At 41.8% G+C, this 72089-nt stretch overlaps 1 protein-coding gene and 1 long non-coding RNA gene across 4 annotated transcripts; one reads left to right on the forward strand and one right to left on the reverse strand.

The window, feature by feature from the left end:
* Positions 1-30441: 30441 nt before the first annotated feature.
* LOC131095796 (uncharacterized) lies at positions 30442-51063 on the forward strand. 2 transcript variants are annotated; one of them, XR_009115910.1, is made up of 4 exons: positions 30442-30754; positions 49028-49309; positions 49627-49844; positions 50474-51063. It is a non-coding gene; the product is annotated as an uncharacterized LOC131095796 (long non-coding RNA). The 2 variants fall into 2 exon arrangements; XR_009115909.1 differs by having other exon boundaries at positions 49028-49844.
* On the reverse strand, positions 34006-51076 carry LPL (lipoprotein lipase). Of its 2 annotated transcripts, none has more exons than XM_058043901.1 (10): positions 50994-51076; positions 44086-44249; positions 43786-43965; positions 43052-43163; positions 40986-41219; positions 40502-40744; positions 39334-39454; positions 38430-38612; positions 37140-37244; positions 34006-36248 (listed from the first exon to the last, which is right to left on the reverse strand). In XM_058043901.1, the coding sequence occupies exons 1-10, from the start codon at positions 51055-51057 to the stop codon at positions 36203-36205; spliced, it is 1452 nt and encodes a 483-aa protein (XP_057899884.1). In that variant the 5' UTR covers positions 51058-51076; the 3' UTR covers positions 34006-36202. The 2 variants fall into 2 exon arrangements, with proteins under 2 accessions (XP_057899884.1, XP_057899883.1); XM_058043900.1 differs by having other exon boundaries at positions 44086-44252; positions 50994-51075.
* Positions 51077-72089: the final 21013 nt, after the last annotated feature.

The following is a 72089-nucleotide window of genomic DNA, read 5'->3' on the forward strand; positions in this document are numbered from 1 at the left end:
CCTATACATTATAGCAGCTTTTTCCTGACACTTCTGTTAAAATCCAAAGACAGCTCCTATCCAAGAATAATTTCAGTTTCTGAGTTACAGACATTTTCTCTACACAGTAGAGCAATGAATCAAAGTATTTAAATTCAGACTGCTGTAATATTTCACAGTCCTGCCAGCGACAGAAGCACAGTAGCCTAACTGTAAACAGCTCTGTCTCCATGCAGTCCTGTTAAGCATCATTCAAGCACTTTCATCTCTCTAACACGGGAGCCCATAGAACAAACCACAGATGTAAACCTAAGTTGTGCATAAGCATTTTCAGGACTGAAATTTGATGATTTAACTTTAGAAGTGCATGTATTTTAGGTGAGCTCTTGAGCATCATGGGGAAGCAATTCTTTGAATGTATTTTTCTTTCAAAGGAAAATAAAGGTCACTTTATTTTTCCTTTTTACTCCCCTTTCTTAAGTTACCGAGCAAAGAAGGCATAGCAACACCAGACTATTTGGAAATCTAGGCCAGGAAAATCTATTGGACAGCTTAGCTGCTTTCTGAATTCTAATTCTTCCTATAATAATAGTAATAATAATAATAATAATAATAATAATAATAATAATAATAATAATAATAATAATAATTATTATTATTATTATTATTATTATTATTATTATTATTATTATTATTATTATTATTATTATTACTACTACTACTACTACTATTTACTCTGGGCAAGTAGCCAAATGGGGATCTTAACAAGTTAATTTTCAACAGATAGTTCATGGAATATTTTTATCCTGGAAATGAAAACTCTTACTGATCAATTTTACTTCACTGTAACATAATTTACTAAAAAAATATGACAGAAAACTTTACCTGACAAATTTAATTATAGTCTTTTTTGTGAGAAGATGTTTTTTATATCACCTACCTGAAGTTTTGCTACTGCACATAGGAAGGACCACCCCAGTGTGCCTTACCCATGGATAGAAACAAATCTCTGTGTAACAGAATATGGCTTGATTGAACTCTATTTACCTGCAGCTAAGTAGTGTATGTCTTCCTACAAGTCATCTTCAATCTCTGGGTTAATATCTGCATGGAAAAAACCCAGCATTATTCTTCCTCTCATCTGTGCCTTCAAAGACTGTAGCCTCTTACTACTTTCAGCACTGTTCATCTCTGCAGCAAGTAACTTGCCTATTCCAGTCTCAGGTTTTGTCTGAATCACACATTTACTTACCTCCAGATGTTTGCAGTGTCATGAGCACCATGTCAAATTTGAGTTCTGCATTACAGACCAGCCAGAAATTATTTAGGTTTTGCCCACTCTTCAATGTTTAATCAGTTGCATTATCAGTCACACCCACGTCATTATGACTCAAAAGTGTCTCCCACTCAGAACCAAAACTCCTTTAGAAGGAACCCAGGAAAACAAACATGATCCAAACAAATCTGAACAAGTATCTCTCTGCATGTATTAGGGAAATCCACAAAGAAAAGGTATGTCACACTTCCATGTGAAAGCTGAGCAAAACATCTTCTTGCAAAACCTCCAGCATGGAGCCACAGCATATGTTAGGAATCCTTTTCATCTCAACAAAACAGGCTGATTTTGCAGGTAATGTTTTCAGCTGACATTTTTCCCACTCAAGATGTAAAAAAAGCTACATTATTTTGCTACAGTAGCTGTCAACATCAGAACATTTTCTCATTTTTGCTTTGAATTCTCCTGAAATTTTGACTGTTTTTAACTAGATAAAGTACAGGTCCTTTTAAAACTATATGCTGGTATTTATCATTCTCTAAATAGACCTTATCATGGCATTTTGCAGTACTATAGTGAGAATGACATAAGAGCTTGACAGGTCAGTATAATTAGTTTATGTGGATCAGCTTAAATTGGATTTCCACATTGCCATTGTTGGTCCAGTAACACTCATGGGAGAAGATACTTTGAACTAGACTCAATTCAGGCTAACCAGCATCCTGAGCACCATGGCTGCGTTCAAACATCTTAAAGAAAGGCGTTAACATTAAATTAAGAGTGAAGGCTCTGTAGCTACTTCCAAAGTGGCATGATTAGAGGGCCACCTTTCTTTTGTGGTTTTTCTCAAATCCCTTTAAGCCCCATGAATGGAACACAGTACAAAAGCACCCCAGGCAGATATCTACCCATGCCAGTTTCATCGTGGTCCCATGTGTTGGAATCCATAAGGTTAGAGGATTTTTAAGAAATGGTTAAAATAAGTATGTAGGCCTTAGATTGGAGTTTTGTTAGCATTGCAGAAAAGTTTCCCATGCAAGCAGAAAAGTTTCCCATGCAAGCAGAAAAGTTTCCCAAGCAGTAGACGTGACAAATAACAATAGGCTTATGTAGAATTGCCTTTAGGATGGCAACAAGGTTATTTAATGTATATCTTTAGAGGTTAGCATGAATAGAACTTTGTTCTTTGTCTCTTATGAACTAGTCTTTGTTTTAGCTACGATTACGTATGTTTTATAAGATTGGATAGAATGCTTGTCAATATGTGTTTTCTGTGTCTGATTGGCTGAATTCTAGTCTGAGATGATTTTATGTATTGCTGTACCAGCGCTGTTGGAGGAGACATTTTTTGGTGTGGATCAGTGAGCTGTCATGTCTCCATTTTGTATTTTGAGACTGATGTGCTGGAAATAAAAGCAAAAATCTCTTCACTGGTCTGGTTACAATGTTATCCATATTTGGATATTTTGCCGCGGCCTAGTGGGTTCCTTTTTTAAGACGTGGGTTCCTGACACAATTGGACTTATACTTACCCCGTCCCCCGCACCATGCTCACATGGCCCTGCTGTTTGGAGAGCTTTAGGGCTATGAATTAGTGCATCTGCTCTGTTTATCCCCCTTGAGGAGCTGACATGATGGAAGAGCACAGCCCTGGTGCGCTCTGGAGGTATGTCTCTGCCAAGGGACCACCCCTCACGTCAAGAAGCATGGAACAGATTAAGTGACCACATTTTCACCCTCAAATACTCTTTGTAGGAGCTGGGATCATAGAATCACAAAATTATATGGATTGGAAGGGTCCTTAAAGATCATATAGTTCCACACCCCTGCCAGGGCCAGAGCCAGCTTCCATCCAGTGGCAAAACGGTTTGACCAAAGCACAGACTAACCTGTCATGAAGAGCAGATTGCTAGCATCAGGTCTATGTGGAAACAGGTGGAAAGGAGTGTATTTTTTGGAGAGCATAAAAGGAAATGATTAAACAACACAGCTCTTGAATGTAAGAGGAGATGCAGGAAAGAAATGTTCATTGTCATAATGAAGGAGAACACTTTTGTCCTCAAGAGCTCTACAAATGAAGGAAACAGCTTGGACCTAGATTCATCATGAGCAGGACAGCAGACATAATAATTTTGTTGCTTAATAGCTTTAAAAGTTCAATTTAATCTTGTTTTCTCATGATTTCCTGCTCATGATCCTGCTATCAGTTAGGTACACCTCTGACTCAGTAAAATAATGTTGCCATTGCAGAGATATTTAAGAAACATCATTCTTTCCCTTCAGTCTCAGACTGTTAAAATTGCCTCTAAACAAAATGTAAATGTACCCTGCAGTCTTGGCCAGGAGATTTGGTCTGTTTAGTAAAATACAGATTCTTATCACTCTGTTTAAGAGTGGATAAGCTGCATTCTCTCTGCAAAAATCCCAGTTCCTGCCAGGAGCTAGGATTTGTTCCCCTCCCTGTGGACAGTGACGGACACTGCACCTCTTATTTTTGCAGGGCAGAAATGTGCCTTTTGGTGAATAACAAACCCAAAAAGAATCCCATCTGTTCATTTTTTTTGAATCCATCACTCTATTAATAGCGCTAAAGGAAACATTTTCCTGGTGGTTAAGAAAAGAGGTTTTAAGCTTTACAGGGAACACAAAATAGCTCCATTTCGTTTTCCAGTGAACAGAAAGCATTTCAAATTCTAAGTTCACTGGGATTGTCAGTCATGTCTTTTCTTTCTTGAGTCTGCATGCATTAACATGGACAGAAGTATCTTCCTGTTATTCCCCTCTTCCTTGTCTCCCTGTGTGCCAAGGGTTGACAGGAGCCAGAAAACAGGGCTCAAGAATGAAACCCGGTCCTTTGATGCCAGCAAGGCTCTGAAAATACAAAAGAAGACCCTGATACAAGTGTCTTAATCTGTGTAGCATGTGTATTGCCAAGGAAACAGTCAAGTCTCGTGGGAATAACTATGAACAAGAACAGAGTCTGGCCTAATTTATGTCAATCTGTGCATGAATGCTTTGCTCCAAGAATAACAAGGGCAAAACAGCAAATCTTTCAAGCAGTTACATCAATTCCTGCAATAATCTGAAGATCGGAATGCTGTGGTTACGACATAAGTGCCCAACAGCAAACTGCTAGACCCACCTCCCATTAAGAAACGGGCTGTCTTGACAACTACACATCTCTCTGGGGCAAGGTAAAGAGAGGCAGCACCTTTCATTCACCCGTCAACTACAACTACCCCCTTGGAAACATTGGGGCACGCTAGTGTCACAGATAGAAGACTCATCCTGCAAATGCAGGATGAAGACATTGGTGCTCTCTGCTGCTGCAGTGTATGGATGTATGAGCTCAGTTCCAAGAAAATCCTTATCACCATGAAAATCCTCAGCCACATCTCTTGCTGCAGCCCACTGCAATTCAGCAGATTTTCCTTGTGCTAGGTGAAGGACATACACTGGTTTACAATAGCTCAAGCCTGACAAGATTTAAGTATGTTTTTTAAGGATGCATTTCAGCTGATATGTTCTTAGGCCTGGCTGACTGTTTCACTGCATAAATGTTTATGTGAGCAGAAGATTGGGAACTGGAATACTAGGGTGGAAGTTTCCCTTTGAGCACCAATATGAGCATACACCATTTTAAAGTGACAGAAAACCACTGTGGTGGTTTTTTTTCTTTTAGGGAAAGCAACACATAGAAAAGAAGACATCCTCGTACTATATATAACCTTGAAAATCAGATCATGTCCCTGAGGTTCCTAAATGAAAACTAAGTTCTTCAGAAAACCACTTCCCTTTTTTTCCCATTCTCTTCCCTTTAGTAAGCATAACAACAAAACAAAGTAAGATCAAAGCTGAGTCATTGGCAGTTGGGCAATATTACAACAGAACACAAAACTAAGTAATACACGTTCCAGCCTTGTTGCCTCTGTGACTGTGATCCTTGTTTGTGGCTTAAGAATCTGGATGCCAGATTTCTGAGGGTTTTAAAGATAAACAGTGAAGAGCAGCAAGGAAGTAAACATGCAATAAGGAAAAGCTGTTATGAGTGAAACCTTACTGGATGAATTAGCATAACTAAGAAAATTTGTCTCTACCCCTCCTGAAAATACATTTATATAGATATACAATTATTCTCTGCTGCTGCCTGTCAAAAAATGTCAGGATTGAACGTCAAAAAATGACAGGAAATGCCTCTCAAAAAAGGCAGCTGGGATGTGGCTTCCTAAGGGAAAGAAATTTTAACGTAAATCTTTCTTTCTTCTTTGGGTGATTGCAGAGTGTCTTTTTTCTTGTAAGATGCTAACATGACTTTGTTAGCTCATTCCCCCAAATCCTTAAGCAAAAATTTGAGTTTATGATTCCAAGATTCCTTACTCAACAGTGCCTGTGAGCAGTTGTTGCTGGCAATGAGGCCATGAAGTGCTTTTTGGATAGAGATGGATTAATGGACTGAGACTTCAAAGGTGAGTACAGATAAAACAGTTCCTACATTTAGCAAGTCTTTTAAATAAATTCTTACAGTTTTCCCTTTGGGTGCCATCCATCTTTTAGGTGCAGGAGAAAGTGATCACATGTACTTGTTGAGATTCTTATTCTTCAAGTCCCCCAGACCTCAGCTTTACTCTTTGTTGGAGTACCCGTCTAGTTCAGCCTTTCCAGAAAGCTTTATCTGCCAGTGAATCTCAGTGCAGACCTCTGCAGTTCCTGACCCATCGGAATCAAACCGCTCCCAATCCACTTACCAATATATTGTTACCTTTTGTTTCTTGATAGAAGTGTTTGATACAGTCAGAAAGTACTAAGAAGTGGCAAAAAGCTCTATCTTCTGGAATATAGAGAAAAAGGAGTTTATCTGTAAATGCGTCTGCGAGCTATTCTTCGCTTTTCATTGCTAGCACACATTTTGTATAAAACCTACAGGTCTATTCTTTGTCACATGGATACAAGCACACTGGGCTTTTCAGGTTTTGTGGGGGTTATTTTTTGGACTGCACAGTGTGACTTGTGTTTAATGCACAGCCTCTGGATTCTTCATAGCAAGTGGAAAATACCAGGTTTCCATCCACCTTAAAATATTTCCAAACCCTGAGAGAAGAGAGCTTGAGATCATCAGATAGTAACATCCTGTATGAAGGCTTGACCATCCCAACTGCTGATGACAGAAATCTGCAAATCAGAGACAGCCTTAGACATCATTACATATATTTTCTTTCTCTCTTTTTCTTTTTCTTTACTAAGTCTAGAGGGCTTTTTGAACCAGTCTGAAAACTGACTCAACCCAGGGGAAGCTTCCTGTTATTTTCAAGAGATTTTTTTCCCCCATGATGAAACAGACGTGTCCAAAGATGCTCTTCCCATTTCCAGTATTTTTGTATCTGTTCAACTGAGTTATCCTGAGCTGCCTTTCTGTCCTTCTGTACACATTTGGGGAAATAGTTACATTTTCAGCACCTTCAGTTGTCAAAATTTGTTTAGGTTTTCTTTAATTCTGCTATGAGAAGCTGACTTTTTTTGAATGCCACCAGACTTATTTTGAGATCAACAACAACTTGTATATGGATTTCCTCTCCAGTGCTCATTTCTTTTTCTTGAACAAAACAATTCTAAGACTGGAATATAAAGCACATAAGAAGAGTCAAACTGGATCGCACCAAAGACCCGTGTCTTGTCCTGATTCCCACCCATGTGCAAAGCCACATACTTCAGAATCTTTGCAAGGTCAGAACAGACCTGCAATTATACTGCTCCAGAATATTATCACAGTTGTAAAGTTTTGTTGCTCTGGGAACATCATAAGCCACAAGCATTTCTCTGTGAATTAACCACCCTCCAGGTGGAACAGGATGAATTGTTTTCCATGAATTTGTCCTGTCTGCTTCTGAATCCAGGTAAAATTAAGCCTGCAAAGTTTTTGGAGGAAGGAGGCCCACAGCTCACCCCTATATGTTATTACTTGTCCTTTCCTTTGTTATGAACGTGTTACCCCTTGGTCTAATTTGGGTTTCCTTAATTCTTGTAGTGTGAGAAACATTAATTTCCTTTTTTACTTTCCCTGTTCCTCTCAGGATAGACCTCAGTTGTATTCCTGTCAGTAAGCTCTCTGCTTAAACAATCCTGCTTTGTACCACAGCATCAAAATCCCAGTGTTAATGCATGTACAAATAACCACAGGGCCCTAATACCTGTTGGAGATTCTAAAAGCTGCAATAGCACAAATATTACAGATGGAAAAACTGACAAAAATCAAAAGGAAATCTGACTAAATAAAATCGAACGCTGTTCAAAAATAATATTACAAATAACTGAAGGAAGCAAAAAATATGGAGAGCATGCCTTTCTACAACTTTCCCTTCAATGCAAGGCAAAGATCACTCAGTTTCCATTTGCATTTCAAAGATCTATAATCAGAAAAAATGTGTGGGGATGGCTACAGATCAGAGAAGACATTGATGTTTTTCTACTTTACCAAAACATCTGGTCATTGTGACAAAAAAATCCCCTATGTACAGCTAAGGTTCAGTAGAAAAGCTGACACTGTTCTAGGCTGAATGCATCAGCCTTAAGTGTCCCACTTTTCTCACATAGTGCACTATGTGGGATTTGAAGCACCTTGGAAACAGCAAAAAGTGAATCTCATCAATCATAAAATCCTCTTATGACTGGACTGACAGCTACTGTGAGAAATGTCAGCTTCACGCGACACAGACACAGAGAAGAAGCTTGTAATGGAAAATCTGCCTCATCTGTAGCTAGAACATCGTGAATTAGAGGCAGTAATTGGCCTTACAGGCAGAGAATAATGCCATCATTATTCTTAGTACTTGTCACTTTAAATCATGGTATTAGATGATGGCTCTAAGATGTTCACAGCTAAAAATTTCTGGCTTCAGTCCCTGTGAAGAAGTTATCCCCTGTCTATTTGAAGAGGAAACTGCAAACAGCCACCTCTATATAGGATCTCTATCTGGAGTGCAATTTCACTGTGAGAAACTGGCATGCTCTAACTTTGGCTAAGCATACTATGAAATCAACATGAAACCCTGTGCATTATGAGGTTTTGATCTTTTAAAGGATGATAACCTTAATTTTCCAGTTGGATTTTTACACACTGAGAATAGGCCCTATTACCTGGAAGAACAGAAAATCTGTTATCCAGTCGTACAGTTTTCTTTGTACAGGACCAAGACTTCAAATAATTCAAATTCTTAACCTGACAAAAGGAAAAGTGAAGAAGTGCTTAAATTAAACTTTGTTAGCATCTCCAGTATTTCTACTGTGTGAAACCTTCTACGTCTGTGGCACCTGAGCTGCTCCAAACTCTGTAAACTGGAAAAGCTCGTATTTTATTTTTTTATTTCATTAGAACATACACTAGTGATAAAGGAACTGTTGAGTGAACTCACAAGGCCTGTTTACAGCAGCATTCATATTAAATGAGCATACATTTCTTCTTGCATAGGAATCTACTTTCTGATTTGGTGCAGCAAAGACTTCTGCATAGATACAAAACACCAGAAAATGTCTGCTTTAGGCAGATGTATGCAGCAAATGGCAGGACCTCTAGAGTAAACATAACTCACTTCTGCAGAAAGTGGCCCAAACTCCTGATATTAACTAAGAATTTAGCTACAGAAATCAATCTAATGTTGGCCTCTTGTACAATACTGGACACCGAGCTGATATCATCCTCAATTTTAAGATAACTTCTAAACTCTCTGGGCACGCGTCTCAAATTAGTGTATTTTTTCTTTGTTTTTCTCTGATGCCCCTCATTAAACTGAACTGGACAAACTAAACAAATACAATTGTTCATCCTGAAAAGAGTCCAGATCCACACAGATACAGCCAGGACGCATTTAAATTTGCCTGAAAAAAAATTAATGGCAATTAAAAATATAATTGGACCAGGATAGTGGAAAGTTAATTTAGAATAAATTTAGGTGGTCAGGACTAGGGTATCACTTACCAAAAGTTTCCTGTGATGCTTGGATAAATCTTGTTTGTCCAGTGGGTGCAAACTTTTTATCTCTATTTTCCTTATTATCTTTTGTTTGGCCTGGCCCAAAGCACTTCAGTTCTGGGTTGCTGGTGTTTTTTTTTCTTTAACCATTTCTTGCCCTGTTAGTTTTCAAGTACTTTGGAAATAGATGTCATCTCTTATTAAGAGGACTGCGTCTGCCATCTTCCTTAGAATCTAAAGCCAGTGAACTGAATCATCATGGTTTTCCTGGAATTGCCAGGTACAGAGGATATAGATAATTCCTTGAACTACCTGCAGGAAACTTGCTGTGTAATGAGCCAACCAAGATGATGAGAAACATATTACTACTCTCTAGTCTCATCAGACTAGCCATAATAAATTAAGATAATATAGAAAACTATCTTCCACTACTATCTTCTGATAGCATCATTTTTTTCTGATAGGAAATAATACCTGTTTATTACCAAATGGACTATTACCTGACAATCTTTGCTCATTTAGTTCAGATGAAGTTTTCCTATGTCCTGAACAAGGCCAAACAGAACCTATTTTCAAATTAAGTGATCTTCTTTCAGTAGTGAAGTAGCTGAAATCCATGCAAATCTGTACATAAAGAACTGAGAATATTAAATAAAAGTGGAAGAGAGGATTTAATAACAGTCAGCATCACAGTTACCAAAAATGAGTTCCGTTAAAATCTAATTGTGTTCCATGAATAATAGGGAATCAAAAATGGGTTTGTGTAACTTCCTTGCTTTTTTACTTTAATGGTTTTCCTTATAAATAAATATAAGGACTCCCCATCTGATGAAATGTAATTAACTACAAGGAAAATATGGTTTTTTTCAAATTCCAGAGAGTTGCCACTTAAGAGAAAATGAAGAAGACTTCTGGCTAGCTTCATTGTTATAATGAATTTCATTAAAATCAAAGCAAGATAGAGCTGCGCTGCACTGTGCTAGAGACCTCATCTCCAAGGCGGGCTCTGGCCTAGCCAACAACAAATACAGTTAAGAGGTTTTTGCTGGAATAAAGAGAAAATGTCACTGGCCAGGCAGGCTTGTTAAAGCAACGTAAGATGGGACAGTGGCAGGACAGGCAGCACCGTGGTGCTTTCAGTCTGCTCTGCTGTGTGACTTCTCTTAAGCACTTACAAAACAGCGACTTAAATGCACAGCACATATTCCCATAGCGATGGTTGGTGTGTACTCCAGAAAAGAGACAAAAAGGTATTAATGAAGTCATTTTTAAATTGCGTTTCCTTTTATCTGAACAGTGTCTACTGTGGGTCAGACACTATCTAAATTAGGCCTGCAAACATATAATATTTCTTTCACTTTGGGAGAATTTGTGGTATGATAAGAAGGTGAGAGTTGGAGCACCCAGTTACTGTAGGCTCCTTTGGAAGCCAAGATTGTCAAACCTGAATTCCTGAGATAGCATTACTATCTATATAGTTAAAAGAAGAGTAATTTGTCACATTTCTGAAAGTCTTGCCTTTTGAGATTGCATAGCTGCAAAATGGAAAAATAAATCTATTTCCCAGATGACAAGGCATTCTCCAAATTCCTTACTGAATGCATTTCCAGCAATGAAAGTGTATTTTACAGCTGAAGTATAAACATTGTTTCAAATAGAGGAGACAAAGTTGGAAGGTTTGGGCCCTGAAAGTACAGTCTATAGTGTAAGGAACCAAGGAAATGCCAAAACCCAGTCGACCTCAGCATCTTAAGGAAACAGTCCACCTGGAAAAAAATTACTCTTCAGGATCTAGTGTGAGAGGTGAGGAAGCTGAAATACAGACTCACAGCATGAGTTAAATGTAGCCGTGGACAGAGGCATAGTTCCAGTTCAATATCAGAGAATTTTCCTTCTATAAGCTTTTGCGTGTTTTTCTCACCTGAAAATGTTCCAACTAGGGGGACAGGTAACATAAGTAAAAGAGATGCCTTTTATAATGACTGCCTTCACATTATGCTGCTTTGCTGGTGATTTTTTAAAAGGCTGAGGATATTCTGCTATAATGTCCTTGTCAGAAAAGCTATGGGAAATCCAATCCTGGACAGAACAGGGGTTTGTGGAAAAAAGAGCTCTTTGCTAGCTCTTTGCTATTCTTGAAAGAACATGCCCATTACTGTCACTGAAAATAGTTTACCCTTCTTTTCATCTTCCTCTGTGGGCTCCCATCTCCTTGTAAAGCTAAATATAAGCTGCCTAGCTTTGCTCTTGCACTCCTCTCAAAACCTGCTCATGCCCTACTATTTACCTCATGAAGTACCTTGGGAGCTGTGGCAGCTTCTCAGTACCCTTCAAAATTTCATTGTAGGAGGATTTCTAAGGATTGTTAAGACTGAGACTAGTCAGATGAGGACATTCATCCCATTTGCAATTATTAACATCTACATAACTACCACACTGTTCTCAGATCTCCCTTTTGCTGCAGTTCTTCCCAAGTCAAGCTGCTGGGATAACACAGCAATACTTGCCACACTAATGAAGTTGTCCCCTTCTTTTATGTCATCTTCTGACTTGTCTGTCTATCCCTTGTGCTTAACACTCAAACTGGATGTCCTCTGGAGCATGATGCTTTATTTTGTCTGCCCATACACAGCTACGCAGCCACAACATAGGCAAGGTTCTTAACCACAACATCCAGCAACTTCTTAATAGCAGGTCTGAATTTCATTTGTGGTTGGTGGTTGATCGGATTCTCTTCGATCTTGAGATCAAATGGGATGTGAAAACATGTGAAAGGGGTCTTGAAAAAGCATATGTGTGTGTGCACACACACACATACACACACACAAACAAATATATCTATATATTGATGACATGCTAAAGGCAGATAGCTAATAACCCTAAATATGCAGTGGATGTTTCCTGTCTTACTTTTCCATCACCCAGCACATATACCCCTGTGAGACTCTGGGTAAATATTTCTGATCCAACTCTCCCCTTCTGTGATGGTGTTCACAGGGGTCTTATGTTGAGGGAAGAGACTAGGATCTGACTCCATGTTTCAGAAGGCTTGATTTATTTTATTATATATATTACATTAAAACTATACTAAAAGAATAGAAGAAAAGGTTTCATCAGAAGGCTAGCTAAGAATAGAAAGGAATGATAACAAAGGTTTGTGGCTCAGGCTCTGTGTCCAGGCCAGCTGGGCTGAGATTGGCCATTAATTACAAACAACCACATGAGACCAATCACAGATCCTCCTGTTGCATTCCACAGTAGCAGATAATAATTGTTTACATTTTGTTCCTGAGGCCTCTCAGCTTCTCAGGAGGAAAAATCCTAAGGAAAGGATTTTTCATGAAAAGACGTCTGCTACACCCTTCCCTTATCATTTTCTTGAGCTTGGCTAGTGCTCTGAACCACTATGCCCAGGGGCTGCCAGAGCACAAGTCTGCCTGCAGCTGGAGAGGGGTGAGCAGGCACAGCTGGCCAAGGGCAGCACACCCTGCTTTTTCCTCCCTTGCCCAACAGCAGGGATGCATCCTGCTGTTTGCAAGGAGAGGCATGGCAGCAGGTAGGGAATTGTCCATTCCTGTGCCCCACAAACAGGGTAGGGAGGATATTCTGCAGGCTATGGGCTTCCGTTGGTTTTGCAATTCTGTTTGTGATCAGTGTGGAGACAGCCACAGGCAGGGATTGATGGTGAGGCAAAAGGACCATTTTGCTCTGGGTGCATTAGCTCTGAGACACCATCCCTTAAGTCAGCTGCAACTTCCAAAGTAACTGGAGCATGGTCAGCAAGTCAGAGAGGGCTGTAGGAAATTTTTACAAATCTCCAGGACCTATGGAAAGTTCATATGACCAGGAATAAGGAGGCCAAATCTATGAGTTGCAAGTGTTTTGTAACATGAATGAGAGAGAGAAGACCTCAATGGTGGCCAAGCCTCCCCACTGTTGGAAGTCAGGCAAGGCAGGCTTGACCCAGGCTTTCAGCCCCAGCCACACTGGACTTTTTATTGTTGTTGTAAGTGTCCTTTCTGCTCTGGAGACAAGAGGGCAAGGAAGAATCAGATGTATATGACACACTTGGATGATTTAGAAACCCTTGAGAAGAACTGAAGAACAAAAATTAAATTTTTCTAATTTGGACAAAACAATCTAGCAATCTAACATTGTCTCTTAGCAGTCTGTGGAAGTCAATCAAGATCTTCACAGTTCTCATAAAAGTTGAATCCACTTAATATGGGCTCAGAATTGTTTTGGTTTGTGGGTTGACTTGCAGTTATTTGCCTTTTTTCTGTTTCTGGTTTTCTATTTGTATGGTGTGCTCAGCCTACTCTGCTGAGCCAGACATAGTCTTACATCTGTGGCAAAGATCTTTTCACTAGAAAATGTTCTAGTTAACCTTTCTCATGGTATGAGGCTAAACTCTGTAGGATCCATTGTGTTCTGAAAAGCTACTTCAAATTATTGTGGCTATTTTCCAATTTCTGGCTTTTCTCCAGAAGCATGATTGAGTTTTGATTTTTAAGACTTCTGAATTCCTCTCAAAGGCATGCTCTGACATTAAAAAAAAAAAAAAGTATAAAAACTGTAATAATTGCCAGTAAGGGAAGTGCTTGAATTAGCACAGAAAGTCAAACTGGTGTTTTTAACATATAAGTCATTCTGCAGTCAAGAGCAGACTTCCTGCTTTGTCTTTGTTAATTTTGATAGAGGTTATACCCGAGGGTGTAATTAATAGAGTAGAGTTCCACGAGTGCAATCAGAATTCCTGCTGTAGTTAGAGAACACTTGGGTTTTCATTAGCTGTAATACAAATGCAGAACAAAAAAGAGAGAGATTCTGTTATAGAAAATATTGATGACTATGCAAAGTCTGCATTTAAAAGAGCAAAGATACAAATTTATGAATAATTTGGGGGATTTATTTTCATGCAACTATTCCTTGAATTAGAGATAAATTATAAGCAGTCTGCATTTTTCCTGATTTGCCTTACTAAACAAGCAACAGTTATTTTCTGGACTCATAGATATTGCTTATTTAATAATGCATAGTTAAACAGACATTTCTTAACACTGTCAAGACAGTGCTGCAGTAATAGAAAGTTTATTAGTAATATATTGGTGTTGTAAATACAGAGTATGTTTTCATTACCAGAGTAAATTCCTTCAGGTGTACAGCAGCATATGATGAGTTCAGCATTAGAAAAATTTGTAGGAAAAATATTTTGGGGCCTTTACCATCCTTCACAAAGGTTATTTTTCTACATTACGTTTGCCTAGTATCTTGGCTTACAGAGCAGCAGAGCTGGTGGAGTGGTTAGACCAATACCAGAGGCCCATGGTTTGGCCTTCTGCAGTTGCTAGGTAGTTGTTAGGGATGTAACACTGCCTAGATACAGTGCAGATGCCATTTCAAGTGGAATCTGTGCATTCATGAAAGAGGAAGTTAAGCAATGAAAGATCTGAAGGACAGAAAGATGGTATGTGAGCTCAAAATTTGGAGATGCAAAGCAAGCAGAACACATTGGACTTTTGTGTGGTAATATTAGGGCGTATCACTGTGCCCTAAACATGGCAAGAATGACTACAGGCTAGCTGGAAACTTACCCAGTAGCCTATGCCACTAGTAGAAGCAAAATGGCAAAGCTAACAAAAAAAAACTTACAGACTTAGGACACATGAAATAATTTAGTTGAATGGTAGGTCTCATTTAAGAAACAAAGCAGTGAAGCTATGGATAACAAAAACCTGAACTTTAGCTGGTGTAACAAATTGTTTCTTATTTCCAAGTCTTAAAGCAACATCTTTAAACACCAACAATGTTATATTGGATTAGAATTTTCTAGGATGTAACAAAAACCCTGTTCATAAAGAAAAACATAACATAATCAAGCAGTTCCAACTTAAAAGTTTAAAACAAAGGGAAAACCTGTAAAGTGCTACTTGACGTAAGCAGTAAAAAGTCGAAGAACTTGTGAGTTTAAGAAGAGAGAAATAGGAGCACTTTATTGCTGTAGTCCAGCATGCAATGACCTGTGTGTTGTTGCAGAGAATGTTTTTTGTGATGGAAGTAACTTCCCAAAGTGTGTCATTAGACAAGTGAGGTTTTGGAGCTAGCCTGTAGAGCTGACACTGCTGGAGTGGTTAGACCGTTGTCAGAATATTTACTCCATAACTCACTACATTCATCATTGAGCACTATGTAGGAGAGGTCCATGGGCCAAGAAAATGCCAACACCTGGAAGATGTCCTCCTGTTCCACCTCCACCCAAGAGGGAGGAAGGTGACTGCTTTGGGGGCCTCTGCCTACAGAGGACCTGCAGGGACAGCTGGGACCGAGCTGTCATGGCCAGAGCCACCACATTCAGCTCCTCTTGGCTGCTGAGAGCTCTGCTCCTTCCTGTGCACAGGAAAGGTGAGGCACAGGTAACTGCTTTTACCTGATTTGAAGTGTTCTTTGCAGCGTTAGCTGCTGTTTCACAGAGGCAGTAAACACACAATCTGTTCTTCCAGTAATGGAGTAGTAATGACATTGTGCACTTCATCCATCCTATCCATGACACTGCATTTGAAACATCTTATACAGGAGCAGCACCACACCACAGATAAAACTCTGCTACTGCATAGAACTACATCAAGTGTAGGACACTGCTCAATGTTATCATTTACAAGGCACTTCCCATAAAATTTTTTTTCCTTGGGTGGTTTTTTCAGGTTGGTTTTTTTTGTTGGTTTTTTTTGGTTTTTTGGGTTTTTCACATTTTGGATTTACATGGCCTCAGCTCAATCTGAGAGGCATGCAGAACAGTCAAGTGAGGTGTATATTTACAACCTTGTCTTTTAACTCTAGTTTTGAAGGCAAAGGTTTGTTCAAGTGATTTATCCAGGGTCACAGAGACAGTCTATGAAACTGATGCTAAATCTCCCGAAACATTGGGCTGATTCCTAGGTTGCCTCTGAATCTTCTTTTTTTCACTTGCTTCCTGTTCCACCTTCTTGCAAAGAAATGTTTCATGAAGCTACCACATAAACAAAACAGTCTAGTTGGGGCAGGATCTGTCGCTGCTCTAACATCTTAACTTGCAGATTATTCATCTCAACTCAACTTTCAAAGCCAAAACAAATGACAGACATTAAACCTACACTGACCTTTTGGACCTTTGTGTTTAACAGAGCAACTAGCATGCAGACAGACTGTTGTGGCTCTCGTATGTATTATTGTTTCTGTTGCCTTGAAAAGATATGTGCATGTTCTTTCACAAATATTTGGAAAGGTCATTTAGACTATGCACACCTCTGCATCTTCTGTTCATAAGCTGTCCTTAACTTCCTCAGACCACTTTCCTCTACAAATAATTGCATATTTAATAATATGGGAAGGTAATTTAAATATATCTCTAGGTATTTTTATATGCATGTCTGACAGATATACCGAAATCTAGTATTGTCTCTCCATCCTCATGTGTAAAATGACATCAACAATCTTCATGTACATTTTTGAAGGAATCCCATTCCCTTGGAATGAAAAATACAAGCAAATACAAAGTGGCATTATGGTTAAACCCATCTATGGAGAAGGCTAAAGTGCAACATGCTTTAATTGCAGCAGGAAGTTTCAGACAACTCCAAGTGGAAGCTGCATGCCTATCTCCTCTGGTCTCTTTTGAAGAGCCCAGCCTAAAAGATTCTATCTGAACCAATCTGCTGTAATGCAAAACCCTTCCAAGAATATTTCTTCTTTTCCCAGCTAGGCATTTATTTTCTTCTTTCCCTGTGCAAGTTTCCTGATCGCTTCTCCCTTCACATGTGTTTGATTTGGAAATCAGAAAACTTAATTCCTTGGCTTTTCCCATTGAGATTACTGGACAGATATTACTGAGACAAGAAACCTTAATTCTTCACAGCTGGTCCTCCCAGTGCTCCTGCTGTGGAGTCCCAGATAAAAAGTAGCAAATGAAGTTACATCTCATTTATAAATTGTACAGCCTTTCCACAACGCTGAATACTTCTTAAGAATGAAAGCATCCTGCAATATTCAGAGAATAAGAAACAAAATATTTCCCAAAATGAAGTTCCTCAAAATCAATAGTAATGAAAAAATAGTGAGTAATGAGACCTGGAGACAAAATTACTTCATACAAATAAATTCTGTTCAGGTGACTGCTCTTCTGTTTGACTTTGACCACAACTTAATGGCTTTTCTGTGTCTTGATTTTCTTTTCTCTCTCATGTTTAGCTGCTGAGCCCTGCAGTGGAGGGATGCACAATATTTAAGCACAATGGGGTCAGGATCACTCTCTGACATTCTCACAGTTTTTGCAATAATAGTGTTATCTTCTTTTCTAGTGGCAGACTTGTGTAAACTGTGGCTTTATTAAACTTGAAGCTTTAGGGTTTTGCTGCCTGTTGCCATTGATAATCCTCAGAAGGACCTGCTGGCTTTTTTCTGTGTAGCTGACACTGTTTCATTTTTATTGCATGTGGAATTCATAATTGGATTTATCCCACTGTCAGCCTGTATCTGTAAAGAAAATGGAGTCTGGACTCTAGTAGAAGATACATGTGTACATTATTGCTTCACTCCTCTAGAGGGAACTCTTACTTTAAATCTCTTCATGCATTTATCTGTAAATGCAGTGGGCTGACCAAGATGAGGGAAGACCTACAACCTCTTTTGCCAGAATGAAACTTGGCAGAAACCAGCAGTGGTTGTCTTCAGGTACAATGGTATTCAGTTTTGCCAGAGCTCCTTTCTTAGCATGGCCTGGCACTTCCATCTCCAAGAAACATGCAGGACAGTCTTAAGGATGGCCTAGAGAGCTGGGTTTGGATCTTTTCCAGTCCTGACACTGCATGTGCTACATCAGTTCTTCAGGCTGACAGGAGAAACTTGAATTCTGGCTTCAGACAACAGAAAACTTTGTCCTGAGGGTTTAATGTAAGAGATTGCCTGGGAGAGTGGGGAGAGGACTGAGGAGAAGTGCAGAGTACAGCAACTCTTCTGCAAACACTTCTAACCCACACTATCCATTTGTGAAGCTGCCCTGTTAGCTGCAAAGGCTGAGGCCCATTTTCAGACCTGAGTAGGTTTCAAGATCCATGGTTGGCAAATAAAAAGAAGAGGATTTCTCTGTGGGAGGAATGACTTCTGCATTCAGAGGAGTGTGGAGAGTAGTCTTGTGGATATCATGAGGTCTCTGTTTTGGGCTGAGCTGCTCACATTGGATGAGTGCAATCCTGTCATAGGATCTCAGAAGAGTGACTGGATAACAGGGCAGGCTTCCTCCCACTACCTGCTCCAATTCTGCGCCTTCCCCAAAGACCAGTGTCAATCTGCCAGCTTCTCTGATTACCCTTATATGGAAAAGTAATAAATCACCACTTCTGTTCACATTGCCTTGGTGCAGTGCCAGCCTTCCTACACTCCCCAGATGTCTTTATAGGGAATAAGCCGTGACAGAGTGCAGATGCAAACCCATCAGTGCAACATTGACTAGCTTACTTCTAGGAAAAGGGACAGCCATGGATATAGAAGAACTACGTTCTGACTCAGCATCCTCAACAGCTGGATATTATAAGAAACAAGATGGAGAAAAGTGAATAGCTAAGTCTGTTGGCACTTCATACATTGTCTGCATTTTGCAGAATGCTCCAGTCCACTAACTTAGCCCTCTGGTGTGAACTGTTTCCAAAATTCTCTAGGAAATAAAGTACAAGCCTGCTCATAACTTCAGTTATGGGCAGTTTGCAGCACCCCCTGCCCCACTGGATAGATCAGTTGTGCTGGACCCAGAAAGGAGAATAACAATAAAACCACAGCATTTTGTTCTTTTCAAATATTTAGGTAAGAAAAGTTTTGCTATAGGTAGGAATTTCTAATTTACCAGCATTGGTTCATTAGGGAATGGCATCAAAACAAGTTTGCCAGGCAAGAAAAATATGACAGATCAGAGAAAAATTGCCCATGTTCCCTGTTGTTAGCTAGCCGTGAGGACTGTGATTCATGCCAATACTGCCAAGGGGTCTAGATATGTGATAAATTCAATTGTAACAACAAAAGTAATCTGGAACAGGAACTAATCTGATTCCATGAATGCTTCAGCTGAATAAAGTGAATGATCAAGGAGTGGGTAGGGTAAGGGTTATTCTAAGCCTTATATATAAACCATATAAACCATGCCTAACATCTCAAATTTTCTTCCTTCTGATTCCCAACTTATGTCTCATTTGTTTCTTCTGTATGGGTCCCCTGAAGATCTTGTGCATGTACCAGAGGATGCTCAGTTCTCTCTTAGTGCTGAAACCAGCATTCTTCTACTCTGCTTCATTGCTCTGAGATAATTCATGACAGATAAATAAATGCCAGAGGAGTATGCTCTTCTCAGGGAGCAAAAATGGATTGACAGAACAAAGGTGTACCAGAAATTTGACAGTCCAGGGGAAAAGTTGCTTTGTCTACTTCCCTTCTTCTGCTTTAAACTGGTTCTGTTCATACTGCCTTTACAAACAAGGATAAGACATGAACCCCAAACCAGTCCCTAGCTGCTGTAGATTCAGTATTTTCTGCATGGAATAGTTTCATTCATAACATATATTGAGACCTTATCCTCAGGGCTTCTCAAGCAATTGTTTAATTATTTCTACTGTATTTGTTCTGGGACAGCCATTCCTTTCTATGTGCCAAGAAGGCCCTTTTTGCAGATCATCGTGACAATGCCATACTGTCAGGTAAGTACACTTGTGGGGGAGCAAGAGGCGTTTGAGCATGCAAGTCTGCTGAGGCAAAGCTGAAGGACTCTCAGGTATGTGCAGTACAATGCAGTGCAGTACACACAGTTTAGAACAAACTGTGCTCTCAATAGCTTATTTTGAGAGAGAAGTGCAGAAGCTCCGTCAGATGTATGACATGTTCAGTGAGGGCTTGAGCCCAGAAGTGAAATGGGAGAGAGCAGAGCAGTCGAGTATATGCAAGCTGCTAAACCGGCACTAGCATACATTTGCTTCTCTATGTCAGAGGGCAGCTGGCTTGTCTTTTTGCAATTGCAGTTTCTCTGGAAAGCCTTGCACAAGCAGGTGACACAGTGAAGTACATGTTTTGCAGCAGCATACACAGCAGTCATACATGCCACTTCTGGTTTGGTGCAATTAACTAGTCCTGGCCGTGCTTGCATGGATGTGCTTTCCTGAAGTTTACAGCCTACCTCTAGTCATGGTCCTTTAATGAGGACTTCTGATAGTAAACATGGCTGGCTGCTGTCCTTGCCTAATCGGGAGAGAAACAGAGGGGGGAAAGTCCTGTCATTTTTCTGTTTGGACAACCCCAGAATGCAATTGCAGATTGGAAGAAATTCATGTTCTTCATGACTTTTGTTCTTCTGACACAACATCTCATCCATCATCAGAGCACCTTCCTTCTCTAGCACAGGGGACAAAGAAACCAGAAAAACAGAATAATCTGCAAAACCTAAGGAAATAGAAATATGCTGGATTACAAATCCCAGGTTATCATGTGGCCTGCTTCTAGGCTGCTGTACAGGATATTATCCCTACACCTTTGCGGGGCCCAGCAGGTCTGCCTGCTGGAATTAGAGGGGAAGAGGCCATCTCTCCCGTGATAGCACCTGTTGCTTGGCACTAAGGAGAAGTCTAAATGTACAGCTTTGGGACGTAATGACTGGTCTTCCAGAAAAACAGTGCCATTACCTCAGGAGCAATATTGCTTCAGCATGGAACAAATGAGAAAATTTTTCATGGGCTGAGAAAGCATTAAGCCAAAACCCACCAAATGTGAAGACTAAACTGCCAATTAGCCTCTGTCAGTCTCATCACTGTCTTGAAATCTGAGCTCCTTGAAATCCTTGTTTACCCAGAAAGATCCTTGGGCTGTGTCTACACTGTAAGACAGAGTGGCTCTCACAGGGAATCTCGGTACCCTGAATTGCACTGTAGGACCAAGAGAGAGAAAACCAGTTAAGATTCATTTAAAAGCCTTAGCTTAAAATCTAACTCGCTCAACATGTTAACAAATGAACATTCAAGGACTGTGTACCTTGGCCTTCAGTATAAACAGTTTAGCAATAGATGGTATCATTTAACATACTTTGTACCTGCATACAGTTGATGTATACCCTTAGATACAAAAAATTTACTTCACAGTTTATCCAGAACTCTTCAAATTTTCAAACTGAAATCTTCACTGTCATTACTGAAATTTTTTAATTTCTATTTGAGCAAAAAGTATTTAACTTGTTAGAACAGAAAAATCAAAGTTGTTGTGTATCTACCCTCTAGCAAATCTCAGGTTTTCAACAAAGAAAAGAAAAAAGTATCAAAGGGCTCACCTACCGCCCTCTACTAAGCCCAATGAGCAGAGAAAATTTACATACTTACAATTGATTTTAACCAACTCCTTAGGGTAAACCTAAGGACCAAGACATTAAATAAACCTTGTTTATGTGTACTGGATTTGCTCTAATTTGAAAGGTGAATAATATGTAAATAGGACTATTGGCTAGAATATGTGAGAATGTCTAGACCAGGCTAGAATTTTACCAGCTGGTAATCCTTCTCTGACAGTGATTAGATTAAGCACCTGCAGAAGAAAGCAAATGTAGCAAGGATTCTGGAAGATGATTTCCCAGCCCCCAGTCATATGATGCTCAGCTATTTCCAGTACTACAGGCAGTGTTGCTGTGCATGACGGGCCTAGACAGGCTTTTCTTCAGAAGTGATATCTGATCATTTCTGAGCCACATAATCTTGTGTCAAGGTTTCCCACCTTTAGACTACATTTTTTGTGAAATACATCCCTTATTTTGTCTTCAGATTTTGGTTATATCACAGATACATTGCTGTCACCATCTGGACTGTAGCTGTGAGGAGGGAAAATTTCCACAGCTATCCTCAGCACACCAGGCTACATTCCAGACTGCTCCTTGGTGAACCTGCTACGTTTGTTGGCCACATGGCATGAATATTGTGTATTATAGAGAGTAGGATCAGAAAAATATGTCCATTTTTCCTGAAAGTGTGCTGAAACGTTTTCCAGGCAGGAGCTGCTCACATAGCAGCAGCATGGCTGGGAATGACATTGTGAAAAGGCACATATAAGGAACTTGCAGATCCTTTTCTTTACCCCCTAGGACTGCAGTCCTGTGACAGTCTTGAGATCCAAGGTCTCACTGCAGAGCTGTTGACCTGAAACAGTGGAGCAAGGACCAGGAAGAAATAGGAAGACCCCCTGTCTAACAGTGAGATAACCAAAGAACCTGCTCAAGTGTTAAGCCTAAATTTCATTCAGAAATTACCTCAGGCACTGTAGATGTGCTATTCTGCTCTCCTCAACACTGCAGGGTTCAGACTTTCAGACCCTGGTTGATGGCTTTAGGAAATTATGGAGTCAGCTGGAGTGAGAAAAATGGGAAAGACAGGTCTGTCAAACAAGAGTGTTCCCTGCTCTGTCCCCTTCTCGTCTCTTTCCTAGGACTTGCTCTTGAAAATAAGAGCATTGTACCTTCACACAGTGATCCCTGCTTTTGACACACTTGGATCTGAGGTGACTGCAAAATTCTTTTCTCCTCTTAATTACATTTGAAGAGTGAGACAAGAAAGAGGCTAATGAATTAATGTTTACGAGCACTGAGAAAGCTGCTTAGAATTTCTGAACTATCCATGGTCTGTGTAGTTGAGTTATTTAATCTACCCCACTATCTCTGTTCTGCATTTCTTAAAAGTACTCTATTGAGAATAAAACTTATTAATGATTGTTGGACATGAAAGATTCAGGAGGGTGTGAGCCCACAAGAACCTAGATAACAAAGTGAAGGGAAAAAAATGGAAATAATATACCAGTCCAAACCCATCTTATCTGGCAGTATCTTAGAAAAAAAGGTAGTTTTTAAGCTCTGTCAAAAGTTTTTCTCTCAGCCTGCCTGTGTCCATGGCCAAGAAAATCCTTTCAGAAATGTTACTCCTGAAGTCAAGTGCTCAAAACAGCCTAGCATCTTCCTTCAGCACCAAACCTTGTGTTACCTCCTGCACAAGGAGCTGTCACATGCAAATAGCCATCCTGACCCTGCAGCAGGAGTTTGTCCGAAAGTTACCTTTCTCCATCGTTTAATTCCCTTCTCATGTTAGTCTCATGGTGGGCTGCTTTACAGTGGCTGTCAGGCAGCAGCTGTAACATGGGAAAAGCTAAGCAGGAAAAGAAGTTTAGACAAGTCATTATGCAAATACATATAAATATGTTAATGTACATTCTTATGGATTACATGTATATGTTGATGTTTTAGATGGGGTAGTACTGCAGGCTGCTGATCTCAGAGACTTGAAGCCTTGTTTTCCCCTGGAAGCAAAGAAAGGTTTAATTTCCATGTGGGAAGAGATTGTCATAGGTGCTTTGACAGGTATTTGTACATTTTACTCTTTACTCCTCTCTGTTTTTCCCCATGTGCCTCATCCTGGGAAAGCTTCTGCAGAAAAGAAACAGATAGCCTGAAGATGAAAGTGGGTTGGATTGAGATCACAAAGGAGAGAGAGGTCAGGAAGGCACTGGAAAGAGCTAAGCATTTATTTGTATGCTAGGCACAGGGGACAAGATATATTTGGGAAGGTGGGTAACATGACAGGGACACAGTGAGTAACTCCTCTCCACCCACACATGCCATTTGCATACCATTTTTGCCTAGCCTATATTGCTTTCAAGTTGCTGTCTCTTCCAAAGCCATAGGTTGCCCAGTCTGCCTGCTGATGCTTGCTGCTCTGTGCCTATCCACACCAGAAGGGGAAGGGAATATCTGCAGAGGCTGTGGTTCCCCCAGGGTTGGCAGGTACCACTGCCACTGTTAAAAAGAGCAACTGGCACTTTAGCTACTTTTGCACCTCTCAGACAGCTCTAGATCTGTTCTTTGAGAATTTCCCCTCCTTCTAGCTCTCACCAGCTTATCTTCTCACCATGGGGCCTCTGAAAGAGACAAACAAGTCTCCCAGAAACTGATAATATGTAAGGGCCATTTTCAACATATGGCCAGATGGAGACATGAAGCCTACCCACAGCTTTGTAGAAATACCCCAAGCTCAGAGCCTCTTTTCTTCCTGTGGGAAATGTACAAAGGAGGTCTTCTAGGGAGCTGTAATCAAGGATTGATCTCTCCAGGAGAAGTAAAGACTTCAAAACCTGTCCACCTGATTCTGCCACTTACCAAGAGAGCAGAAATTACTCAAAATATCTGAAGCAACCCACTAGCAGCTCTGTACAGCTTGAAGAGCTGTCAGGAAATGGATGTACCTGTGTGTGTACATTACCATACATGCACTGTATAGTAATTGAGCAGAGATGTGATGAGAAGTCCAGCAAAGAGGACTGACAATCCATTCTTCTCATGTCAGCAGGACCTTACACATCCATAGGGATGTTACAATGCCAGGCTACTGGCCCACCTCCAAGGCTGTCTATGCATATCCCTGGGAGCATTCTTGGTGATACTGTAAAAGGACATTTTCACCCCCAGTTTTATTCTGAGGCATTTTTCAGTCAAAGATAAATGCCCTCTGATCCTAGAAACACTGCCTGTCAATTGAAATTCATGAAAAATGAAAACAAGAAAAGGATCAGTTCCTGAGTTTACTGTTATGTTGTTCATGCTTTTAAAGAAAATGAGGTTTTCCTCATGCTTCCTGAGGGGGAAGAGGAAGATCTTGGGTTAGCAGCAGTCCAATACAATATTTCTGGTAAGGGATTGGTAAGAAGTTGAGGAACTCTGACGTAGCCGTTCTGTAACTGAGTAAGAAGGACGCTGCCTCTGCTTCGCAAGGTTGGGAGGGTGAGTATGCATGGTATCCCTGTACTGCACAGCAGTGACTCGCTTATCTTCAGCATTCAGTCTTCAGGGTACTGACTTACTAGGAAAGCTTTCTTAGCCACCCCCCGCCCCTCTTCCTCTCTCTTTCCCTCACTGTTTTTCAACAAATGTGAAAGGTGCTGATAAATACTGCAAGTGAATGATACAGTATTTACTTGTTTACGCTCCCCTTCATTCGTGAATTTGTCTCAGCATTGTTAAAGAGCAAGGATCATTCTTTTTCACACAACCATGCCTGAAGCCCTAATATTGATCAGGGTCATCTTCTCCTCTCCATTAACTCTTGTTGCTTCAGTTGCTCAGAGTTTTACACTGGACTTTCATTTATTTATGGAAGATTTATTCTGAGATTTGTACTCTGTGGTTAATTCAGCAGAGGTAGCAGGGACACAGCCATGTCTCTAGTCAGCGTCCATATACTAAAGAGCCTGGCTACTCTGCTTTCCTATGCTTCACACCTCTCTACCTGGTGACAGTAATATTGGCAGGTTTTCTTCTACAGGAGGAGATGGCATGGAATTGAAGTTACAAAATCAATGAAAATGCTTAGGTAAAGACAACAGAAATATTGTTAACAGGAATTTCCTTGTGATGTGTTTCACTGTGTCAATCCTTAACAGAAATATGTGGTTACCCTTGGTCCTGGATCCAAGCTATTCCCTTCTAAGTTTTGCATCCACTAAATGTTTTCTGAGATAGCTACTGTCAGTTTGCAGTCATCTTTCCTTGAGGCAGAGAGCTGTACAATGTTTTCCCCAAAGCAGCCCCTGAAATCCCTGTGTTGAGTGCTATATCCGTGATTTAGGTGCTCCCACATGTCAAGATCACTTGCTTTTGACTGGCTGAAGATGTGAAGGTTGGGTACAGCCTTGGCTTCAGTGACATGGTGGAATTTAGGATCCTGCATGGTAGAAGCAAAGCAGCAATCAGGACTAAATTTCTGGAGAATTAACTTTGGCCTCTTCAAGAACCTGTTTGGAGGGGTCACACCAGCTACAGATCTAGAGGAGAATGGGGCCAAGAGAACTGGGCGATGTTCAAGCAACACTTCCTCCAAGCTCATGGTGAATCCCCATGAGCAAGAAATCAAGCAAAGGAGGCAGGAGACCTGCATGGATGAGGAGGGAGCTCCCAGCAAATTTCAAATGGAAGAAAGAAATTTATAGGATGTGGAGAAAGGGACAGGCCATGTGGAAGGACTGTAGGTACATCTTCAGAGTACACAAGGATGTGACAAGGAAGGCCAGGGCCTGCTTGGAATTGAGTCAGGCAAGGAATATCAAGGACAACAGGAAGGGTTTCTTAAGTATATCAACTGCAAAAGGAAGGATAGAGAAAATGTGGGTGCTGCTGCTGGATCATATGGGTGTCCAGGTGTTGGAAGACACAGAGGAGGCCGAATTATTGAATGCCTTCTTTGCTTCAGTGTTTACTGCTGAGAACAACCCTCAGGAATCCCAGACCTCAGAGGTAAGAGGAAAAGGTTGGAGAATGGAAAACTTGTTTGTAGAGGGTTGGGTTAGAGATCAGCTAGGCAGATTAAACACCCATAAATCTGCAGACCTGATGGGATGCACCCAAGTCTGCTGTGGGAGCTAGCAGATATTGCTAAGTCAGTCTCCATTGTCTTTGAAAAATCATGGACTGGGAAAGATGCCTAATAACTGGAGGAAAGCCAGTGTTACTCCCATCTTCAAAAGGGCAAGAAGAAGGACCTGGGAAGCTACCAGTCAGTCAGCCTCACCTCTCTCCCTGGACAGGTGATGGAACAGATCATTCTGGACGTCATCACCAAACATGTAAAAGAAATTTAGTTCATCCTTACTCAGCTTGTTTATCAACAACTTGGATGAAAGGATAGAATGAACCCTAAGCCAGTTTGCAGATGATGCAGAACTGGGGGGAGTGGATGGCACACCTGAAGGCTTTGCTGCCACTCAGAGGGACCCTCATGGGCTGGGGAGCTGGGCACAGAGAAACCTAATGGGGTTCAACAGGGGCAAGTTTAGAGTCCTGCACTGGGGAGGAACAGCCCCAGGCACCAGCACAGGCTGGGGGTGACCTGCTGGAGGGCAGCTCTGTGCAGAGGAGCCAGGGGTCCTGGTGGACAACAAGCTGTCCATGAGCCAGCAGTGCCCTTGCAGCCAGGGGGGCCAGTGGGATCCTGGGGACATCAGGAAGAGTGTGGCCAGCAGGTCAGGGGAGGTGATTGTGCCCCTCTTCTCCACTCTAGTGAGGCACATCTGGAGGGCTGTGTCCAGTTCTGGGCTCCTCAGCACAAGAAAGACAAGGAGCTACTGGAGAGGGCCCTGTGGAGAGCTGCCAAGATGATTTGGGGCCTGGAGCATCTCTCTTATCAGGAGAGACTGAAAGAGCTGGGCCTGTTATGTCTAGAGAAGACAGAGAGGGGATCTCAGCAGTACATGTAAATATCTCCAAGGTGGTTGCCCAGAGGATGGGGCTAGACTTCTTTCAGTGGTGCCTTGGCAGGGGGCTTGGACTCAATAATCTCCAGAGGTCCTTTCCAACCCTAACTATTCTTTGATTCAGTGACATATATTAACCACGAGATTGGAGTAAGGGATCTTAACTCTCTCTGCTTTCATGTGATGGCCCCTCGCTGCTTGCTTTTATTGATTCTTTCAAAGTTAAAATGCATAGAAAGTCTCAACAGGACTTGCATCATATAAAAGAAAGTGTTCAGGAAAAGTATTGTTGGAGTTGTACTCAGCTCAAATGCATCACTCTCCAAGCTTGACCTGTAGGGAGCTCACAGCTAATCCTCTTCTCCTACAGCCAAACAGGTTTTAATATAGTTCTGTGGATTTATTAATCAAATTCCCATTCCATATCTTCAAGCATTTCTTCCACAAACAGTTAAGTTTATTTCCACTCACCATTAATTTATGTAATGTAAGAAAGTCTAGTCTGGTGAAATGGTAGGAAACTTGAATTCAATACAATGTTTATTCTGTGGACTGTCCTTCCTGCCATCCAATACAGAGTATGCTACTTAATTGAATGAGAAAAGTGTTATTCTTCAAGGATTTAATGTTCTTTGTCCCATCTCTAGAAAAATAAAATACAGAATTCAAATACATCTATGTAAAATATATATTTTGGGATTTTTTTTCTGACTAGCAGTAGGCAAGCTTGTAAAACTGAATCCTCCCAGCAAAACTTTGTAGAGAGAATTGTGTTAGTGCTTAACAGCACTGTGTGTACATCAGCAATGAATACTATAGAAAACAGGATGTGGAATAAAGATGATTATTTTTACAGGATACAGATCCAAATCCTCAAGATGTTATCGTGGCACAGAGGAAAGTCCAAACAGGAGGTTTCTACTATTTCTTTAAATGGACATACACTGCAGTTGAGAGGACAATTGCACAGCTAGGTCCATGTATGCTGATCAACTTATGGAGCAGTTTTGTTATCTTGATACAGTACCTTTTTCTCCCCATCTGTGGGGGCTATTAGACCACATGGTGGGGTTAAATGAAACCCAATAGAATAGGCAAAAAAAAAAAGTTGTAGGATCCTTAGAGAAGCAGCTGATGCAGGCTGGTCTCTGTGTGGGTGGAGGCAGGGCAGCCTTGCAGAGCAGCACAGATTCACCCGAGTACTCTGCAGTCATGGGACAGGGAGTACAGGGGTGTTGGTAGGAGGAAGGATGCCGAGTTCTGCAAACTTTGCCAAAAGAGAAATGAAAGGAGAAATGGAAAACAGGATTCAGCAGCAAGCTAGGATAAGTTTGGAGAGAAGGTCATAGAGACTTAGTCATACCTACACAAAGATGTCCAAGCATCTGGTCTAAGCTTGGTAAGAAAATACAAGTTTTCCTCCCTGGTTATGTAAAAGATACTTGTCAGAGCTCTTTGCCAACTTAACTACACTTTGTCTGGAAGAAAATGCTCCCATGTAACTGCACTTATCCCTACCCCTAAGATGTCCAAGGAATCCTTGAAGGCAATAGGAGTATTACCTTGACAGGAAAAGGGGTGCCTTCATAGGGATCCTGTCAGAAAATTACTAAAAACAGAATGATGGTCAGGGACTAGTCAGTCAGAGGAGGCACCACTGAATAACTAAAATGTCTCACAGAGGGTTGTTATAACACTGACAAGAAGACCCAGATAAACCTAATATAGAAGTTCTGCCCTATTTCCCTCCCTGATGCCTCCCATGCAAATTCAAAATTATGTTCTCAAATTCAGGGGTGAAAGAGGGACATGATACCCAATTTTGATCATGACTGAGTGCTTCAGCCTTTCATGAAAAAATATCCAGCCACGAAAATGCAACTTTTTTTAGTTTTACACAAAGTATGCAAGTATAATTATGGTCAAAAGAATGTTCCCCAGCATTTCCCTGATTTCTCCCCAGGGTCCTTAAATTTGCTGATGTTAAAAGAAAAACAAAGAGCTACTAAAAGGCACACCTAGCTCTATAAATAAAAAGGAGGGAAGAATGAAAGCATTTTTTGTATTTTGAACCAGCCATTGTGTAGGCATTTGCTTACTCCATCACTGCTCTATGCTCAGGACATTAAGAGAAGACTGATACTAGAAGGAGTCTCTCTACTGCATTGAGTCTGACCTGAATTTCCTTTCTAAGGCCTGGGAAATAAAATCAGAGAGATTAAGATGTACTTTTTACCCTTGTACTGGAAAACTTCACTAGCAAAGGGCAAATTTTTTTCCAAGATAAACAAAAAATTTGGCTTAATTTTGTGTCTGGGTTATAAATACATTAGAAAGGGGGAAAATTAGTCATATGAGCATATAAATAATAGCTCAATTACATTCAAGAATATGTGGGTGGGTGTCCTGGGTGGAATAATTTGCTAAAGCAGAGTTCTTCTTCCTTGCTTTTCCTCTTCCTCTTAATTTATTCCTCTTTCTGAATATGTGCTTCTTCTTTTTAACCTTTATTTATATCTTGCTTTTTGTTCTTTAATCTTGGTGATCTTTCTATAATGGGTCTATACACATTTTTCTTTAGGATTGGTATTTTCAATGGATACCGACACTGTGTAAAGCGCTTAAGTGTATGCCTAGTCTCTGGTACACACTTCTATTCTCCTGATGTCGAGAAAATATATGTGTATAAATAAATGTGTATTTAAAATCAAAGGAATGCTTAACAGTTCTGCAGTACAAGTCTGGGTATGGCTGTTTTCACCATATTAAAGTGCAGTACTGTACAACCTGCTGCAACATCAAAGACCCCTCCTTCCTTCTTGCTTTTTCTTAGACATTCCTGCTCTTGCTTTTCGCTGCTTGTTTTGATTTTGGTCTGATTTCACTAAACTGATGCTGACACATAATAAAATTCTCCAACATTTAGATTTTTGTCAAGCCTCCTGGCTGATCAAGGCTGTCAAGCTGATCTGCCTATTGATTCAGATCCAGGAACCAACCACTCCAGCTACGCTGTTTCTTTTTGTGCAGCTTGGCAGCAGTGAGGAATCTAAGCATCAGTGTAACCATGCCTGGCTTCAGAGCAAGGCTCAGCAAGGATCTGGAAGGACCAAACCACCTGAGACATGTGCACCACACGGAGCAGTGAGCTGGAGCTGTGTGAGAGCATTCCCACTGCCCATGCTTGCCTGCAAGGGAAACACTGGAGTTTGCTCAGGATTGTGTTGGTCTCATAACTCCATAGGTGATAAATGAGGTACTGTGTGTTGTGCATGCCTTTCTCTCAAGTTGTTTTTTCTGTTAGTTGATTTGTTTTAATTTTTATTGGGTGCTAATTACATCACTGCACTCATGTGGTTTGTTCTGGGCTCCCATAAATAACAAATATTTTTACTGCCAAGAGATGCTGGCAATATCTGTGAGAAGACATCCAGAGCCAATATTTAACTGAGTACCTGAGTGGATCATGACCTGACATTTATATGCACTCAGTCTGAAAACACTGCGTAACAGTATCAAAAACAAGAAAGTTGTAGCTGTGATTTCGTTTTAAATCTGGGATCTTGTGCTAGGTGTTAGGAAAACATTCAGAATTTTCCAAAATGTCAACAAAAAGATTTTTCCCAGCCTCAGTGGAGTTTTGATTGTGTCTCTCACTGAAGGCAGGGTTGGCCCTTTCACCAGAAGCACAGGACTGGTAGCCCTCTCCTTACATACACATACAGTTATGCATGGAGAGGTTTCTAATCCAAAAGATTAGAAGTGACTCCAAAGGTAGTTTTGCACAGCAGCAATTACTCAGGCCCTGGAAGCAAGCCTCAAAAGCTCCTGAATTAAGGCTGTCAGAGGAAAAAAAACAAGGGCTGACCAAAGCCTGAGGACCTAGCAAGCAAAACTTCAGAAGTCTTTTTTTTTTTTTCAAAGTTTCTTTTGAAAAAGTGTGAATATTCTTAGCATATTTTCAACCTGTTCTGGCATAGGAATCTGTTCCTACTGCTTCTAATTTCCATATTTTGTGTCCTTTCACTGTTTAGAACATTCCAGGTTCACAGTTAATTGTGGGTAAAAAAATCCTTTGGTAGATGGAACAGTATGAGATATGCTCTCACTTCCTGGCTCTTTTGAGGACAGTGACCCATGGCCAGGCAGGCTGTCTTACTTCTCACTGAATGGTTCTACATGGTGGGGTGATGCACAGCAGCAAATCCTCTCCAGTGTCATTTGCAAAAAGTGGGACTGATGATATTGGGTCACTTCCCACAGGAAGGGCCTGCAATTAAGAACATGGTGTTTATCTGACCTGAATGGCTGGGAGATGATGTCATTGAAAATGCACTGCACCACCACACTAACACCTGCTAATATCCAAGGTGGTCCCCATTTGGCATCTGCATTTCTGATGTGGATGCATTGTTCTATCTGAGTTAACTTGAGCTGTTTTAGGAAAGCAGTCTGAGTGTTGCTGAGCAGAGATAGCACCACACACGGATGTAAAAGCATTGTTAAGACAAGCTTTATATGGGATGTTCTGCCAAATGGTTCCCTTCCCTTCCTCTTCTCATTTCCTTGTTCTTCTTCAGCCGCTGCAGAATGGTAATCCCTTTATTCACTTATGCGTAAACCAGTGACTTTCCTGACCTGCCACAAAAGACATTTGACTAGATGACTTCTCTGGAAAGATGCAGCAGTAGGAGATGGAAATATCTTCCCTGAGGATTTTAATACAGCTCTGTTTGCACTGACAGTCAGAATATGGAGAACCTTGCACTGACAGCTGTAAATAAAAAGGAAAATACTACAGCTGGTTTCATTCTTCCCTCTAACATAAACTTTTTTTTCAATATCTGTTTTTGACCTTTAGAAACAACACATGCACAATGTCTTGCTCATCCCAAGCAGCAAGCTTTGACATTTTGTTCTTAACACACAAAAGAACAGGCACACAACTATATCTAAATGGAGAAAGCATGGAGACACTTATGGAGAGCAAAGTCACTGCTGGTTCCAAAAATTTCGGAGAGTTAAATATGAAAATGAAAATCTAGGCATTAGAAACCTGAGTCATTATTTCCTCATCTTGCAGATAACACTGGCTAAAATCCTTTTTCTTCACTCTTTCCTTCCAGCCAAGAATGTCTCCTTCTGTCTTGTCTGGTTGACTGCTGGACAGCCTATCCCTGCAGCCCATTCCAGAGACTGTTGGCAGGGTGGGCAGGGATCATCACCTTTTCTGATGTGGCTAGGCATTGCAGAGCAACATGCAAGAGTAAAGGGGCCCAGGGGTGGCTCTAAAGATGGCTCTAAATACTCACAGGAGACACCTGGATTCTTGTCCCTCCACCACAAACTATTTCTCTGCTTTACCTAAGAACGCAATTAGTATATTGAGGCTGCTGTGATGTTAAAAGAATAGTTATACCATGGTGGTTTTAGGAGATGTCAACCCAAGCCCTGTCCTGTACAACTGTAGGAGTCCTTCTAGTTCCCTAACCTGGACACTGACACAGGGGATGAGCAGTGTCCCTAGAACACCCAATTTCAAAGCATTCCAGTCTGCAGATCCGGTTCTTCGCTCTTCCACTGGAAGGATTCCCTTCCCTTCCCTCTCCAGTTCTTCTTTCATCCCTCCCTCCATTCAGGCTCTCCAACCATCCATTTTCCACAGCATAGCTTCCCTCTGCTTTCTCAAGGAATGAAGCTCTGCTCTTGCCAAAGCGCAGTCATCTTTCACCAAGGAAGGCTGTTGGAAGCAGAGTTCCCCAGGTCAACTGGGAGCTGCTCCAATTACCCAGGTGCATGTCACTACAATGCTCCTTTATTCCAGCAACCCCTCTCCATTGCCTGGGTGGAGCCTTGCTGTATATGACAGAGCAAAGTGTTCTGGTGACAACCACTCTTGAGCTCAGCTGCACTCCTAACAGATGGTTGAAAGTGATTTTTCAGTTACTTCCTTAAGCAATAGTGGTGGCAAGAGTCTGGTGCTCTCCTCCTGCACCCACAGGGTCAGAACATCTCCATTTTGGTAAAATGTGAAGCAGAAGCATAGTTCTGACACCTGCCAGAAAAAAAACAAAAAAGAAAAAGAAAAAAAGAAAAGAAAAAAAAAGAAAAGAAAAAAAAAGGAAAAAAAAGAAAAAAAAAAAGAAAAAAAAGAAAAAAAAAGAAAAAAAAAAGAAAAAAAAAAGAAAAAAAAGAAAAAAAGCCCTTCAAAGTAAGGACAGTTCTTGAACTGTTCTTAAAAGGGCCTGAAACACGAGAACCACAAACTGCAGGTGAAAAGCTACTTCTTTTATGATGCGGGATACTTTGTTCCACACAGTGATTCCTTGGGATCTTAATACATGACTTTTGCATTTCCCAAAATTATGTGGGGGAGAGTGGTGCAGAAATCACACATTCCTTTTTTTTTCCAGTGTCTCATTCCATCTTTTCAGCCCAGAATTCAAGGGTAGGCTCTGGCCTTCACATAAAGGTATATAGATGGTTTCATCAAAAGGAAAGTAGTGACTTCAGATTCAGTTTGAGAATTTTATTAAAACCATAGGTTTCTGTTCTATACAAAACTGAGGAGATTTCAAAAAAGAAGTATTAACGACATTGGAAACAGTGCAATGTAAGTGGCTTGTTGATAAAAATCTCTGAAAGCTATATACAGGATTAATACTACACAACTGTATTAATGTAGAGACTGTCAGCAACTTTAGCAATATATACAAACTACCTTTACACTCATAAATATCTTATTTACAGCTAATAAATAACATTCAAAGCTAAATCATGTTTCCTTATGAAAAGAACCTTCACTATTTTGTATCCAAATTTTAAATGTGTTTGTATTTGACCCTGTATTAAGAGCTGTCCAGATATTTTGCTTCTGAAGAATTTGACTTTCAAGAGAAAATTGCAACAAAATGTGGAATCTATAGGGAATAAATCACTGTATTTATTTTTAGAGGTCTCAAATGCAGTGGCTCAATACTCAACCCCACCCTCAGTGACTCATCACATCTCTGCTGCAGTTTAATCAAATGTGAAATCAAATGTGAGCAAATTCAGAGCTATTAATATTCCAACATATTGCACTGTTTAAGACTTTTATCCCCAAATATGCTAGCAGCTACAGTTGGAAATAAGAAACAAATTGTGCACATAAACACATACATATTTTTTCTTTGCTTTTAAGATGGGATGATATTGAAGAAGTCACCATCTCCATGCTGTCTTGCACATGCAGGAAAAGACTACAACACCCAGCATCAACAGCTAACATTACACTTCTCCAAATGTCTATCTTAAAGCCCTTGTGCCTCCCCAGCATTTTGTTTACTCTTTAGAAAGTCAAAAGAGGGCTACTGCACATTTCAGCGTGCTAGAAAAACTACATATTACTTAAAAATGAGGAAGCCGACTGCCTCCAATATACCTATTTTTTTAAACTTGCAGCATGGCTAATTTGAGACTTTTTCAGAGCACTCCTTGTGGAGCACAACCAGGCTGCTTTTAATTGGCTCAGCTCCTGCTTCCTGCTGAATTCCATCTCATGGCAGAAAACTGTGCAGCTCCTAGCACTGTGCCACAGCCAAGAAACAAACTGAGGTGGATCACTGGCAGTCACAATTCCAGTACAGGGAAGTATGAGCATCCTTGTCAGCTGTCAAGGGGATTCACTTGCACTGAAAGCTGCACACAGCAGCCACGCAGCTGCATGACTGACACTTGGTGCCAAAGAGCAGAGAAACTGTGACAGCTTTGGCAAACGTGACGCAGGCAAGCAGGGAGAGGGTGGAGGGTGGGGGGAAATATCTGTTTCCTGCATTTTCTGGTAGCTCAGTTCCTCTGCAGTTCCATTTTCACAGTGTTGAAAGCTAGATAGTTTCATTTGCAATAACTGAAAGCATAGATAAAATATTAAATGTCTAGATAAGACACTGGCATTGCTGCCTTCTTCTAGAGCTGTTATTTATTCCAGGGTAAGTGGCATAGAAGTATACAGCTTAACAGATCATACCTATTGCTAAGCAGCACTGGCATCTACCCCCAATTAAATACATTCATAACCACAAACTAAAAAAATCATCCCCATATTAAGTCAGTCCCTGACATCTTCTAGTATTACACACAGCAAAGGTGATTTTTTTCACATGTGAAACCTACTTATTTGCTAAACACACACTTGAAAAACAATGAACTCTCTCCACTGAACTGCCTGAAAATTCAATTTGCCAAGATACAAAAAAATAGTTTCAAATGACTCATGAAAAGAACAAAAAAAACCCCACTAATCAAAAAAAAAAAAAAAAAAACCCAAAACCAAACAAAGTAAAAACAGCAAGATAAAATAAAACCAAGTACAGGGCTTTGTTTCTTTTCAATAAATATTTAAAAATTGCTATATAGGATCTGATGTCAAGAAACCTTGTCACAAGGTATCATGATTAAGCAAAATTACCTATATCTTTTCAGCACTTCAAACTTTGGCAAGTAGTTTTGCAGGTTTCTTTTGTTTTTAACTATTTGGATAATGTATCTTCATGGTTAGTAACTTCATATGCTGAGACTTTTTTTACAAGAAGTCTCTAAAATAGCTAGGAATAGCAGGCAAAAATCCAGCAGCAGATAAATATTTCTATATATTTGGTTCTGAACATCCAGTCCACAGGGATGAACAGACTCTTCTCCTCCCCAGTGTGAAAAATCCATGTTCTTGTCACTTAAGCAGATCCACGAGCAGAATTTTCTTTCGAGGCTCTCTTGGTACTGTGGAGAAAAAAATAAAATATAAGGGTGATGAGGAAGATACTTGTTCCCTCTTGTCTTATTTTTGAGAATTAAGGTTTTAAAACCCCCTACTTAACAGGAAGATAAATAACATGCTTAGGCTTCTCCTGGCTTCTGCTTGATTTTATGTCAGATACACACACAGAGCTCTCAAGGCCTGTGCAGGTCATTGCCCCAGCCTAATGCCCAGCACATGTGCATTTTTATGCAGAGCTAGATCTCAGTCCAGAAGCGTCCCCATGAGACCATTCACACACAGTAATTGAACTAATATAACCACTTCTCTATCTCAAACTTTAGTGGGTAAAGTCCAAAGACTGTCTCCACATCTAATCTGGGTCAGGAAAATTATTGATAGAAATATTAAAGTGCACCAAAGGGCTATAAAACAAAGGCAGAATCTCTGACCCACAGAGATGAAACACTCAGGAATTCACCCACCTGATGGCTGCCATCAGAAAGCAGTGTGCTAAGAAGAGCACCTTCACACACATGCCTGCTCCATTCCTGAAGCAGCCCCATGTTCTGCAGCTAAGGGCAAGTGCTGAGACAGAGACACGCTTTCTCTGTGTGCTAGTGCCTCGTCTGCAACCCTCCACAACAGTCCCTCACACCTGGCCTGTGACTGTGGGAGGCAGTGACCAGAGCTTGCTTCTCAGACATGCCAACAGCCACGCAAGGATGGCTACCAGAGGAGCAAGCCAAGAGCTTTCAAGCTGCCAAAGTGGCCATAAGCAAACCTCTCGTTAGTCTGAGCTGTGAAGCTTTTGAAGCCCTGAGAAGACTAGTGCAAAAGTCAATTAAAGAAAAAGTTTAATTACCACTCAAGTGGTAATAAAGCAGTCTAAAACCAATAGTGATTACTCGTACCCTCCTCTCTTCCTGCTGACGGGCTGCTCCGAGCATTTCACAAATATTGCTGCCTCTTCTCCCTTACTGAGATGTGAGGTGCCATCTCGAGAACAGAACACCACTCTGTGGAATAAATATTGGAAAAGTCACAAGACTGAGCCAAACATCCCTTTTTAATCTTAGAAAGAAGACTGGTTCTTGGAAACAGTCTTTATACTTTGTCACGTGGGGCACTGCTACTTTGCAGGCCTGTGAGAAAGTTATTTTTAAAAGAGAATTCTGTAACAAAAGAAATGCTGTGCAAGAACTGGTAAATGAATTATACATGGGCATCAAAGCATAGCCATAACTTTCACTGATCCTTTGCAAAAAAAAAACTTCTTGTGGCTAAGATAGCAGAAGTTCTATCCCAAAGTCTCTTGGATCTTTATTTACAGAAGTCTTTACGTGAGATTTTGTCAGGTGAATGAACTTGGAAGAAAGCCATACTCCCTCACATGTGCAAACAAAGTAGGTTGCAATTTCCAGAAAACATGAGCACTCACTTTTCTATTTATCAGTACTTTCCCCACCCCTATATTTGTTCAGCTCTGATAACTGTTCTTTGATCAAGTGACTGACCTGTTTATTCAAAGGAGGAACTAATTATTATTTACTATACTATACATAGGACACACATACTCTGTTCTGGGCCCATGTTCTGCAAACAGATCTCATGTTTAGTGAATATGAGTATTTCAAAAGATTAATGTCGAAGTACTTCTGTTCAGGCTTTGACGTTTCAACATTCACGCATTAGCAATGTCCTGCAACAGTCACGTGTTTCAGTTTTCTATCACCATTCAGGTATTCAACCCCCAAGGAAATCCAACTTAACTAAGCAATAAATTCTTGTGCAAACACACTTTTGGAAGGATCTCTAAAAATCTCCATCTAAGCATGCTCTTTGTGACAAAAGCTATGCAAGAACCCAGCATGAAAAAGGAGGACAGAAATTACAAACACAATCACTGATGCTGGTTCATGGAGATACTCTTCTGCATATTATAACTAACCTTAAGTAGGTACAACAGTGGGATACTAATTAATTACATGGGAGGAAGACTACAAGCTGCAGATCCCAGTGGAAGTAAATGGCTGAACCTGGCTGATAGAAATGGTGGTTTGATACCACTGGAGCCCAGATTATCATTAATACTGTACCCACTTGTAACTGCTTAACATGTTTGTCCCAGTCTGAGATACCAGAAATCAGGGAGCACTGTCAATTAGAATTAATATAGCTTATAACAAATCAAAACAAGTTACTTTTTCTGAGTTTCCCCTGACTTCATTCTGATTCTCTGGATGTCAAATGTAAAGGGAGTCCACCAATCAGACCAGCTAAAGAAGGTGTCTTTTTCCCACTGCAGCTTCACCATAAACAGGTCTCCAATATCCACTTCTGTGTAAATGAGGAAGGAGAAGGTCTTGTTTGAGGAGATTTCAGGCCTGTGGGGAGGAGAATAAGAAAAAGAAAACAACAAACAAAAAAGCCACCTTAAATTCTTGGACAGACAAAGAAAATTGAGGAGAAATAGAACCTGGAATTTTTGTACTCCAGAGAAGGAAACAAAAACACCTCTACCTTTTGTAGAGGCAAAAGGAAACATCCTTCTCTACCAAGGCTGGTAAAATCCTGGGACAGTCTGCCAGGCAAGGGCTGTCCTCACCTGTGCTCTCAGAAAACCCAGACACCACCACCCATAACCAGTTTACATTCGTCAGAGCAGGAAACAACTCCATTCCCTGCCAGCCTGTGTCTAGGGACCCACACACAAATTTATGCTTATTTGCAGAGCTGTGAAAGCAAATCCCAAGTGTCCCTCAGCTTCTGCACTGAGACCTTCAGATGCATAAGTCCACTTTTAAGAAGATTTAACATAGTATAAAGATACCAGGAAAAAAATAAGAAAGCACTGGAAACACTCTTATTAAGCTGTGTCACAGGTCAGATTTCATGTTTCCATATTTCAGATGTCTTATCAAGAAGAGCTCCTGTAGGATTTGGTTCATTAATTTCCAAAGCAAATGCAACTCCTTGATCAAGGACAAGAGCAGATTCTGGGACCCTGTAAGATTAGTGCAGCTGAAGCCAGAACAAGTTTTTTCAGTTGAGACTTTAACAAATTAGGCAAAACAGTACTTTGCAGTTGTTTTTGTAGCTACTCACAGTGTGAAAGCAATGTTCTCACTCTTGTCTAGAGTGCCATAGAGAGAGATCAGGAATGGCTGGTTTGTCTTGGTCATATTAGTCTTTGCAAAGAAATGAATCTTGACCTGATAATGAAAGACTGAAAGAATACAACAGAAAATGCCATTAGGAAAACTCAATCTCCTAAGAGATAGCTGGTGACAAAACCACCCTGCCTCATCTCTGAAAATTCTAGGCTGGAATTTCTCAGCTTCACTAAAATTAGTATATTTCCCTGCAGGTGTCCAGGGTACTATTTTTTTTGCAAGAATGTAAATATTAGCAAGCAAGGCAATTGCCATTAAAGAACACCTTTGCAGCTCTTGCAGCTAAACTTTGCAGCAAAGCTGCCACTATAATACTCCCAGAGTGTGCAGTATCACCTTCAAACCTGCTATTGAACATATAAGACTTGCTATACTTGACTTGAAACAAGTGAGCTGTGCCCTTCTCTAACAGAAGGCTTGGTAAAAGGAAAAAAAACCCTAAAAAACAAAAAACAAAAACAACCCACTGACACTGCAGGTCAGGAATGAGCCTTTTTGATTGCTGGTCCATCACACAATGCACACTATAAGAATACCATGGTGTACAGGCAAAGCTAAGGAGGAAAATAAAGTAGTAAAATCCAACATTATTTTCCTAGCTGTAAGGAAAGTATTCTCATCCCAGTTTTCTTGGGCTTTGTCATTCTCAGACCTCCCACAGCAGCAATTAGAATCAAGAAGTGCTGTGATGCTTTAATGAGGGCTGGTGCTCCTCTAGCAAGTGCACTACCAAAGGCATAAATCTGATGCTTCCATGTCTTTAATTAAGATGCTCAGCAGACTGAGTTCTGCCGATTATTTCCCCGGCAGAAAGAAGTAATCATTCAGATGAAAAACACTGAAAAAGTTCCAAGTTTTGGATTGGGCAGCAGGAGTTGTCTAACTTTTGCTACTTAGAAACTTGTTACAAAATACCTTTCTTTTTGCACTCTACCCTACACCTCGAGTAGGACAACACTTTTCTCGAGACTTGGATTCAATGGCAAACCACAGGCCAGCTTCACCCCTGCTCACCACAGGCACCAAAGCAGCAATATCCTCACCAACAGCACATGCCCACTAGTACCAGTCTTGCTCACCAGTAAGCAAGGAGTACCTACCTTTATAGGGCATCTGAGCACGGGTTTTCAGATACATTTTAGTGTTTCTCTTTGTTCTCACTCTGTTGACCTTGTAACCCAAATTGTTGCAGCGGTTCTTGCGGCAGCTCAGGCAGAGGCCCTTCTCAAAGGCCTCCTTTGTGTTGCAGCGGTAGGCCATGCTTGGCTTTTCTTCATTGAGGAGAGAGTCAATGAAGAGGTGGATGGATCGTTCATGGGAGCATTTCACCAGCTGATCCACATCTTGAAAGAATGAAAATGTGTAATATGTATCCACATGTGCATATAATGATATTAATTCCTAAGCAATGCTGTCAACAGGCATGATCCACTATGGCAGAACTGAGCTTTACAGCATGACTTTTAAAAGCATTTGAAAGAACATATTCCTGCGCCTCTCAGAGCTCTTTCCTTGCAAGACACCTTGCTGGGCTATTCAGGTTTCCCTCAGAATGTTACACTGTTTGTTTCAGAGCAACCTCACCTCCGAGCCCTTTCTCAGCAATCAGACGCAGTGCTTCTCCCAAATTGCAGCCCGGCTGGAAACCTCCACCGTTAGGATAAATATCAATGTGTCCAACAGGCTTCTGGATCCCAATGCTGCGGTCTGGAGAGCCTCGGGTGTAGGTGTGTAGGACATCCACAAACTCAGCATCATCCGGGGAGAGGCGAGTGAGTTCATCAGCATACTCAAAGGTAGGACCGGCAGGATCCAGCCCTTTATGGGGCGAACCACAAAGAAAAACTGATATTATTATCTGCCAAAGATAATAATTGATCACAAATGGCATTGATCACAAATGCCAAACTCAGCTGCCACATTGGTCTAAATGTCTAGTTTTTCTGCAGACATTACAGATGGATCGATCACCACTTAAATATCATGAATGTATACCAGAGAATCAAATGCACTACCTTGGAAATTGTCACTGTTTAAAAAAATAAAAGTGTATGCAAACACATGGAAGGAAGCCCAGCTAACTTCCTCAGAGCTTTAGCATTTCCAGTGGATGGGAGAAACAAGCTCTTACGTATTTTCTCAATCTCTTTCTTTCTTGTCAAGAACTGCAGAAGTTGTATCTGAAGTATGGAAAAGTCTTGCTGACAACTCCATGCCAGAGGAAAAGTGGGAAACGTAAGTGAGGGCTTCACTGTCTACACACCTAAGGGGAAGGGGATTACTAGGGTAAACTGTCAAGCTGCAGCAACACTAACATCAAAAAGGCCCAGGAGCTACTCTGCCAGTGAACAAGTACCATCTGCTGTTCACACAGCCCCTGAGAGCTGGCTGAGGGGACACATCCTTTCTGCAGCCCTCAGCTGGGGACAGGCACCTGTGCTGCTCACCCACTGTTAGCTCCATGCGGTCTGAGCTGCTTCCCCCTCAGCTGTGAGGGCTTCAGGGGCCACATGTTCCCTGTGCTTTTCCCAGGGAACAGTTCATCTTCAGCACCAAGAGCAACCATGGAGGAATAACAGAGGGCTACTGACATGTCTGTGATTTGGCAGACTCAGTGAAAGCAGCAAAGCTGCAGCTTAGAGAAAGGAAGGGCAGAGGGACTAGCACGTTGGCCTCCTGACTTTAATCTGCCACCTCTCAGGACTTGATCTTTCCAGATGTGACTGCTGCCTAGCCCACCTCCCAGCATGCCTGTGGATCTGGGATCACAGCCAGGCTCAGGTGAAAGTGCCAGGAGCTAGGCTCCCTTCTGAATGGTGCTCCCAAGCTCTCTCAGCAGCAAAGACACCACAGATGAGCAATTTTCTTAGCTTCATTTGCTCATGAAGGCAATTCCTTTGTCAATGAGGTCAGTGCTAGTGGCTCAGCTCCCAGGTGCTGGGTTGTAAACCAGCCCCAGAGTGGCCACGCACTCTGCTTTGTCTAGCAGATTTCTCAGGCTCCAAAATTCACCTTAAGCAGACATAACAACAGGGAAAATACATGTCTTCCCCAAATTCTCACAGTATTATTTCCAGACTAGAATATTTCTTGAGACTGTTATGATAAACTTTGTAATAATCCACATGGGATCTCTTCTGGTTATCTGTCCAGTCTCCCTTTGAGCCCATATAAACTTCTTTCATCTACATCACCCCATGGCAAAGAGTTCTGCAGGTACTAAACTTGCTGCAGCAGAATTTACTTCCCGTTCTGTCTCAAGGGCTCCCATCAGCTGCAAGGAATGACTTCTGGATAAAGACAATCCACTTAATTTCTTATGCTGCAAGAGATACTGTGACCTTTGCCAAGCCATGGTTTGGTCAGTCCCCACCACAACCCCCCAGACTGCTTCTTTATCAGGGCCTACTCACTCATTTCTTGTAAAAAAGCAAATAAAGGCTTTTCACTGACCACCCTTGTTGTTATTTTCTGAATATTTTTCCAGTTCTACCCCAGAAATATTGGGCCCTGCTGTTTCATTAAATAATGAATACATAACCAAAGTACTGCCAGCAAGTAACAATTATTCTGGTGATTTTTCAGTAGAACATAATATTTCAGTATGGAAGAGATGCAACTCTCCACTCTACAGTCACAGGTGTTCTTACCAGTAATTCTGTTCACCTTCTTTTTGGTCAGATTCCCAGCAATCCCAGCAGCATGGGCACCTAGACTGTACCCCAGCAAGTGGAGATTGTTGAGAGGATAATTAAATTGCTCCTGCAGAAGAGAACAATTTGTTTAAAGTTCGAAACCAAACACAAAAAAATATAAAAAGACACAAAATAAAATGTTTTGTTAACACTGGAATTTTTGTTGGAGCCATGAATAACAGAACAGACACTAAACAGTTATCATCATTTTGTGCCATTGTAAATTTCTTGATCTAACCTATTTATGGCCAAAATCAAAACTGAGAGGAATGCAAAATAAAGGACAGAACACAGGGCTGTTTATTTAATAAAGGTTTTCAGCCACCCTCTCCCCACCAGTTTCTGAATCTCCTAAGGCAGGGCACATTTGCAATTCCCAAGGACTGGCTTCTGTATAATATGTATAGGAACCTGTCTTTCATAGCTACCTTTCACAGAGTCCTCAGAAATACTCTAGGCACACAGGACCCCACAGACCACAAGGTAAAGTCTCAGGAACGCAGTACAAAAGGCCTCTGAGTAGGAAACAGCCAGTAGACCAAAGCTGGGATTTTACCAGTCCAGCAAAACTTCTCTCTGCAAGAGTTTAACTCCATCTACCCAACATGAGATGATTAACATAGCTGCATCATTGCTGTTTTGTCTCCTGTGACATTACATAGAATATGAGATGTGCCTCCATGTCTTACCTCCATCCAGTCAATAAACATAGCAACATCCTTTCCCACCAGCCTGGTGTAGGCAGCCGACACTGGGTAGTGCTGCTGAGCTCGGTCTAGCCAGTCCACCACAATGACATTTGAGTCAGGCTCCCTCTTGTACAGAGCATCCACCAGCTTTGGGACCCAACTTTCATACATCCCTGTCACCTGTTTGGTTTTGGTGATTTTAATTAAAATAGGAGAGATATATTAATATTTCTGTGAGACGCTTCTGCTCAGTTTATCTTAAGCATGGATAAAAGGGAGATTCCTCCCACTTTGTCTTACCGTCCACCCATGGATCACCACAAAGGTTTTACTGGTATGATTGAAGTTGCACTGTGCCAGGCTGTTCACCTGCCCAGGAACCAGGTAGCAGACATCCTCATCGGGCTCTGCAGGCGTCCGTAAGGAAAACTTGCTCTCGATTCCCTCAAAATTGTTTTCGCCTTCTTCTATAAGAGCACAAAAAACATAGCAGTGTTTTAGGAGTACTAGGACAAAGTCAGAAGGCACAGGTGCGATGTTGGAGAGATATGTGGAACAGTCAGGAGATATCTGGGACAGGTGTTTTTCATTTCCTACAGCACTCAGTGGACACACAGCAGCTGTGTAAAGAGGAAATCAAAGGGTGAAAATTGCTCCCCTTCCAAGGTCCTGATAAAACAGTAAGAATCTGCTGAGCTGTCAGAGAGGTATGAATACATTTTGAGAGCCAGTATTTTGCCCATTACATTAAGCAGGAAACCTCTTAAGTATCACAAGAGTACAGAAAAGTGCACACAACAGTCACAGACAGTCATCCAGGAGAGCAGAGAGTTACTATCATACTATTACATATTTTGGTGGTGTATCTTCCACATCACCTCACCAATAATCACTGCTTAACAAGGCCTTTTATAACTCTGTGTAGTTGCAGTGCATTAAAAGCTGTGAAGTCACCACTGTTTTACAAAATACTAGTTTTAAGTTTTGACCAACAAGCAGCAGGTGAGGAGATCAGACACCCATCAGAAAAACTGAACTAGCAAACCAGCAGTCTATTTTGGAGTACATCTTCAGGTCATCTGATAACCTACAGAAAAATAAACTGCCGAAAAGTATCTTCCTCTGCCTGAAGCAGAGGGAAGGAGGGTGGGGAAGGAGGTGCCGATCTTGTACTGGAGGTAACAAAGTATGTCCTGGTCTGCAAAGACCACTCCCACCAACTTCCAGCTTCAAAATTTAAGTACTCCTTTTCCTGCCAAGTGACTTTAGACTTCATATTCACCATTTCTTTTGGGAAGAAACTTAAATGTCTCCTCTTTTTATGTCTGATTCAACTCCTAAATGCCTCTATACAGCACACTGTGTAATTAACTTTTCAAAACCCAGGCCCCAGTTTGGCAACTTGAGTAAGGCAAATATTGACTGCCTGTTTTTCAAGTGCAGCTAAAGTTAGGACAGCTCTGTCCTGCTCAGCATTGTCTTTCCTGGCATCAATAACACCAACCTTCCACAAACACCTAAACACACATTAATGAACGGCTCCATGCCACCATAGGGAACACAAATGGACAAGATAAGGACCTTATGCTGGGCATGCAAAACAGATTTCCACTCCCTTTTCCCACTGCCGAAGAGGTTTTCTATGATAACTGGCAGATTTGCATTTCCTGCCTGAAGTCGTGCTGCATTGCTCAGGTGATAAATAACTAATAATTCATTTCTTTCCAAAACAGTTTTCCTGGTCTTCTCACTCAAGCTACCATACATAACAGAGCACTGACTAACTCACCTCAGGAAGCTCTAAAAAGCCTGGGAAGTTCTTGCTGTGCTTGGAGGATCACAAGAAATCAGGGTCTAACCTCCCTCATCACATCTAAAACCAGCACAGAGCCTTGCAACAAATGCTTACATACAAGTCTGAGAAACTTGTCAGCCATAATCAATGGCTTAAAATTGCCCAAGTTCAGCAGGATTTCTCACCTGTCAAAGCACATGCAGGAAAGCAAGAACCATTCACTGAACAGAGGCAGTACTCAGCTTTAGGTTTCAACCTTGACTCTGCTAGGCTGGCTAGCTAATCCAGGATAATTACCCTGAGGGCGCCCTTCCTGCCTCCTTCCTCCTAAAGAAAGGTGTTTTTCATAGACCTTACCCATCCTTCTACCAGTACAAGCATCCGCATAATGGTAAATATAACATTTTACTCACAAATGAAAGCTAAATTTACCAAACTAACCAAATGTCTGCACTTTTTCTCTATTTCTGCATATTCAAAACTTAGTCACCAACTGACAGTATAAAACACTTTTTTGGAAAAAATCTTTAGATCTGCATTATTTACTTTTTAGCCAGAGAACGAAAAGTCCCAAAGGCAGGTTGGTTAAATATCAGCTATAACTTTTCACTTGGCTGTGAATCACTAAAACCTTGAAAGGAACAAGAACAGCTTTCAATTGTAAGGCATACAATGCCAGGACTTTCAATTATGTATATTCCCTCCTATACAGGAAGGCGAAAAAGAATTGTCCACCTGCTCACTAGTTAATAGTGCTTCCTTTCATACCTAGATATCATTTCCCTTCTGGATTAAACTTATCTGATAATCATCCAAAATCTAAATTACATTGATATCCTGTCTTGTAGTGTGTTTTCAATTACAAACACATGCTAGAATTTGCATGTAAGTTCAGACCACAGCTCTTTTGAAAAGAAGCTCATAGGGAATTTACAATTCAAAGTGTACCATACTTAAGGGTACACTTGGAAAAGTGCACAAAGCTTAGAAAGATTGCAGTACAGTGGCACCTGCCACTGAAGATGTGTTAAGTGCTTCACACGTATTTGCATGTTTCAATCTAATAATCTTTGATGGGGATTTGAGAACAGAAAATCACTGAGATACAGTCAGCACCAAGAAAGAAGTAGCTGCAAAGCAACAGCCCATGAGTTAGGGAAATGGCAGGCAGCCATTTTTCTCATTTAACTATGTTGTATGAGGATTAGAAAGTCAGAAGAAATTACTGTTATCATCTTATACCCACAAAAAGCGTCATGTTATCTTATGTCCACATATGGTCAGTTCCCAGCAGGAAGATGAGTGTGTGTGTAGTGGAGTTTATTACAGACTTCTTCACGGTGGGCTCATCAAGAAGATTTTCTCAGAATTTGCCTGAGTTTGGCTTTGCAAATTATATACAGCTCTGAGCACACACTCACCATAGTTTAGTTAATAAAATGTTTTAACTCAAGTTAATTAAACCATGGAGACCCCCAGCTCTGAGCAGAAGACATCTTGTCTACACCTAATGTTGTGCTGCACACAAGCTGCAGTACCACCTCACATCCCAGCCCCTGCAGAATACAGGAACACTCAGTCTGTACACACAGATCAACACCTACATGTACCTTAAACCTGAAGCAGAGAAGTTCAGAAGATCACTTAAGAAAACAAGCATTTCCCACTTCTGCTTTCATACCTCATTGTATTTCTTGTTCTATTAAACAAATTATTCAGAAACAAACTTTGTCATTCATAGACTTTTGCCACAGACCTTTTCCTCAGAGATTTAAAGGGAGAAGTCTCCTTGAATCACGTCCTGAGCCAGTGAACCACTGGGCCTCATTCCTACAGTCTTACACAAAGAAGTGCAAAGACAGCCAATGTAAACACTCACCATAGTTTAGTTAATGAGATGTTTTAACTCAAGTTAATTAAACCATGGAAAACCCCAAAATAGGTAGTTTTCAGCATGTTTCTGAAAGGTGGACAGAAATTTATCTGAATTAAGATTGCATTTTTCATAATGCAGATACAGAAATTAGATATCAAGAAGTATACATACGGATATTGAGATACTGAAGTAGGTTTTTATGACAAGAATGCAAGTCCCATTTCTAAACGAGGCTTTTGAATAAAACAGACTGGAAGTAAACACATGCAGACAAAAAAGAAATCCACACTTTTACTGAAAACTACTTTCCCAGCTATAGTTCAGCAAAGGTACAAAGGCATGTGTTATGTATTGCCAAAGCTTCCAGGCACATAGATACAAACACAAGCACCTGTTGCAAAATAAAGTTTTCTGTCTATGCTGTGTGCTCACAGTTAGCTTGACCCACAAAGGGATTATTTAGGGAACTGAAGCAGAATTAAATTACCAATTCCAGATGGAAGCTGGCTTTTCAGGCTGCATCGCCAAAACTTCACCATTTTGTCATGTTATTCAAAGTTTTCTGATGCTTTTCTTACACCCCTACTTGCACAATATGAATTTCCATTTTAAAAAAGAAATAAAAAGCTGTCCTGTGCAGCAAGGTATAAAACCTCACAGAACACACAGAAAGTGGGGGTGGGGGGGAAGCTTACAAACTGGAAGTCAGTAGTTTTGTTTTTCCTGTCCAAAGTTTGTGACACTTTGGACTTGCAACTTGTGAAATTCCGTTCAGTTAGGGACTGCTGTCAATTATCAATTTTGAAAGCATCCCACTGACTTTAGGCATTCTGACAGACCAATCAAGAGGATTCAGTCTCAAGTTTCTTTCACAGGAAGCCCAGGACAACTTGCCTTCACTGTGAAACTGTTTACCACTGGTCAGCTGGGTGGAGAATGTGAGTCTTGAGGAAGTAACAACATCTGGAATATTAATCAAAAGTTAAACTGCCCACATCACACAGATTGCCAAAATATGATAACAATGCATTTGCCAGAATGAGTGCACCTAAGCTGTGGTTTTAAAAATGGAATCTTTGATAAACAACAATTTCCTAGCATTATGCGCTCAGAAATGGAAATAGCATTAGCTAGGTGCAAAGATCCTTAGAAAGTATACTGCTAGACTGTGTCTTCTATGGCCCACAGAGACACACATGCACAACAGCAAACATCTGCACATATCAAACATTTACCAGCTGTAGATAACTGGGCCAAATCTTCCATCAGCCAACAATCAGCATTAGGAACACCCATCAATCAGTCGTACTGAATTCCTAAGAGTTCTGAAGCAAACTCACAGCCAGCTATAGCAAAAGGCCTATATCACAGAAATGGTTATTGTTTAATTTGATCTACACTATAAACTGAAAGCACAACTACTGTGTGTTGCCATCCCAGGAAACCTACCTCACGAGTCAAGTTATTGTTTAACCTTGCTGCAAAAATATTACAACTTCATGTTTATTTATGTATTCCTCAAGGGCAGAGCCCTGAGAGTACGTTCTGCTTCACTTTGCAGGTGGGGCCAGTGGAAAGAGCAATACCTTTGGAAAGCTACTGGGCACAAGTTCAGAAGCTAAGCAAGAACCTTCCAGCTCAAGTTTTGCAGCTGGTAAACTGCTGTTCTCCCACTGTACACAGGGATGCCCACTCCTCTCTGTGGTACTCCCTCACAAATCTTTACTCAGCTGCAGCTGGGACACTTGCAATTCAATCCGGCAGATATCTAGCCACCCATGAGTCCCTCTGGAATTGCTGCAATTAGCTGAAGAAAAAATGCAACCATTGTCAGACTTTGCAGTAATACAGAGGTAAGGATGCATGAGAAACTCCTACCATGCAAGTACTTCTGCACAGAGGAGATTCCAGCAAACCTTTAGGAGGGCTAGTGATCATGCTAATCTCCAGCACAACTTGAGGCCTGAGAGCCTCACCTCTGTGCCTTGTCAGAAATGCATTGTTTCTCAAAAGGCCATGCCACAGCTGCCCTGGTATGTCTATCCCAAACACAAACCATAGAAAAAGGCAGCAGCTCATATCACACAACAGGGTAAATATACTGACTCTGGATTTACACTGGTAAATAAGGATCTGAATGTATTTCTAGCAATGCTTTTATCTTTTCCAGGACCAGCATCTTTTTCACCTAGAAAGCCCTTTTCTATGTTGTTTTTTAAATACTCTGGATTCTTGGAGGGCTGGATCAAGTGTTTGCTGTGGTTTCAAAAAACTTTTTACTGCGTTGTGCATGGAAAAGTGTGGAACTAAAGGCTTGAATTGCTTTAGGATGAGCACACAACCTGCTTTCATAAAACCTATTCCTAAGAAGAAATAATGAAATTATTGGTAAGTCTGTGTCAAATCAGTTCCTGCAGGGATGAAAGCTTTCTCTGAGAAGACAGTTATTTTACTGTATAGAACTTGGATACTGTGATGAAAATTGGTTTTGATTGTTTCTGATGGCACAAGACTGGATTCAAAGCTAGAATACATTCCTTTCACTGTACCCTAGCACCCCATCCTCTTACTTTTGAATAGTTCCCTTCAGCTTCCCTATACACAAAGAAGTAACAAAGGGACGCACAGCAGAAAAAACAGAAGTTTATATATTCCAGTTTAGGATCACAAAGCAGCTCTAGGAGCTACAGCCACCCTTTCTTCTAAGGCCAGAAACTTTTAAAGACAGATACTATGTGTGGGAGATCAGTGTAAAAAAGTAAGCCTGTGACAGGACACTGCTAACAATATTTTAAAGCTTTTTTTAAGTTTGAGTAGTAGTGGTCTCCTAAAGCTAGTCAATTTGTTCATAACAGCTTCAGTTACATTGTGATTAATTGAGAGAGCATTAGCAAAAATCTAGCACCATTTGCACATCTTCCACTTCCCACAGCTTGGGCAGGATGTCTATGCACGAGTGCAGGTACAACAGGCAGAGCGCGAACGGCAGTAAATCACTTTGCTCACTTTTCTCCTAGTGGATCCTGCTCATTACAGGCTTAACTACATCTCGAACACATTACCACGACAGCGATGAAACTCAGCCTCGCCTTGTCTGGGATCAAGAACTGTACGTAGCTGGGATGCTGGGATAGATGAGCCCCACAGAAGAGGAAGCCGAGGGACCTTACCGTGGTGCTACTGCTGCGCAAATCCCCTGCTGGGGCAAGGAACTCTGGGAAGCCACCTTGTCTCTGGGAAAAAAATACATCCCAAACCTCAACAGGTCGCGCCACCAGCCCAGCAGGTTGTGCCTGGGTTTCGGCTGGAGAACAGGCTCCAGGTCTCTCCTAACAGGATGGAGGTTCCCCCCCGCGGTGTCGCTCTCCAGCGCCTTCCAAGCCCACTCCGCGACACCCGGGTCCCGCAGCATCCCAAGCTCCCCGGGATAGCTTCACAAAGGAAAGATTGCAAACTCCCCTTTCCCGCCACGCTTCCCCCAAGCCCCGTTTCCCAGGAGCAACAGGCGGGCCCGGCAGCCCCGTGTCCCGGACTCACCGCCGAGAGCAGCGCCCCAGCGCAGGCAGAGGCACACGGCGGCCAGCAACGCCTTCCTCCACATCTCGCCTCCTCCGCGGGCACGAAAGTTTCGGCGCGAAAAGAAAAAAAAAAAAAATTAAAAATTAAAAAGTAAGTAAGTTTTTTTTCTCTGAAAACTTACGATAACTACAACAGAAGTGCGGCGCCGAAGCGCAGCGAAGGACGGGGCAGCCGGCGGAGCACCCAGCACCACCAACGCCGCGCCCGCCCGCCCTTATGTCCTGGGCAATATGCAAATATGTAAATAAATATGCAAACATGCAAATGAACGTGCGCCCATTGGGCGAGCGTCGATGGACGGGGCGGGGCCGGACGGGGCGGGGCCGGGCGGGTTCGGGCCCGGGCCCCACAGGGCGCGGGATGGAGCGGCCCGGGCCCGGCTCGGCACGGTGTGCTCCCTTGGCTCCGAGCCCTCCCTGGGCCTGGCTCCCACCGCCTGCCCAGAGCCCTCTGGCCAGCCATGTCCCCGCAGCCAGGACGCGGCCCCCGTTTCACCCCCGAGGTCCTTCCTGCCTGTGGCGACCTAGCTCTGCTATGCCTCTGGAGGGGTCTTCCTTCCCATTCCTGCTTTCCACCAGTAACCGGCAGCTAACTGCATTTTCTGTGCAGTGCTTGCAAGGGGCCTTCTGCTGTTGCCTTGAAAAATCTTTGCCAAGACCTTGTTTTGCCAGCACTCGAGGGGATACAAGTTTGGAGAAAAAAAATTAATTCGCTGGAGATTGTATCTGTGCTCCTGAGAAATAAAAAATTGCTTCCTTGAGCTCTTCACCTCTCTCTGCGCTCCTCTCAGAAATGTGGTTTGCACTGAGATCTGTGTTGGCAGCCACTGGGTGAAAGATCAGTTATGTAAGGACATTAATTTAATAACAATACCAGTTTTCATTTCATTGTGCAGTTTGTTGCCAAAGGCGCAGCTTCATAAAGAAGCTTATTACACAGGGAATGAGGACTCCCTGGGTTTTGCAATGTGAAGCAAATGGGATTCACTTTAAGGGTAACAGATCTTTCTCATACCAGACACTTTAGGAGACTAAAACATGTCTGGTTATATTAGTGAGATTGTTCAATAAGAGATTGCTGAAGTGTAGAAGTAGTACTGGGTCACCTTTCCAACTTTGGGTTCCACTAAAAGACCAGTAAGATCCATAAGTGAGAGTACATTTTCCCTCAAGACACTAGAGTTTCCTCCATCAGCAATCCCTATTTATAGCCAGAAGGCATCAGAAGAATTTAGTGAAGGTACAAACTGTTCATGCTGAGACTTTTTGAGACAACTGAGTGGCAGGAAGAGGAGGGGGCTAACACAGTGGTGAGGCAGGGAGAGAGGCTGGGAGTCCAAACAGGGGATTGGAGATGAAGAGGGCAGGAGAGACCAGCCTTCCTCCCCAGAGGATGGTGGTGATGTGAGAAGGGAAAAATGTGATTTGTGCTGCAGCTTGCTATGTACTGAGCATATCCTCTGACAGTGTTTGAGACCCTCTTGTCAAAACAATAGCAAGAACTTTTTCATGTCTTTCTTTTCCCCAAGTGTGGACTAAACAATGCATTTCTCTTGATCTAATTTGGTTGAAACTCTATAGCACAATTTCCTCCAGAAATTACCCTGACTCTATCTCAGGTCAGACATCCTTCCTAGAAAATTTCATTCCCTGATGGCAGCATAAGGCAAACTAAAAGAACAAACACTTTGAGGTAGGCTGCTGTTAGTAAGACTGTCAGGTCATCCTAATCACAGGTGATGCTACCTACCCATCAGAGCAAAACCGTGTATGAAGTCTTCTGATTTGTACAACTACATTCATGCCTACTGCAGGGAAAAAAAAAAAAAGAAAAAAAAGCTTACAATATTACATATTACATTAATTTTGTGGGAAAATAAGTAGTGTCATTTTAACTGCTTATAGGATCAGGTAGAAAGGAGCAGTGGCAATGCTTGACACAGCATCCCTGGACAGATTGCTCAGATTGCTGGCTCTGTCTGTAAATCCATGCGCTGTAATCAGACTCAGACTAACGGTTAACTCCCCATATAGTTTGTGAAACCCATCAATAGCAAGGGCAGGCAACAGATTTACACAGAATGAAATCTAACTTGTTACACTGAAAAGGCTTGTTTGCATAATTTTTTCTTCATGGCCATGCCTCACTTTAAGACATAGGTACATATTTAAGAAAGGGCTATGCAAAGTGTCCAACAAATAAAAATAAATTAAAAAAAAAGGAAATATTAAAAACAAAATGCTAGAAAAGCCCTTTCAAGTGATGAAAGATGGGGAAGAGGACAATTCTAGTTTCTTGGATCTTGAAAAAAATTGCCGATGTGTGTAAATGCAGATGTAAAATAATCTGAAATAGATGGGACACAGCACATTTTCCAACATTTAATAACCTTTTTCCCTAGCAGATAATCATGATTAGATGGAAAAGAAGCTTCATGGCATCAACTCAAGGTGCTTCAGTGCAATCATTAACTGGACTTGAGTTCCTCTTCCTCTGTGAAATACATAATCCCAGATGGGAAAGCAAGGCTCCATCTGTAACACAGAGCCTGATTTATAGTGTTCATGGACTCCAAAGTGGGTAGAAGGTACTATAGTGAGAGCTGAAATACATTGCTTCCAATAAGGACTGGGGAAAGCCTGGACAGTGAAGAGAGAAGTTGCATAATCAGAGTGGTGCTTGCACCCACAGACCATGTAGAAGGTTAAGGCAGAGACAAGCCCAGAAGTGCCTCCAACACAACGCGGGCAGCATTGCGGTGCAGCTGTGCTAAACCCCCAGCAAACCCACTGGCCTCACACAGCAAGGAAAGAACAACCAGAAAATTTCATTTCCACAACAATGCTCCAAAGACAGCTTGAAGCACAAGGAGAAGGGAAGGGGGCTGACACAATGTGACACTTTGAATGTTTTTGTACTGCTTTAACATAAAAGATTTTATAACTGAGGGTGAGAAGTCTTCTAACAAAAGTATCTGCTTAGAAACAAGCAGAAAACATTCTGGTCTCCTTCTGACTAGGAAATATGAGTAAGAAGACTTCTCTTTTTTTTCTTTCTGTAAATATTTGAATTTTTTCTTTCCCCACCCAGAAGAAAAATAGTGAAAATAAAGCCAAAACCTCAGCACAAACTTCCAGATTATTTCTGTACTAATAGATTCAAAGAAACAAACAAAAAATGATCATTTTATCCTACTTCTATTTTGTTCAAAGAAATCAGTGAAATGTGTTTTTTCAAATGTATTTTTTCTGAAAATCAGCCATTTTCTCTCCAATTTGAGAATAAAAAAAAATCCTCTTCCCTTCTTGTTTCAATAACCACTAACTGGGCTACAGTTACTCTACATGCAGCAAGTCCTCCTATCCTAAGCCTCTTTGCTTCAAGTGAGGAGCAACACTACATCAGGACACCCAGGTGCCTGAGGGTGACTGCTGAGCCTGTCCCACCTGCGCTCATCAGCAGGCCCTTTGTGTGGCTCACTAGCGGCCGCTTTTCCCCACTGGCAGTGAGCGAGGACCACTGGTACCTTTCAGACGGGGAGGGACAGCCCAGTGACAGGCCAGAGTGCAGGCAGGTGAGAGCTACAGCTGCACCAAAGCCTGTGTGTGGTGGTTATCCTGAATCTCCCTAAATGGGCAGATGGGAAAGGTGGCAGCAGGAACAACCTGGGTGTCTGCTTAGGAACATAATATGTGTGCCTTCACTAGCACCTGTCAGTACATGGAAGAGCCCAGCTGAAGGCATGGAAATACAGGGAGCTATGCAGCAGCTGCGGCTCTGACTGCAGTAGACAGGACACCTGTTCCTCCTGATAACTTTTCTGTTCTGCAGAGAGGTTCTTCCAGTCTTTGGTGTCATAGGAAACAAGAGGAGGCTTGTGTAAAACAGTCTTTAGCTGTTATGTCTTGCCATATTTTTCCATTCTATTGCTGTGATATCACTTGCTGTTCTGTTCCTGGATTGTCTTATCTTACAGACAAGGTCCTCTTACTGATTAGCACAAGGATTCATTCCTCTTCATCCCACTCCAGTGCACTATGAAAGCTACTAATTCCTTTTTAAAAAATAGAGATATGGAAGCATGCCTTGCTCTGGTAGTGAGTTGTGGATCTGGTTGTGATGCAACCTCGTGCTGTGATTTTCTCAACTGCTCTTTAATTAATTATCACACTAATTGCAGTGCCTGCCAAAGTCGGCTAGCTGTCTTGCCAGACACATCTTTCAAAATGCAATGCCAAGGGAGAGACATTCCAGCACCCTGTTTGGGGTGGTGTGTAGGGGAGTGTAGTCCAAGTCCCCCATTCATTGGCCATGGGGCTGGTGTTCTGACCAGCTGTGGTCTCTCCTCGCTGTTCCTCACGTTCTTCCCAAGTCCTGCCTGCAGTAGGTTAAAGATGACGTGGTCTGAAACTTTTGTGAGGTTACGAAAATGTGCAAGGGCATGGGGGAGAAGGAGAGAGAGAAGAGATTTTGCCTGGCTAAAAATGCTCAGTACTAGCAGTGCTCAGGTGTCTGTAAGGGCAAGTTCCTGCATTTTGCTAGCAGTGTGCCTAGTGGAGAGACTTCAGCATCCCCTCTTCTCTCATGTTCTTCTCCTGCAATTTGCTATGTCTATATCTCTAACCCTGGGAAGAGAGCCTTCTCACTCAGGTCCCAGCCTGGCAGTCTGTGCTCCTGCTTGCCAAGGGGACAGTGAGTAGGATTAGAGAGCAATGCACAGAAACACCACCGCAGGAAAATGAATCCGTCATTTCCATCGCAAGGAATGTATAAGGGAAGAGAATCCACTTCTCTGGCCTCTGGGCTATCCAACGAGGGAGAGAATAATTGCAGGCTCTCTGCTCTTCCTTTATTTTACTCTACAAGGGTGACAGATGGTGTGTGGTGCAGCCAAGGCTGGATTCCAACTTGTATCTCCTTTAGTAGCTTGCAACTTACTGAGAACAGATTCATCCTTGGGCTGACATTTCCATCTCATCCCAAAGGGGATTTGTTTTAATTTTCATTTAAAGTTTCAGCTGACTTAGCATTGCTTCTCTGGAATTTTGCAAGTGGTAAGTAAAAACGCCCCCTTGGCCCAACACTCCTGCTGTGGACATCCAAGCCCAGTGCTCATGGAGTGAGGGGTGCTCCCCAAAGGACAGTTCAGCCTGCCTGCAGTCAAAGCACACTTGTGCAGTGCCTCCAGGAACTACAGAGAAATCCTGCAATGATTTTGTGTCTTTGCCTTTATAAGTATCAATTTTGCTTCTCATGGAGGTTTAAAAGGTTCCAAGCAAAGCCTGAACTCAGTTAGCAATTTGCTTTCAAACTATGACCAGAAAACAGGCTGAGTTTACATACATACAGTAAAATGTCCCTGTCTGACCTATTCTATTTGCCATAAGTAAGCAAACGAGAAATAGTATTTATTTCCACCTACTTCTTTCATTGCATTCCTTCACTATCTTGACAAGTAGGCTATCATTTTCAGGAACACATATAGCTGTGGTCACTGCCCCAGAGATACTCCTGCCAGAACTAAGACATGGCAACAAAAAGGAGACACAAAGAAGAGGAGAAGGGGAGAGGAAGGACAAGGGCCACAGCAATAAGATCTCACTATTCATCCATCAACTCCAAACACAATGCAAACTATGGGAGAAATGCAAAAAGGTTTGCAAAATGGCAAACCTGAGTCCCTGGTCATGGAAGTCTTCAGATCCCACCAACAGGATTCTCCAGACTGGAAAACCACATTTTTCCAAGGGACTTTTTTTTTGGAGACAGTTTGTGAGGAAAGTGGGAAGTACATCAACTTGGCCTTCAGGGCTCCAAATGATGCCATGATTGTCATCTACAGCCACAAACCTGGCAAAGCTTTTTTCAGTTTTTAAAGTTGCAAAGTGCTCAGTTTGTCACATTTACTGCACAAGTCACGTGCCTGTCATTGAAGACATTGCTACATAACACACCACAGAAAAGGCACGTTTCCAGCTCCTGCTGGAGTCCAGGGGCACCATCTCTGTGTACCAAGGGCAGCCTTGGAAGCAGGAAGTACAGCCAGTCCACTTCAGGGTCCCCTCCACCAGCCAGAGCAGACACAGAGCAGATGGAAACTTGGCTGATTTCATGGTCTATGACACCACCTTCCTCCTGACTCACTGCAGCTGTGCCTCAGCACTCCCGTGGGATGCTAGCAGGCAGCAGAGGGGATCCGGATGAGAGTAAGCCACCCTCTGCAGCCCCTAAGGCCATGTGTAAGCGTTTTACAGGAGAGTGAGAAGCTGAGGCACCAAAGATTGAAAAGGCTTGTGCCAAGGCTGTGTACAAAGCGAGATGTGTAAAGAAACCCAAAGCACAGGCTGCCCTCAGCAGGGCAAGCCCTCCACTTATGTCCTTCCTAAGGGATATAAAACCAGGAAAAGAAAACAACGGAAAAGAAGGAAAAGTATTTTCTGCCTCCACTACCTTCATCTCCTCCACACTCCCATCACCCAGAGAGTCTTGGGTAATTTTTGTTTTCACGTATAGCGGTGAAAAAGTAGTCATGTGTGTTTATACACAAGTCTGCAGTTGTGCAGATGGTGGGACATCAAACAAAAATGGTTATTCTTATACACCTTCCTGTTTTCCTGCTATGGCAGCCACCTGACAAAATGTCCCTGTGTTTAAAGTTATAAAGAGGCCATTCAAGGGATCACTAAAAGGCCTAGAAATCTCCAAGGATCAGACTCCAGGCATGAATTAGGTAATGGTCACATTAGCAGAGCTGTTTTTCCAAGGCAGCTGATAACATTGTAACCACCAAACTGTGACATAAATTTGCCCCAGGAAACAAGCAAAATAGCTCTGTGGGTTGTTTCAAATTACTTATCCTGTGGGAATTTTAAGAATTCCTGTTAAATAATAAGGTACATGTGAACTTGATTTTTGATCTGTCTGATGCCATGAGAACTCTGGGAGTGCAGCTCTTTTAATTTATTGGTTCCTTTGTTATTGTTATTATTTCTTCCTCAGATTTTACAGCGTTAGGATTTAAAGTTGTTCACATCCTTAGGTATTATTTTATATTGGTGTAAGAACTGAGGTTTCCAGTCCATTGCTCGCAGGAACATGAAATGCATTTTTCAACCTAAGGCAAACAAAAAGAATTTTTTTTACCTAAAACTCATGGGTAAATAAAATCACATGAAGTGCCCACTGAATACAGTGAGGGGACTCAGACAATTGAGGTGGGTTTTCACAACAAAGCAGTGAAAACTCGCTTTGGCTCTGTAGGAAGGTTCCAGGAATGTGTCTGCTTTGCTGTTGGAGGTGGACCCTCGCACGAGCCACTCACCAGTCCTCCCAGACCAAAGCTGAGCTTTGGCAGGGCACACGCAACAGAGGCCGGGCGCTGTCTCAGCCAACGCAGCCATGGTGCACCAAGGCCTGTGTGCAGGAGCTAGGCTTTTCCTCTCCAGTGAAAAAAATTATTAACTCTCCACTGCTGATTTATATATTCCTCCAAGCACTTCCCTGAGGCTTTCCTGAAGCCACTTTGATGCAAACCTGACAAAATTTTCTTTTGAACAAAATTTCCCATATAGTGCCAAACAGCCTCAGCCTTCTTGGTGCTCAGTCTTACTGCTCAGCTCCTGCTGGATGCCTTAACTTGCCTCCAGTCCAGGACCAAACAAGCACTTTCCCATCCAGGAGCTGTAACACAGATTCTTATGCAAAACGCACTTGCTATCTCTTCCACATGCTCACATTGCTCCTAAAAGAGGTGGCTTTTTCCAAGGAAATCTGCATTTACCAGTCACTCTGGAGATGCTTGGCTGCTTTATGCTTGAAGGCCGAAATGAGGACTCTCTTCAGTAGCAGTCTTGACCTAGATGTGACCCTGAGTTCAGCTCTTGGAAATGTCACTAAACCTACACTAAGTGCTGCTGCAGAAAATGTGATGAGAGGCTGGGAATGGGATGACACCGCTCCTTCCCACTAGAGAGGCTGGCTGTGCATGGACCCAGCCCATGCATGCCTTGTGGTGATCCACCCTGAAGAGAAGCAGAGGTGCATGCAACTGTAGGCACATCCTGTGGTTTTCTAGAAGTCCTATGGTTGAAGTACGGGGTTGAACTGACAGGCCTGAGGAGAAACTGCAGAAACTACAAACAGCAGAAACAATGAATACTACTGAGTCTAGCTTAAAAACTGCTAGGCTTTCTTTGTTTTGTTTCAAAAGGACAAATGCTAGGGTATTTTTTATTTGCCTTCCAGTCTTTAAGGTTTAACATTCTCAGCATCAAACCCTCCTTTGTGGCCATGAAGGCTAAATATTTACTCATCTGTAATGCAAGCTCTGAGTCGTAAGCAATTGCGGGACTGAAAGGAGAGTCTTACATAAACTACTTACTTCTATAAAATATGCCCTCATTCCTGAAAGATTCGACTCCTTTTAGGACTAGTGAACAGTTCATAAGCTGCCACTGATTTTCTCTTGTTTGCTAATCTCCCTCTTTTATCATTTTTTTTATGTTGATGAACAAATTAGTGGAAAGCCACTCTCTGACTCCTTCAGTAGTTCATATCTGAGTATTGTGGTTTGTCATCTCAGCCAAGCAGGGTTGGATTTTGTAAAATTGTTGCATTTATGCCGGTATTTCTTTTCCTTAACTGTCTTGAGAGAAAAGAAAAAAAAGAAAAAAGAAGGAAAAAAAAAAGAAAAAAAAAAAAGCCTGAAAGGAGCTTCCATTAGTGAACATGATAAAACTAGTTCCTGTATAAAGTTTATAAAGTTTTCCTTTCACAAGGGAGATCTTTAAAAATTCTTTCCTTGTGTTTTAGGGGCATTACAGGACTTTGATTAGAGGGAAAAATTACCCTGTGAGTTGCTTTGCAAGCAATTGAAGAGGACAGTCCTCCACTGTTTGGTTCTGGGCTGTCACCTTTATTCCTTCCCAAGATAAAGAAGAGACAGACAACAGAGCAAACAAAGCTAATGGATTAAGGCAAATTTGGGGCTGATTAGGCATGGTAAAGGAAGGACTCAGTGCTCCATGGATAATTCCCAATGAAACAGCTGCAGGCTTCTCTTTTGAGGCAGAAGTAGAGCTCAGCAAAGTATTTTCAGCCGAAATAGTTCTTGGCTTTGAAAAGTTAGGCTATGACTCAATCACAGTATTTTGCACTTTTGGGCTGAATTAACTAAATTGCTCAAGATTAAAAAGTCATTCCATCCAACCTTTTCATTTTGACAATTTTAAAGCAAAACAGACCTTTTTAAAATTTTCTGATTTATAATCTTCTTTTAAAATTGTTTTTAAAGAGTAAAAATGGAAATTATCACCCAACCCTTGAAATTAAATTTGAATAAAGAATTGTTTTTACTTAATTGGATTTTATTCTATTTTGTTTTATTTTATTTTATAATTTTATTTTTCACTGGTGGTTTTAAGAAGTATTTGTATTTGGTATTAGGCAGGAATATCAATTTTTTCCCTTTCCAATTGTCATTTTTCTGAAATTTTAAAATATTTTATCAAAATTCAAACATATATCCCCAAAAAGTAATTTCCACAGTTTTATAATATCAGCATAAATTTCAAAGTTTTGGAAACCAAATCTGAAAATGCCAATACATGAAAAATATAAATGATAATTTATAATTTGGCATCTGTGTAATTGTTGCATTTTCTCTCTATGAAAAAGTATTTTCTTCTGGAATAAAACACTAAATACCATTTAAGTCAGCTCTAATTAGCTACTAGTAACTTTGCAATATGTGGCAAAGAAGGTTTCCTTACAGTGAAACAAGACCTTTCGCTATATGACTTTTTTCCTGGCCAGATTGCCCTCCTTCTACAATTACAGCTTTACATGTGTGTCTTTACTAAGTCTGGTATCTCCTTGAAGAGGAATTACTGATTATCCCAATAGAGTTTGCGAGGGAGCAGGCTCACTCCTCCCAGCCCAGCCTGTGGATAGTTTTGGTACTGTTGAAGCACAGGGCTGGAAGCATGGATGGACTTGAGCAGGGAACAGTATTAGTTTCCTACTGGGGGCCTGCTGAAATATGTCAGTGCGTGTATCTGTGCCTGGTGACTCTTTCTGCTGCTCTTGCTGATGCTCAGTGAGAAATGCCTTTCCCCAGTTTTTTTTTTTTATCATGGCTGGATGCAGGCATAGAGAACAAGAGACTTAGAGCAATGATGTATTTCCTCACTACCTGCGTCCACAGCGTGCATTGTGGAAGCTAAGTTTCCAGAACCTCTGCAGGCTAGGTTGCCCCAGGAGCAGGAAAAAGGAAACAGTCTGGAGGAAGAGACTCTTGCATCCTGGAACTGCAAGTGAAGTTTATAAGGACAATTACCTCGGAGATTACAGCCTCCAGGATCACATGAAATGTGTAAAAAGCTGATGAATCCCGTGTGTCTAGAGGCATGTATTCCCTTGTGTCAGCCAGCTAACTAGTGTTAGTCAATAGAGGGATGTATCTGCCAGACTTCCCCATTGCACCTATTCTGAAGGCAAAATTTTGGACTGTACAGAGGGTGGTATAGCCTGGTCCATCCATCAGTCCTGTTGTTTACAGCACTCCTGTAACATCCAACCCAAAATTCAAAGTCCTGAGGTGCATATGCCACCCCTTGTGAAATGTGCCATGAAAAAGAGATTCTGAAGTTCCAGTAACTCTAATCCCTCAAAAGATTCATGAGATGATTGCCACTTTCTATGGCAAATAATCCTTACAACATCTGTGTACCACAAAAGCAATTCACTAGCTTTGTATGTAATGGCTGCGCAAGCTGGAAAGATGTCTCATCTTTTAAAACACTCCAGATATGTGGTCAAACCAGGGGACATGAAAAAAGATTTGTTTCTTGCTAAATTTAAAAATCCTGCTGAGAATAAAAATATATACATTGTAAATTCAGTTTTTGAGCTCTTCCTCATGTGACAGCCTTTTGTCATATGTTCTCATAGAGGTCTGTATTGCACCCTTTTTTTAAACTTTTCTTGTGCTGATCACTTTTTTCCTGCCTCACTCTCTCTTAAGAACATCCTTCTCTTTCAACGCAGTAAAGCCAAACTTGTGCTTAAGGGTCTTTGCACTTGGGTAAACCATCTCAGTACATAACTGCATAACAACCCAAGAGGAGAATCAGGCCTTTTCCCCTCTAGCCTCGAACTTGCTTAAACCCCAGCCTGATGTTTTGTTCCAAGACCTTACACCATCCTTTCTCTATCTACACCCACATTCATTGGAAAATCAACCTCTTCCCCAAGGATAGAGAAGGGCTATCTTAGACCCTTGGGAGTCCAGTCATCAGCTTTTTAAAAGTTAGAGGCCTTTCCTGCATGACACAATACCCTGGAGAGAGTACACAGTTGGAATTGCATGAACTGTGCTTGCACTGCAGCCAGCCTTGCCAAGTGATTGCTAAATGTAACTCAACATCCACTGCAGATGATTATCTACATCCTGCAAACACCATCTCTCCGTGGTGAACCTGGGAACCGGTGCGGCTTTGGAGACAAGTATCTGAGGCAGGGCTGATGAAGACACACAGACTGAAAACACTCCATTGTAAAACTGCTCCTTGAATACAGCTGCAGCATGTCCTCACCGCCTTCTGAGACTTCTCATTAATTTCTTGGGTCAGGGCATTTTGATTGTCTCCAGTGTTTGTATCTGTTTCCACATAGGCTTATGGGGACAGCTCACTTGGTTATCAGATACCTTCCCTGTGAAAGAAACCTCATCATGTGTTTCAAGGAGGGCCTTCACAGTGCTTCATGCCCTTACGCAGAAACACCTGATCCAGCACAGACTTACTACAGCAAAGCATTTCTGTGTATCCTGACTGGAAACACATCAACCTTGTAAGACTTTGGTTGACTAAAGACCACCCAGTGAAGTCTGCTGAGACTTAAGAAGAAAAACTGTCCGAGTATCCTGTCTTGCATGTTTTTATCCCTCTTCCCCCACAGAGGGCCAGTACTCACCACTTTAAGCCCCTCCAAGCCCCAAAATGTATGGCAAGCAGCCAGCACTGCAGCCCTTCCCACTCACATGGTCAGCCCTGCAAATCCCGAGAGAGTCAACTGGAACAATGCTCTGGGAGAAAGATGACTCTGCTGCTATCCCTCCACCTGCTCAATCCCCTACCACCAACTTTTGGCAGTTGCCTTCTAAATTTTTCCCTTGCTTCTTGTCCCCCAGGAATAAAACTCAACCCCCAGAAAGTCAAACACAAGCTCTAATTCAGCGAGAGGCAAATTCCAGTTGTTTTTCTTAGATTACGGACAGGATCTGATTAATTGGAAAACAAAGCAATTTTAGGGCCTCATCCAAATCAGAGAGTTCTCCCACTGTACTCTTCTGTGTAAAATTGGATATCAAGACATAGATCTCATACTGAGAGACGAGAGGTTTCACAGTTTCTTAGGGGAGCCCTTGACACATATTTATTTCTAAGCTGGGCACGTAAATCCATCAGCTATTATGAATGAACTCCACATCACAAGACAGTATCAAAAGCAAACAGGCCATTAAGGAAGGAACTGTCTGCAGGAAAAGCATGGAAGCTCCTGTATATTCCAGTCTGGGTGTTCCAACATGAGTGTTAAAAGGACATACAGCTCTGGAAAATCTGTTACTGACTTTTCATACCCTCAACAAGGAGCTCAAGAGGATTTCTGTTATACCAGGTGAGAGCAGTGGTAATACAGAGAAATTAAAAAATAGTGTGCAGCCCCAATGCATACATCATTAGCTACAAAAGATAAAGGAGGAACCTTCTTGGCAGCTATTGACAAGACAGCAAGTTAAAGGCAAAGGGGTGCGGGCATTCCCATAAGTCTGTGTCATAAGAAGTGAAATGTGAAATGTGAAAGAAGAAACAAAAATCTTCAGACAGAAGACCATCATTGTGCTACAGAAGTATCTAGACTGTTGTGAAAATTCAGGAAAGAACAGCATGAATTGGTTGATTTTGCAATAGGACATAAACTCCTACCATTCATCCCTAGTGTACAGTTAGGAAAACGACATTATTACACAAATTACGAAACATATTGCTAGTCCTGATCTATTTTAAATTTTCTTAATTATTACTTAAATTAAGTGCAAGCTAAGAAGTTCAGAAATATTTCTTAATATGTTTTTGCCTCAGGAAGGTCATCTGCTGCAGGAGAATGTATTCCAGTCGGGTTGATCAGTACCTAACACACACAGTATTAGAACAATTTACCATTTTACATCCTGTAGTTCTCTTTCAGCCAACTATAACCAAACTGAGCCTAGATAACCTACTATACTGTGGATAGAACAAAGGTTAAATTTTAAAGCTACTTGAAGAAAGAAATCTCTATCCTAAAGCAAGCAATCCCAAATCCTACCTTCGGTTCAGGTATCATGTTCAATATTGAACATGATATTAAACATGAATTAAAATTCTCTGGAGTTACTCTGTCTCATATCTTTTCTCAGAGGCATCCCCTGTAGGCCTTGGTTATGGGCATTTCAGGCCTGCAGGAAGAACAGATGTGGCTTTTCAGTGAATACTGGGTATTATTTTTGTGGTGATCTGTTGAGGAATTTGTGGCCCTCAGGAACCAAAATACAGTTGTACAGTCCTAAAGAGGTGCTGAAAGACTATATCACATGACCCTGGAAGAAGAAAGGATAGCATAGGGCAAATCTTAATTTCAAACTTAATCTGAAAAACCTCGCTAAAACTACTGACATGACACACATGCTGAGACATTATGTTCCTTATAGACAAAAAATCTTGTACCACTTTCTCCCACTCTGGGGCCACAAACAACACCAAAAGAGGTGAAATACTTCGCTATGCCTCAGTTTCCTCCCTTGGGTTTTTCATCTGCCAAACTCTGTGGGAGTCACATTGAGATCCACAGCACTACACAGCTGAGGTTCTTGGCCAATTGGTATCTCTAGGAGAAGAGTAATCACAGGCATATTCAATGTGCATCATTGCACTGCTCTGAAAACACACAGTTCCTTGCCAAACACAGCCATGGCAACCTCTTACCAATAGCTAACATGGACTTAGAAGGACTTCCTCCTGAACTGGAGGAGAAAACCCTTGAAAACCAGTTCAAGGAAACTCCATTGCTCATGTCATGATTTGATAAGAGGTTGGGTCTCTGGTTTTGTGGTCAAGAAAACTAGACCTCATGGACATTGAAAAGCTCTTCCACTATGTGTCTATGTGTCTAGCATATGAAAACAGTAGAAAGAGGACTCTGGTCTCAGATAGCACCTCCAAGTTCCAGCATGGCATAACCAGCAGCATCTGACACAACTCAGGACAATGCCAGTGCGTGGTAACAGGCTATAAATGGAAGAAAAGATTTCTGGAATTCATTGACTAGAGGTACAAAAAAACCCCAAGGCCCTTCCCTGTTGGTATATCCTGACCAGTGTCTTCTTTCTTCTAATGAAGAAATACCCATTGGCTGCAAATGCTATAGTCCCACATTCTTTCAGAGACACACAAAATGTTAGAACAATTTGTCATTTCATATCCTTTTCTGCTGCTGGGTGTTTTTTTTTTTTTACCTTTCAGGACTCAAGAGAGGTCCTGAGGAGCTGTGTATCCTAGACACATCAAGCAGCAGAACAGGCTCCCAGCCAAGTCTGAGGAGGAAATCTCATGTGTTTTGTGCTGCTGCTGCTGCTGCTGCCTCAGAAGAACTCTCTTAAGCAAAGGAATAGGCCTGTCCAAAGCAGACTGACCAGTGAGATTTGCAGCCTAGACCATTATGGCCACAGATGGAAGAGCTGGATTCCCTAACTGCAGACAAAAAAAAATGGGCATGACATAGAATATGGAAATGATGAGCCATGGGGGCTAATTTCCTCATAAGTCCTCCAATGTCAGAGGGAAATAGGCAAGAAAAAAAAAATAATATATATCAAATGTCTAGCTACCAAAGCTGTACCCTGCAGTCAATAGTACGTGAATACTGCGGACTCACAGGTGCCACACCAGATCTACCTATTTTGGGAGCAGAGTTTGGACACCCCAAGAACATCTAAAATGTTGCTGGGTACATGTGTTTAGGAATCTGAATCACCCTCAAATTTTCTTTGAGAGTCTGCAACCAAAAATGGAAAAGTGACTACGTAAGAAGACAGTCTGAATCCACTCAGGAGAACATCCCACAGCTTGTCATACATCACTTTCTGAGAAGAATAGACTCCAGTGCTTTGCCACAATTTAAAAATAATCATGAAAATGTAATGTAAGTAGGCTCCCTAGAAATTATATACAATGGATTCAAAAATCTTTTTAATTCACAGTGAACATCACCTGATGCTAATTATATTCGTCACTCAGGAATCTTCATTCTGGAACAAAGGAATATTTGATAGGGTATTAAATAATGGTCATCTGATACAGAAAGGTATTCTGCATGCCTTGCTCTTGCTGCACAGCTGATGTTCGGAGGCCTAAATCATCACCTCTAGTCAGCAACTTGAGGCAAGAGGTAGAACATATAACCTTTCAGGTATGGGTGAAGAGAAAAAGGTCCTAAAGTCACTGTCTGTGTCCTCAGGAGTTCCTGATGGGGTGTTTCCCACACGGCTTAGGTTCCAATGCCAGATAAGCCACACTCCTCCTCCATCAAGACCAAGAGTGGAATTCTTACTGGGATAGATCAAGGATCCCAGTGTCACAGGGGAGACGACATAAGGCCTGGTCCATTAGAGCTATTCGAACTCCTGAAAGAGCATTCATGCACCCCAACAAGCCATTCCTAATCAGAAAATAGGGACAGCATGTAGTAGGAGAAGATCACTGTAGAGCCAGGAATGGCCTGTTTGTCTTTGCCTTTGATATGCAATCAATATTCCATATTTGCCCAACATTCCATATTTGTGTCAGATTCCATGCATAGTTCAGAAAATAGTCGTCTACCTGCTGTGCAAACAAAGGCAGAGTCATCCTGGGTACTGGAGCTAGAGCACTGGCATATGGTGCTGTGCAGTGCTCCAGAGCCAAGCTGCTCAACATTTCTGTCACTGTCCTCTGGCAGCAGGTGAACCACGCAGCCTCCCCTCAGCATGCTCAGAGCATAACACATGAGCAGGTGCAATCTGCCATGTGATGACACAGAAATGGTTGGATAAAGGTTGTTCCTAGACCTCCACTTCCCTGAGCCAGCACGAACAGCAAGATGGTTAGCCCCTTACTTGAGACTCGTGTCCAGGGTGATCTTGGGCATGTCACATGTCCTATCCATTTCAGCAGTCTTCTCATGAACAGAACAAGGATATGTCTTCTGCTCATAAATCTAATCTGGTGGTGCTGAGCATGCTGAGTCCTCAAGGAGATTCCTTGCCCACAAAGAGATAAGATATGCTGAAGTTTACCCTGGAGTCATGTATGTGTCTGTGTAATTTTTTTCTGGATGCAAGACAACATTGAAAGCAGTTTGCATTTAGACTTCCAATTGCCTTTGTGCTGCTTGCCTTTCTCCTCATACACCACCCCTCTCCCAGGAGGCTGTAGGGAGTCATCTCCTGTGATGACACCACAGCCATTCCCAGCCTGCCAAGCTGTCTTTCCTGGAGTGCTAATTCTCAGCAAACCTGCATTTGCAGTGCCAGGAACTTTCAACATCCACTTGGGAAAATCTCTCCAGACTTATTATGGCAAAGAGATGATGCCCCATGTGATATATTTTCAAGACAGGAAATGGTTATCCACTGGGAGAAAGATGGCAAGGCCACATCTTTGTCAATCTGTGCCACGGAGTGACACAACATGATTGCAATCAGAGTTACAATCCAGCACAAGATGGAGCTGTAATTGCCAGTGGCATGGCTCCATTGAGCAGACTGCATCAGCACACCACTGTAGAAGTGCCAAGATCATGAACTGATGTTCTATCATTCCATAGGTAATCTTACCATGCCACCTTATTAACAAATTTAACATGGTATGGCATAAAGCTATCTAGTTCTCCTGCTCCTGTAATTTCACCAGGGAAGCAATAACACAACTTCATTCCTCTTGGGGCTACAAACCAGACTGATTTCCAGCCAAAATTTAGATGCTGGATTTGGAAGCTGTTGCACTGTTGGGAAAGGCCATGACTTTCCAACTAGGCGCTACTTCTAAAGGCTTGGCCAAATGTTTTGCTTAACTTTTGGGCATTTAAGAGAGTAAGCAATGCCACCTACTGGCATCAAAAAGGAAAACTTAACTACTCCGGTGGGTTGGTGCAATGGGAAGATCATAAGGAGAAGGCTGTCTGCGTTCTTCAGACAGTCTTTTGCTGCTGAAAGTGAGGCAGAGAACAACAGGAGCTTTTCTCCTCACCAGTGTTACTCGGTTAAGCTCAGTAGGAAACATTTGAGTTGAGTCACTTTCTTTCACCATTTGAGAATGAATAACAAGCAAAGTAGCAACTAGACCTAGTGTTGATGTGGAGCCTGCATGCCAAGGCAGTTCCTGAACTTCCCCAGAAGGTGAACATGCAACGATTAGGTGAAATTACACACTTGCCTAGCAATATTTGTGGATGAGTGCAAACTGGGTGTCTGAGGAAGGCAAGAATCTCATACAGTTTCAGGGACTGAAGGATCAGGACTTCATTTCAGAAGGGGAAGTCATAAATGGAAATTTTAGGCTATGTCTGAAATGCCTAATGGCTTAGTGGATGGGCAGGTGAGTAATCCCACTCTCATAATAGCATAGGTGCAAAGAGATTTGCAAATAATAGGCTTAGAACACATGAAGAGAAATAACAAAGCCTGTAACTAAACTACAGGATATCCTTGAGGCAACCACCACTGTTTGTGTGGGTTCCCCCATCCTGTGTCCAGCTGTAAGGTGTACTGAGGTAAGCACTTACACAAGAGTTAATGCGTCAGTGGAGAACACTTCCAAGGTGTTGATCATTTCCCAGTCCTGCTCACTTTGTCATCCAAGGAGCAGAGGATGCAAAACCCCAAAAGACTACTGGCAGGAGCCAAGCCAGAGAAGGTCAGCTGGGTCCTCTGGCAAGGCAAAGGAGAGCGCCACAACTGAAGAAGCCCTGGGAGGGCAGACTCCCTTCTTTTCCCATAGCAGTGGCCACCCTGCTTTTACATGACTGTGTTAAAGATAGCTCTGATCATTTTGTCAACTCCTGTTCTTGCAAGCACAAGGGGTGCCACAGACCCAATGGCACCACTGGCACCAGAGCCAGTCCTATGCCCGTGACTGCACCCAAGAAGAACTTTTCCCCTGGTTTGCCAAAGTTTCCTTTCCCCATCTTCCTTTATGCCCATGGCATGGATAGTCAACTTGTAGCAGGCATATACACAAAGCCAGTATGTGAGCACAGGACAAGAATGGATTCTGCATTCCTACCTCTGACTCACTGGCTGAGTGAAAGCGCACAAATATTTGCCCAGTTTCTGATGAAAAAAAAATTAGTGTCAGGTCTAGAAAAGGGTGTTCTTCTTTGCCTATCTCCTATCTTCCAGGAGATGTTGCTCTCTGTCTCCTTAGTACATTATCATAAAACAGGGCTTTTGGTGATTGTATTAAAACAAAGGATACTGGTGCTGCACAACCATCCCCTCTGACTATGCTCCATGCTCAGAGACAGACAGCACCATGCAGTTTGCAAAGATCTGAACAACTGGAGTCACACTGGGAAAGGGGCTGCAGTGACTGCAGGGCTGTGACCAGACTGCTGCAGAGGTGACACACAGAGCACAGCAGTGCCTGGACTCAGTGATCCTAGAAGTCAGTGATTGTAGAGGCCATTTCCAATACTAATGATCTTGTGATTCTATGACTGCTTCAAAAAAGACGTACCTGCTTTTGTCCCTCTCAGCCACAGGCTAGTCAGCACTGGCCACAGCATGCCAGAATTCCTTACTCCCCAGAAGTCCTTCTGGGTGGCCACCATTCTTCAAGTGCCTTCAGGTCCCTCTGCCTTCTGTTACTGTCATCAGAGGGGTGACATTGTCAGAGCTACCTAGAACATCTGGACTAAAGCAGCAGCCAACAATGATGTACTACCACCAAGAGGCAAATGGTTTCCTTATGGTGAGCACTGGGAGTTCACAACCTGAACAGCACTGCTTATGAAACCTATGATCATAAACCTGTAATCCATCCTCTGTGTTGGCTCCCCTGCCCCATACTCTCCTTGTCCAATTCTTTGGCCTGGCCAATTGTACAGCTAGAACAATCAGTAAAAGTGCTGCTAGGTCTATGGAAAATCCTTCTTGCTGCATTTTAGACATACAGAAGATCAAGGCTTACAGCATCTTGCTAATGGTTGCTGGCATTCAACATGCAACAGGAGAAAGCCCTGAGCTGTTGCAAGTAGCAAACTCAGAAGCACATAGAGCAAAATATTGAGCTGTGACAATGAGGTGGTGCCATGGAAGCAAAGCAGAGCAGCATGTGGTGCATGAGACCCTACTAGCTGCTGTCAGTCCCTGCAGCCGGTGTATCTTTAGCTGCTGCTCTTCCTGAAAAATTACTGATAGAATTAAAACACCAATACTTCATAGGTACGGGTTTTCTTCTCCAGTACCCTGGCTGGATCCTGCCCTATGCTTTTTCATAATTTTTCTGCCTGTCCTTAATAGGAGAAATCATAACATGAGCACTGAAGTAAAACTGGCCCCAAGGAAAAACAGAGAAACACTGAGAGATCCCAGTGACTAAAAAGACAGAGTAACACATATGACGTTACATCATTTTACACAGCGCAGTGTCTACCACAGCTATAATTTAATAAACTGAACTCGCAGTTGAGTGCATACAGATGGTTTGTTGTTGCTGAATTCCTTTTTCAGCTCTTGTTAATATTTTGTGATACTAGATCCTACACAAGTTAATAATAAATTAGAAGAGACTACAATTAATTGCTGTTTAAATGGCTGAGATTGAAGACATCTCTATAGAAGCATTCACCTTCTTCCCTGCCACCTGTTCCTGAAATAATTAGCTGCAATGAGAAAAAAATTAACAAGCAAACAAAAAATACAAAATCTGAAAGAATACAAGTCACAGCTTTGCTAAGACTGCTTTATTTTCATGCCAGCTTCAGTTCAAATTCATTTAAGCACAGGCTAAAATTACAAGCAAAAGGAGTTGAAGTCATTCAGAATCAGCAGCCAGAATCATTGTAATAAAATAATTTATCCATGACATGAAGTGGATATAAGCAGTGGTTTAGAAGACATGGAATAATTTTCCTTCTCTGCCATATTATTTCCTGCATGGGCTAATATTCCTGGATGTAATAGGATGTATATCTAACAGCCTAGTTGTTTCAATGCTACATCAAGTCATTGGTGGTGCACGATGAACTGTGCCTAAATGTACTGCTTCATTTCCAGTCCAGTAACACCTTCCCAGGAGATGGACTGGGCATCTGACTACAGTAATGTCATAAGTCACCTAAACCTAAACTAAGACCATATCATACAGAGAGTGCAGGTGAACAAGTGTTTGCATACTGCCAGGACAAGAAATAAAGTAGTACAGTAGTAGAGAAAACCTAGACTAAGACCCTCGTGAGCAATGGAGACAGCATGCCATCACAGAAAGCACAAAAAGCTCTCCCTGGATGCAGGGGGAAGAGGAGCAGTAAGATCCCCCTTTTCCTTGCCCACAAGACAAGTGAGCTGTGGCTCACTGGAGCTGCAGCAGAGCCCTCCACTCAGCATCACCATCCAGGCTGTGGGTGATGCACCTGACACACACCAGTCTCCAGTGAAGGCACTGGCTCTCAACTGTATTCAGGCACAGGCTCCACACATTTAAACAACTGTCTCTTTCATGATAGCATGTCACGGGATAACCCAAAATGTTGTCGGATTCCATATCTATCTGTGCCCAAAATTTTTAGTCTCTCTAAGACCCTGTAGCCAGGAAATGGAACAAGCAGAATGGTTGGAACTGAGTGGGGGGAGGGGGCTGGTATTGCGTCTGCTCAGGCAGGCAGCTCGGCTTCTTGTGCCACATTATTTTTGCTTTTTCACTTATATTTACTCACATTTGCTTCTATTGGTGAAAGGGATTGGCTGAACCTATAAAC

This window comes from Melospiza georgiana, chromosome Z (assembly GCF_028018845.1).
Source record: "Melospiza georgiana isolate bMelGeo1 chromosome Z, bMelGeo1.pri, whole genome shotgun sequence".
NCBI lineage: Eukaryota > Metazoa > Chordata > Aves > Passeriformes > Passerellidae > Melospiza > Melospiza georgiana.

Bases quoted from the DNA above. Each gene is read 5' to 3' on its own strand.
- LPL (XM_058043900.1), bottom strand. From the start codon at position 51,057: ATGTGGAGGAAGGCGTTGCTGGCCGCCGTGTGCCTCTGCCTGCGCTGG. The intron at 43,966-44,085 runs GTAAGACAAAGT...AAAACCAAACAG, and splicing joins TGGTGATCCATGGGTGGACG to GTGACAGGGATGTATGAAAG. The intron at 38,613-39,333 runs GTGAGTAGCTAC...TCCTCCCCACAG, and splicing joins GAGAACATTGCTTTCACACT to GCCTGAAATCTCCTCAAACA.